The 72,089-nt window shown below is 35.2% G+C and overlaps 1 protein-coding gene across 1 annotated transcript; it reads right to left on the bottom strand.

Moving 5' to 3' along the window:
* Window positions 1–57,803: 57,803 nt before the first annotated feature.
* Window positions 57,804–65,912, bottom strand: LOC113099052 (cadherin-18-like; the record flags this gene model as incomplete). Its single annotated transcript, XM_026264114.1, has 3 exons — window positions 57,804–58,589; window positions 65,660–65,714; window positions 65,782–65,912. Coding segments are annotated over 3 exons (740 nt in total), but the record flags the coding sequence as incomplete, so codon positions are not given.
* Between the last annotated feature and the right edge of the window lie 6,177 nt (window positions 65,913–72,089).

Genomic DNA, 72,089 nt, shown 5'->3' with positions numbered 1-72,089 from the left:
ATGCATATTGATAAAATGGGCACCACTCTCTGAACTAAAAATGCATGACATGATAAATCAAGTGACAACTATATGGTATTTTTATTTCACATTAAAACATGTAGTGAAAAGTACTCTAGTGTATAAGATAAACTTTTCAGTAGCTTCTGACCTGAAAGACAAATGGAAAAAGTGAAAAACAAGATAAACTTTAATAATAATAATGATAATATAAAACCTATATAAAGATGATCAATTTAAATGTTGCTTGCAAAATAAAAAAACTAAAATAAAATACATTTTAATTATTAATTTCTTGAATTATGATGTAAAAGCCTGCATAAAGGGACATTTTATTGTAATTAATTATTATATAATCTATAATTAAATCATATTTAATCTATATTAAACTCTTTATTAACTTCTTAAATTCTCACATAAAAAACAGCGGACTGAGAAATAGTTTCTTAAAAAAAGAGAAAATTACCATAATAAAAAAAATGTATAGTGATTATTATCAATTTAAATGTTGCTTGCAAAATAAAATAAAATAAAATAAAACCACTCTCAGCCCCATTAGTGTGATTGAATGAGCATGTTTGCATTCATTTTTATCTCAAGCTGTTTTAATACGAACATAATTAAGGCAGATGTGAAGTCTAACTTCTCACAGTAAACAAGAACTTGAGCTTTCAAGAGCCCATTTTAATTCAGCTTCTTGAAAATAAACTACAGTATTATGCGTGCAAAACACATTTATTCAGACAGTGTTGTCAAATAAACCCCCAACCTCTTCTGACAATAAATCTCCAACATTCACCTGCTAAGAGATTTTTCAAGCGTTCCTGCCAATGCACTTAAATAAAACTGCCACCCGAAATGACTATTTCACTCCATCTGAGACAGCAGAGCCTCTGGCTTCAGTTTGATACACATCAGAGGACATTGGCATAATTTAGGCTCACATCTTATTGACAAAAGCACCTCATGAGCAAGTCTCACTCCTTCAGGAATGTTAGCGGTGTTGTAATATTCACTCGCAGTAATCAGACAGGCTTCTCATACATAGTAAAGCATCCTGCGCCTCCCCGTTCTCCTCAGCGTGAGCTGTCAAACTCAAAGCCTTTGATAATACTGCTCTTTGAAGTCATTGAAATACAGTTAGCTCTGTGTTGAATTAAATACAATCGGATGGAATATACGTCTGCCCGCACAACACAGATGAAAAGAGCGTATATGGTCATGCCGGGTTGTTTGGGTTTCAAATCGAGCTCAACCGAAAGAAAACGAATTCACAATTAATTAAATCTGCGGAGAATTGTCAGAGATGTGGCGTGGAAAGTAATGCATGTGATCTGACGTTACGGTGTGGTGAATTTAATTGCACAATGCTTTCACCATATAGACATATCATATCTGTACAGGTAATATTCAGTTATCTAACCAAAATAAATATTTTTCTGAATGAGAGAGAAAAATACAGTTAAATTGATCCAAATAATTTTTTTAAAGTAATCGTTCAGTCAAAAAAAGAAAGAAAAAAAAAAGTGTTGAAAATGTACTTACCCGCAGACAACATCACATCACTTGCTCACCAGTGGATCTTCTTGAGTGAATGGGTGCCGTCAAAATGAGTCCAAACAGCTGAGGTTTTTTTTTTTTTTTCAGTGAAAAAGTTTTCTCATCTGGATCAGGAGAGAAATATGCACTGATCAAGCACTGTTTACAAGTGAAAACAGTCCAATACTGGCCTATGTCAGTGAATTTTAATGTGGGAGGAAAACAGGGGATGGACTTTTTCATTGGAGGAAGCGTTATTATGGATTATGAACTCATATTTTGCCCTAAAGCAAGTGTTTACATTTAAAACATCTAAATGATTTATTACTTACAAACACTTACAAACAGACTTTTTCTTCAGAAGATGTTAATTGATGAACTGGAGTGATGCGGATTACTGTGATGTTTTTATCAGCTGTTTGGACTCTCATTCTGATGGCACCCATTCACTGCAGAGGATCCACCTGGTGAGGAGTGGATGTAATGCTAAATACATCACTGAATGCTATTGATGTCATGCTAAATTTCTCCAAATTTGTTTCGATAAAGAAGCAAAATCATGTTATATCTTGTTCTGGTATCGCTAAGCTCTGTTTTTTTCCTCACTGAATATTCTGTTCAATTTACAAACACATCAGACTGAAGTAAAATATGTTGTAAATGTGATTCTTGTTGGCTTTAAACATCAAGCAGAACCATGTACAGCGTGATAGAAGGAAAAAGGGAATGAATTTGGCAAGGATTGTTCTGAGATAAGGTGAGATCACACTTACAAACTACACTTCACTTTGCACTCTCACACACTGACTCAAAGATAGAAACACTCAGGTGCACAATACTCAGAGGTCCTTTATCTGCTGATAATGTTTCTGTGTCTGACATGAGGGGTATGGAGGCCCATGGAATGAAAAGTCAATGGGAAACATGAATGTAAAAATAAATAAAATAAAATGGCTAATTGTAAAAAAAAGAAAAAAAGAAAAAAGAAAAAAATTAGAAATAAATAAAATAAAATTACTAAAATTAAAAACAAAACAAACATAAAAAATAAAGCTAAATTTAAAAGCTATGTTTTATTTTATTTTATTTTATTTTATTTTAATAATGATGGCACTGTAAATGATCAATAAAAGACTATAGCCCAGCAGGACTGCATGCAATCAAAACCAGAGCTGAACATCAAGAGAAAAAAAAATTGACAAAATAAAAACTCATTTAAGATATGGGGAAGAGATAATATTCAATAATAATAAAAAAAAAACAGCAGAGTATTGCTGGCATGCATTTACCAGCTAAAAAGATGTATTTGAGAGATAAGAAGAAGCAATATATGCTGGCTGATTAGATCAGATCATTTGTATCATCTTTGGCAGGAATATTTCATACATAATTTAGAAATGCAGTGATATGTGGTCATATTTCTTCATCAGGACACAAAAAAGTCAAATTAGGAAGAGGCAAAATTACATAAGGAGAAAGGTGGGAAAACAGGCGATTTTCAACTACACAGTTTGAGTCTAAGAGAGAAGAATGATGGGAAACCATCACCATCACCTGCCCACTCGCCACAGATTCCCGGTAAGAGGATCTGGCAACCACACGCACATCATCAGACACCTGCGCTCACACTTACACTCATGCTCAAATTTGGCCTCACGCTTATTCTCATACAAACACCTACACACACAAACATACATCAAGCCACAAACATCTTTCCCCATCAGCCATGAGTGTGTGTGGGCATACATTAGATACCAGGACCCCACTCGGCTGGCACCAAACACACAGGGGAACGCCAGCTGTGGCTCCTCATCTGGGCCGCTGGATGTGCGCGCCTGTGCTGGGGAAGTTATTTGAAACTATAGCTTTTAAAATACTAACAAAGTAGAAACTATTAACAAAATGTATTTCATTACACTGGAGTTTGGGGACGGTAAGCAAGTAAATAAGTACTGTAAGTTATTAATTCATTTATCCATGCACTGTATGGAAAAAAAATGTTTACATATTGTTTTGTCAAAATAATTTTTTTTAAAATTCTAAAATACATAGTTTTTGTAAAATAAAGCTCAATTAAATATATTTTTGAATCTGAAAAAAAAATAACTTTTTTCTTTTGCCTTCATACAACTTGTATTTGAAATCTATAAAAAATTAATTTGGGGGAAGTTGTGGCCTAATGTTTAGAGATTTTAGACTTAAAATGATCGAGATGGCCAATCAAATCAAAGAACTTACTGTCACTGTCATAACGAAACAAGAGTTTGTGGAGAGAAGTAAGTATACTGCATTAGAATACTGTTTTATGATAGAAATGTTCATTTAGTGATGCAAACTACTCTAAATCATGATTCATGTAAATCATGAATGAACAAGAGAAGAGACGTTTGTGTTTTAGGCTATTAAACATACGAATAAGAGTGAATGTGAATAGTGTAAATTGATAACTACTTCATATAACTACAAACCTAGAACTTATTTTAGGATTCTTATTTACTTATTTAATTGCTTTATTATTATTATAGTTATTAAGCAATAGATCTATCAATTCTTATGAGCGTGTGCATGTCTGTGATTCATGTGCAAGAATGTCAGTGAGCATGGCATCACAGTCGATCAGATGTGTGTCAAAGTTGTGTTTCGTTACAATAGCAATACCCCCCCCCCCCCATACACACACACACACACACACACACAACTGCAGAGGGCCTGGCATGTTAACATCGCACTCCCCTTGAGATTGCCCTGTGTCCAACTGTGCCAAAGCAACCAGGAGTAAGGTTTTTTTTTCTCTTTTTTTACATCAGTTTCTAGACTTATTCAATTAGATTGCCAAAAACTAAATTAAAAATGCTAAACGAATAGCACTCGCTGGATTAAAAATTCAAGGGAACATGACAACAGTGTTGCATAATACTGTTTGAAATGTTTATCATTACGTAAAATGTTCAGTTTCACATACTTTTTATAAAATGCAGGCAGAATAAAGTACATAGTGCGCAGTAAGCTTGTATTCCATGTGATTCATTAACAAATCTGATTGAATCACTGAACTTAATTGCTTGTAATTGTGCTTGAGGTCATGAAACACTCAAAGATAAAAAAAAAAAATAAAAAATAAAAAAAAAAACATGGGAGCATTGTGCATTGATTATATAACATAATATTTACCAACTTCATTAATAGCAATTTAGGAAAATAGCACTCACCCCAAGAGCAAGTCGCAGTAATTAACCCATAAACCAGTGAAAAGCGTGTTAGGTCAGCTTTAATGCCGCATTGCAAGAAGACATTCTAAAGACAAACAGAAGATGAGAAAGAATTATGAGAAGTTTCACGATAATGACAGATCAAATGTTAAACACAGATACGGTTCTCTGTGATGAAGATTAAGCGAGCACACTGAAAATACTGCTTCTATTGTCATAACACTCCTCCGAAATCCCATCTTTGAAGCTTGCATCCCAAACGCCTCTTTAATCTCTGACCTTGATTCCAGCGAGGCATGTTTAAGGCTAAACAGATGCCATGAAAGGCTCGGAGGAATCAGAAATACTTTAATAAAACCACTTTGAAGATGCACTGATTTTTTTCCCCTCCCTTCAAAAATAAAAATTCACCACCCCTCCTCTTCATCCCGCTATTCTTTTTCTTGACAGCCTCCCTTTCTCTTTTATGTTGCTGAAACGTCAAATCTGCTGTCGGAGCGAGGGGGAGAGCGATTTAGCAGCTGATAAGCAGTCAGGCATGGGCGACCTCCGCAGCAGGGCACCGATACTCAGCCCAGAGCAAACCGCTCTCCCAGCAGCCCTTAATGGACAATATCTTGTGAAATCGTCTCTATTGTTGAGACGCCAGGAAGTATCAGGACTAAAGAGAAGCATCTTGAGAGGCTTGAGTGGAAAGCCTGTCCAACTAGACTGGATTCAGAGCAATTCCCTTTGTGTAAACAAGGTTTGGATGTTAAATGCTTTTTAGCAAGAGAGCGATTGTGCTTGAGCTATGAACAAGAGCAGTTAAGGATTTTGACATCAAAGTGAGAAGAAACCAACATACATACAGCAATGGGGAAGAAACTGCATTCAAGCTATAGTTATACTACAAGCCACTAACAGAAAACTGACTATATATATATATATATATATATATCTCGAAGGGATACACTCAGGCTTTAAATATCTAACTGATCACAATCTTCAAAAAGGGTTTAAAATTGAAGGGTCAGGAAAGTCTCTTCTGCTGTCTCTTCAAGCCTCAGACTTTTGACCATATTATATTATGCTTATATTGTACATATCAGTGTCTGTCCAAACATAAAATGCTCTTGTGCTACAACTACTGCTTACATATTCCAATGAATATTAATAGGGTTTATGTATGAAAGAGCAAGGTATACAACCACAAACACTTGATATCAATAAAAGTGTATTCTGACACATTGCTCATCCCAAAAGGTTAAATAAATGCGTTGCTCTTTGTACTAGAGCGTCTCGGCTCATTAGTTCACCATATGGCTATGAATGCTGATTAAGGCCTTTAAAACAATATATTTAATATAGTATTTTATGCATAGGTCTCTTTTGTGATATGTGTGGTATTGAGTGGACTTGAAGTGACCTTCATGTGGTATGATAACTTGAAAAACTTGTTTTATTTGACTGATTATTTATTTTTGCGATGTTAAGGTAAGATGCAACAGTATTTCACATAATCATAAAAAAGAACAAATTGCATAAGAAAACATAAGCTTCATGGCATTGAGCAGACACAATGATTTGAGATCTAATATTAATTCACTGTTACCTAACAATAACTTTGAAACATGCATATATGAGGGCTAATCTGTTTAAAATCAACTATAATGATCATGAAAACCATCAATTCATACATATTTTTGTAAACTTATTTCAAATAATAAACAAAACAAACTGCAGCAAAAGGCATTATTTCCGGTGATATAGGTTTACAATAAGCTTTGTATTCTGATAAATAAATATCTTTTTTTTTCATGGCATCTTGCATATTTTGAATGTTAAACTAAAATGTCTAAACTAAAGAAGAAGAAAGTAACACTTGGCAACGTTGTTATCTCACTTAAAATCAAATATATCCAAGTGCACTGCTGCCATAAAAACCATTGCCACTATTGACTTCCAGAAACCTAGCCAGCTGTGCATATTGAACCGATATTGTTGAGAATCATTCGGCCATTCATACCACAACCCATGTGTCTACTGCACCACCTGAGATTGCAGTTATTTTTATCATGTGATGAAAATAGCGTCAGGTTTGTTGTGTGCGTGTCAGTGGCGGAGCGTGTCGATTTCAGCATGTGGTCTTTGAACACGGGACTTCTAGGCTGTTATGGTAGGCATATGTTTTCCATTATTCCACTCCGCTGGGATTCAAAGCATAGTCTATATTGTGTTTTTTAACAAGAACTCAGGGGTGAAAGTGTGTGTATATGAGATTATGTACAGTCAGTCTGTGGAGACACTATGGGGGACAGATTCAGTATATGGTGACATCTGCATCCTCTTTTAACATACACAAACAAACAGCATCAGAAAGACTTACTCATGCATACACTCCTAGTGTAATGTGATTCGGCTATCGGGCTGACGGTGTACAGTGATGTAATACAGATGCATATACCATCAATCAACCCACAATGAAAATCAAGCTGAGAGCTGATGAAAAATGTGTGGGAAGATGTGATGCATTCTGAGAAGCAGCTTCAGCCCATCAGTCTCCTGTAGCTCTCAAGTGTAAGAAAAGAGAAAGAGAAGACTCTTCAGCGTAAGGTTTATGTGGTTTGTAAACCTATATGTAACATCAGTTGTGATAAATGTGTTAGTCCTCCTCACCAACTGCTCAAGGGTTTTCCACACAAGGTACACTAATTTATGGAGACTACATCTGTCAGCATAAAAAAAAAAAAAAAAAAATACACAATGAAAGTAGTCAAGACAAGTTTTTATTGCTTAAAAATATTCTCTTACACTACAGCTAAAATTACAATATCAATATTTAATGGAGAGTTAAGTTCATAATTAATATGAATTCACACTCACTGCAAATGTTGCTAATATGCTGTTTTGCTAACAAAGAAACCATGAAACATTTTAAATAAACTTTATTTAATTAATTAATTCAGGATGCATTAAATAGTTTAAAAGTTATAGTAAAGACATTTATAATGTTACAAGGTTTATTTTCAAATTAATTGCGGCTCTTTCAAGCTTTCTATCCAACAAAGAATCCTTAAAAAGTATCACAGTTTCCGCAGTCTCTCAAGCAGTCAAAATCTGAACTATGAGAATGAATTTAAAATGTTGTAGTTTTGCTGTGCATTGCATCACTGCAACTGCAACCATCTAGTAGTGCACCTAAAGTGATCTTTTCAAAAACATTTGCTCAAAGAAGAAATGAGTTATTAGTGATAAGCTGTTGGCAAGTTAACAGTGTCAGTCTAAACGCCCCCCTCGAGGGCTGAAGTAATCGACATGTGTTTTGCTTTGTTGTGATAGATACGGAGGCACCCTAGGGCCACTATTAGTAAAACTGTCACACACTCCCTGAAAAGCAGTTAGAAACCAGTGTGCAAAAGGAGCTGAGACCTGCATCATAACAGAACATTACACAGCCGTTGAGTAAAAAAAAAAAAAAAAAACACTCTGAAGAGACACTGAGGATGTGGCTTGATTGCTTGGACTGTTTTACTATTTGAAAGACAATTTATTTTCATCTCTCTGGAAAATAAATCAGAGGGAGTGTAAAAAGATGGAAATTTAATCAAAGTGGTGACGGATTTTTTCGTTAGTAAAAGGAAATCACAGTGCTAGTTCGCTCGCAGGGCTATGACATTTTGGAGATAATTTAACAGATTGCGTGCCATTGTTCTGAAATCTGAGCCAAGCTCTCTGTGAAGATCTGACAGGTGCCTCACGCGCAACACACGCTGTCAAATGGCATTTATCTTTTCCTCCATAAATTTAATTCCATTGTGTTGACAATGAAAAAATATCATCTCCAAGCTGGCAGTGGCACAAACATCCCAACGCATTAGAAAAAAACAAATTGGCTAGGTTAATCATTTCATCGTACATCAATCTCACTTCCTCTGGAGACAGTGAGAGTTTTAGATTTCACACTTTGCTGGCCTGCTCGGTTGACTTCAGCCAAAATAAAAAATGCTACATTAAAGGACTTTATTATGACTTTTTATTTGATTTTCCTCTCATATATACCACTAATTGTTATGCACAGTTTGGGATTTCACACACACACACACACACACACAAAAACCCAACAAAATTTACAAATGTAGATTTGTATTCAGGAAGTTGTGGATAAACATAAAAGGTAATGGTACTGATTAACTGAATAAACAGCTCTAAACCACAATTACCACAAAAGAGCCATTCTCTTCAGCTTATATTTCCATTTTCTACCAATTTCCTAGGAAATGACAGTTTTGTTCTCTCAAATACATGGGGATAGGAGTGTTGCATGATTCAGAAAATTGCTAATTTGGTGCTGAGTCAAGCAAAACCAGCTGAAAAAAAAAATGCTGATTATTTTCCTCTGGAGTAAATGGGTGCCAAAAAATAAGAGATAAAACAGCTGATCAAAGCATCACAATAATCTGCAAGTACTCCACAAAGATCCAATCCATCAATTACCATCTTGCAAAGTGAGAAAGCAGTGGGTTTACAAGAAACAACTCCATTATTCATATCGCGTATTCCTCAGAAAAAGTTGTCTCATTTAAATCAGGAGAGAAAAATGCAAAAAAAAAAAAAAAATAAAAAAAAAATGAAAAAAACCTAAAACAAACTCTGTTTACAAGCTAGAACAGTACAAAAGAGTTCTAAAAAATAAGTCAGAGGATTTTGCTGTTAGAAGATAACCGGGGATGGACTTTTTCACTGAATGAAGCGGTTTTATGGATTATGGACTCATATTTTGCCAATGAAGCAATGGATTAAAACACCTTAATGATGGATTTGTTTCTTACATTCTCACAGCCTTTTGCATTACAAGATGTTAATTAATGTACTGGGGACGTGGATTTCTAGCGGATTCCTATTATGTTTTTGTGCGCTGTTTGGATTCTCATTCTGACGACACCCTTTCACTTCAGATGATTCATTGCTCATCAAGTGAACTAATGCTAAATTTCTCCAAATCTGTTTATTCAATGAAAAAAAAAATGATGGCCTGAGTGTGAATACATTTTCAGCTAATTATATTTTGGGTGAACTATTCATATCATGGCAAATCTTAAAAGATTTCTCCAAAGTGTGTTAATTAAACCTCCCCAACTCAGTCAATGAACGATGCTCCCTTAAACAGTAAGAGAGGAACTGTTTGTGGAGAAGAAGTGTGGGAATGTGTCTGTGGTGTGTTTTGGGCTCCATGGCTACTAACTCAATTTTAAGTGTGTCATATTAGCCTGGCCAGAGATGTGACGGGTTTTTAGCCTCTGTTCTAATCCACAATCCACATTCTCCCCACTCTCTCCTCGCAAACATTACATTCCAGACACTTTCAATTTAATTATTTAAGTCCCACTGTGAAATCCTGTACTGTGCAAAATATAGAAAAAGGACAGAGAGACAGGAGTGTAATTCAGAGCAAGTGATAGCAAAAATGCAGATTAAATATGTATACGAGATAGATAGACAGACAGACAGACACACACACACACACACAAATATATATATATAAAATTAAATATATGCAATATATTATGAAAATTTCATGATAGCAATATACATAAGAAAGATACAACAATTGCAGCAAATTCAAAATTGGAAAATATATTTAAATTTACTACGATATTGTTCATATAAATATAGGATTAATCATTGAATTTTTCATAAAATGTCGTATATTTAAGCATGATTGTAAATATGCTTTATTCATATAGAAGTTCAACAGACAATATGTTAATAATGATCAACTTCCATTTAGACACATTATTTGAGACCACTGGGTGTCTTTAAAGAAACATTCCCAAATGACTGTTTTGGAAGAAATAATTTGAGCGAATGATTCAGCGATTCACTTATGAAGACAGCTGCTTGCTCCATTCCTAAAAGGATCAATTGGGTGAATTCAGTGACTCATAAAACAGTCACTTGCTTCATTCCTAAATCAAATCATTGGAGCGAGTGATTCAAATGACTCACGTGTAAAGATAGACTACTCATTAGAGGGGCTTTTCATGAAGAGTTTACAGATGACATTACATTTGATCTGTCTGGCATATCATGTAACAGATGAGATGAGAAAATCTGTACAGTAGCTCCATCATGCCATTTTACTGGTACAAAGGGATTTCCAATTAAACACACACTAAGGGCTACATCATTTAAATATGTATAGGCTTATGTCAGCCTGCCATGAACATGAGCCTGCTCATTAGCCCGGTTATTAAAAAACAGACACAATCTGCCATGTAATTCAGCAACTTTGCGACACCAATTAAACCGACACAAAACTCAGAAAAGTTGTGTCACTGTGACCCTCTTCTTTATCACTTCTGTCGAGGATGTAAAAAAGGCAGCGGCAGCTTTTGTCTCGCTGTTTAAGTAAGCCAAAGCAGTCAAAAGCCACCAGTGTGACCCGTCACTCAGACGCTGCTAAATTAGCTTTCCTACATGTCATGTTAAAGTTGCCAGATCCTGTCTCGACAGGAAGCCGCCCTGAAGCTCTTCCTGTCAGCCTCCATATCTCAGCCCAGGTATCAGGCGTCTCCACGGGTGCAACAAAGTTCCCGAGAGCGACTGCAAGGTGAGGCCAAGAAAAACATTCACCTCTTTTTCGTTTTATCTCTCGCTGGGCCAGACATGCAAAGGGCAAGATGCACAGCTTTGCTTTTCTCTCTTCGCTTCTTATCTCAGCAGAAAACAGAGAGGGCTACTCACAAAGGGCTGTCTATTTTTCACTCGTCTTGCCTTCTGGCATTCCTCCGAAATGAGAAGACCGCTCTTAACAAGGGTCACCTGCCAAGGAAACATTCTCTCTTTTCACTTTCAGGTGATTTTCTCTTTGCTCTTTAATTCTTGTTGGTCTATTTTCACCACGGCACAAAGAAAGCTCATTTGGGGCCTTGCAATGTCAGATCATTCTGTGTAAACACTCTCATCTATGCTATCGCCAGTACACAGCCCTTCAGTTTCAACAACAAATGAATGATTCAGTGCACAAAAAAACAAATGCAGAAAATGGATGAAAAGCGAGGTCTCTGTACTTATGAAAGGGGATATCTGAAATGCACATAATAAGGTCCATGTCTGTTTCTTGCATGGATTCAATGCATCACCAAAAATAGAGTATGCATTTATTCGAGAAAAGACCAGAATTTTCCTGCTGGCCTGTTTTATGCAGGTTTGGTGCTGGTCTACAAGTTTGATGTTTTTCACTGGTAATATACAGACTAAGGATGTCTTGAGACATAAAAACAGGGATTAGAATCTAAACATTTGAAGTGATTTCAGAAAGAAAAGTACGATTACAGATGAAAGTGAGAGTATGCTGGCTTATGGTCAGCAACATCATAAAACACGTGCAACATGTTCTTAACATATATAATTTGACAAATCTGCAAACATAAGGATGATTGGGATTTCATAACACATCTTACAAACATACACATATATATTTTTTTTCTTGATGTAAAGCAATCAAATTTGTAGTAGTAGTAATAATAATAATAATAACTTCCAATTAATTAGTATAAAACATGGAGAGCATGTTAAATAAATGATTTACTGTATTGTCAGGATTGGACTGTCTTTGTTGTGTTTCTCCCTCATGTACCTTTGTTTGGTAAATCTTGTTCCTCTTCTCGATGTCTAATTAGTTATTCTGTGCACCTGTGTTCCTCCCAAAGTTCCTCGTTATTGCCTTGCTAAGTCATGTATTTAGTTCCAGTCTGCTTTTTTGGGTCTAACACTAGTTTTGTTTATCCATGGCTCCTTCGTTCCTTCTGGCAGCGTATTGTGACAATTGTATTGTATACTGACTTATTTATTTTAACTGACCCGAGTTAAAATACTGTTTTCAAAAGTATGGGCCGTTTCCTAGTCAACGCGAGAAACGCGAGCAAGGAACGCGAGCGACGCAAGCGACACGCTCCCTTTCATAGTCTAAACAGTGAACGCAAGCGTCACGGGCGATGCGTGTATGCAATACACTGCTCACGCAACAGGGGGTAGTCGAGTCGGTTGATATTAGTAGAGTCGGGTCACGTGATATTCAGATCACAATGGCAACTGAAGAGGAGTGTATTCTGTTGCTGATGAACTATCGTATAAATGTGGATGAATACATATAAGTTCGCATAATTTTTCCTCTTCGCCAGCCATTGTATTCAAACCTTCTTCTTCTGTAAACACAATATACTTTAATTAATGTACAATACTTGCAATGTCGCCCCCACCGACAACGCATAGTATTGCGTGAATCGGCACGTTGCGTATCAAAAACTAGGACGACACATTTGGCTACGCACCGACGCATAATGGCGGCTGAAGTGTAACGATGCATAGCCTCGGGGACGCGTATGCGTACAGATGTGTTGACTATGAAACAGCCCTATGGGTTTGTAAGATTGATATTTATGCTCACCAAGGCTGCATTTATTCATTAAACAAAAACAGTAGAAACAGAATTTTTTAAAATAATTTTTATGCTTTAAAATAACTGTTTCTCCAGAAATCATTCTAATATGCCTTTTCCTCCCTCTGAAAGAACAGTGTTTATCTAAAAAGCTAATTATTTTGTAATATTATAAACGTATTTGTTACATCTCACTTTTGATAAATTGAATGCATGTTTTCCAAATAAATGATTCATTTCTCACTTTTTGACAGGAAAATGTTCCTAGATCCTTAATTTTAGCATCAATCTTAGAATGTTCTAGCAACCACTAACCAAACTTTTATGCAATGTAACTGTTATTTATCAGTTCAGCAGCAGCCAATCAGATTCTGTCTCACTCCAGGCAACGACAGTGCTGAACTATATCCAGATATTATTGCCGATCTCATGACAGGTGGAACAGATGGAACTTGCGTATTTCTGTCTTAGAATGACTCAGGAGAACGACTATAGCTGTGAGAGCTCGACAAGATGTACGTGCGATCCACCGTTTGAAGGTTATATTCATCCACGGCGCAAAATTCACAATCTCCACTGCACTGCCTGCTGCATCTGTTTTAGTCTATTTCTCCTTTCTTCCTCTCCCTTTCAGAAGCGGCTCTTGATCAGGAGACAGAAAGACAGCACGTATGCGGAGCCAACGGGAGAGGAGAGCGCCAACCACCAGGGGCAGCTCATAAAGCTCAGACAACTTCATAAAAAGAGGAAACTGAGATGCAGAGACAGAAAATTGCAAAAGTGAAAGAGAAAGGCAGATCAACAGACACGCAGACAAAGGATGGACATCTGTACTGAAGCTAGGACTTGGCTTCTCTTTGTCTCACGCCGCCTCTCAATAGCCTCGCATCATGAGATATAAAGGAGATTCACAATGGCTTGTTGAGAGACAAATAATCACTATAGCTTTCCTGAGAATGTTTCAGGCTGCCCAGATCTATCTATCCTCTTTCCTGTGGCAGGAGAGGGTGCATAGCATCAGACTGGCGATGGTTCAGTCCGTTCCTGCCACTGGAACTGATTGCTCTCATTAGATTCTTTAGCCTCTGGGTCAAATCCAGCTACTGGATCTGTGAGCTCGCTGATATTCCACAACCCAGGCCAATTTCCCTACTGTTTTCTCCCTCTCTTTCATTCCTTTTTTTTTTTGTCCTTCATTCAGCTGGATGTTGCTGGCTTCTCATGTAGTGAAGCGACAGAGGTCTGGCGGAACTGATTTTTCTCATTCGCTCTCAATGCAACTTGTTTATGCATTTTGTTTTTCACTAAGATGTTTATTCTTTCAGATTTTGCCAAAAAGGAAAGAGAAAAGTTTGCATTTGCTAAGAGAAAATAATAGTGGTTGCAAGAAGAATACTTCTAAGTAAACAATCATTAAAAGTCCTGATTATTGGTTTTCGTGTACAGTTTACAATTTTTTTTTTTTGATGTTCAATCAGCAAACTCACTTTTAGGAAGTTGAACACTGCTCATTTCCAAAATTATTAGCAGTTAAACTTATTTAAGGAATAGGTCAACCACTGGCATACACATATAATAGATGTAAGCAAAAAAAAAAAAGATTAATTGCAAAAATTAAAATGGAATTTTGACCAACTAATTTCTAATTTCTATGAATGGATTTGTAATATATATATATATATATATATATATATATATATATATATATATATATATATATATATATATATATATATAGGTGCTATGTTCATGTAACTGAAGAACCAAATCACCTGAAAACTAAAACCGAAACTAGAATTAAGATTTTTTTTTTTTTTTTTACTGAAAGTTTTACTGATATATAATAAAAAACAAGCAAGCAATCAAAAACAGCTAGTTGCCAAGACAACAGTTAAACAAACACACACACTACATAAAAAAAATAGAAATAAAAAAATAAAATACAGCAAAATTACTAATTCATCGTTGTCATAATTCATAATATTGCTAAAAGTATCTCAATTATATTAAAAAAGGACTGTATGGAACATTCACAGTCTGAAACCCAGGCATGAAAGGCAGCATACATTGAAAAATATAAATTTTATGCCTTTAGAAAAAAGCATCAGTCACTAGTAAAAAACAATCTATTATAATGTTATAAAATGTTATGTTGCATGATTTCTTTTTTTTTAATGACAGCTACTTAAGAATGGCCTTCAAAGAAAAAGATGCTTTTACTTGCAGATGCTTTTACATCCCTTCACTGTAAGTGATTTGATTCTGAACAAATGAGTGAGTGGAGAAGCACTGAAAGTGATATGTTGATTGCGAACGAACTTTATGAACATGGCACACCGTTTATGAATAAGGATCTGATGACCAACAGTGACTGAATGAAAACCGATTTTTGAGAAATACTTAAATAGTTAAATAGTTCTGTAGCTGCTTTGTACAGAAGTGCTTGCTAAGTGACAACTTTCAAACTTGCTCTCTAGTTTCCTGTCCAGGCCCTGATAATGGGAACCCCAGCCTGTGGTTACTTCCTGTCCCTATTGTATACCGTTAAATTAGGAACGCCACTGGTGGGAACAGTCTCATCGTCTCAAAGTTTTATTAGAGCCCAATTAAAAGTTTCTGAGTATCAAAGTATCTAAAAAATGAATGATGCAGGAATTCATTTAAAATGCATTATATTGCACGTTTTCCAAGAATGTCTGGGATCTTTTTAACATGCCATACAAGGTTTAGCTCATCTGCAAAGCCTGACGTGCATATTAATTTATATTCCATTCTCCCTATATCACGAGCTGATGGCAAATATTAAATATGAATTAATGCAAAGATAAATGTTTAATGGATTGTCTTATTACACTATTTGAATGGAATGAGAGAAATAGGGTGGACATTGCTGCATATTTTCAGGTCAAATGGACGGCACTGCTTTATAAAGCTATAATCTAGAATCCTAGATGTGTGTTTATAATGTGTCAATTACTGCATCCATTTAATGTCTTCACGGATTATTAAACGAGCCGTTGGCTCTGTTCAAAACCCTAGCAAATGCCTACTAAAAAAATCAAATGCTAGTCAATTTAATAATTAATTACAAAATAATGGCAAGTAACACACTCAATTAAATGTAATTTTAAATAGAAAGACCATTTTTTTGTTATGGACTCAATAGACTTTATTTAGTTTAGAGCCATATTTCATTTATGATACAAAAGAAAATGAGTCTGTGAAGTATATACGTGCAGCATGTTTAAATGATTGGTACTGTTTTTAACAACAAACCAAATGTTGATGAATGGCTGATGAAACAACTTCTGAAAAAAATTAAATAAAAATAAAGAAATTTAGTACAAAAAAAAGTAATATGAAGAAAATCCCCCCCCCCCCAGCCAAATCAATAGATAATATAATATTATACAAATATTACAAGTACTTTTATGTGTGTGTGAGTTACATATGTATGCCGGTAAGCTAATAATAGTAATGTTTTTTTTTTTTTTTTACAATATTTTTAATTAAATCTAATTTATTTCTTGGAATTTAATACATTGAATTATTCCACATTTTCCATAATTATTTATTTATTTATTTATTTATTTTTACTGAGCTTTTTTAGTAAATTACATAGAACTGTGCACAATAAAACCAGGAACACTTATCAACAGGGTCAATTGTGATTTCATGTTGACTTGAAATAAGTGAAGCTCCAGTATCCCAATTATGTAGTGTGACCGAACAAAATATCGCTTGATTTGGGGCTTTTGTGTCTACGTGGGAAATCTACAGCCTCGCAACTACATCTAATCTTGCAGCAGCCTTTTCTGATCGTTTCGCTGATAGATTCAGGACAGTTTTCATGTCTAAGATCCCCTGAGATAATACAGCGAATCTCTTACCTCCTACTATCCAAATGAGACTTGGTACTTTAATAATCATGTATGAAATCGATATATCCCACACATTATTCCATAGCTTGAATCCCCAAATTGACCAGTAAGTGCCATTATAATCTAAATAATGGTCTCCTATATGCACTGGAAACCATTTGTATAATAGACAGAAAGCCTCCCACAACATCATTATAGAAATGGCACTGACTTTCTTGACACATAAGGGAGTCGAGATAAAGTGCTGGAACGATTTGAGCTCAATTACTTTCATCTATATGCTGATTGGTCTCTTTTTCGCCTTTGTCAAATGAGGACGAGCAATTTGATGGATGTGACGTGCAAGACAGATGCAAAACACTTTATGGCAGAATAAAAAAGGCCTAGGAGACGGTCAGCTTGTGATGACCAAACCTAGAGAACAAAAAGTCAAAGACAGATATGAAAATGAATGATCTTCTCTAATGTGGTAGCCATTTCACAGGCACAATGCCTTAATGTCCGTTTCTTTCTAGGCATAATGACCCCATTGCGTCAAAGCGTCCCCCGTGTGCTCGGGTCAATCTGCCGTAATCACGTTCTGCACACACAAACTCCTCACCGTGTGTCAAAGCATCATTGCTCCCAAGGACGATGTTGACAGCTACGGGTTCCGGGTCCATTACGTTGGAAAAATCGCTCACTTGAGCAAAAGACATCCCAGCAGTTTAAGACATGTTTCATGAGCAGACGCTTGTGGCTCGAGTGAAGGACATAAATTAACCATGCAAGCCACTGATGGACATGGTTCGGGTGTCTGCAGTGGAAGTGTTCCATTACATGTTCCAAAACCGCTATGATATATGAAGCCATAGAGCAGAGGAGAGCAAAAGAGAGAGAGAAAGCGAGATATGATGAAATTAAGCATGCTGATGTGCAGTGGGAACCACTGCTGGGGGCGGTAACGTTGCATTACCTGCACGCACAGATCTGAAAAGACAAGCTGGAGAGAAAATTGTATGAGGCGTTTGGGCGGGTGCATGAGTCAGGCTGTGCTCGTGAATCCTTTATTGGAAACGTATTTATGCACTGGATGTGGGAAAACAAGGATGTGCTGTTGTCAAGTGGAGAACTGAAGACATCTAAGAGGTGATAGGAATTCATTTAAGATGCATTTATTCAAAGTGACTTACAAATGACAGCTAATATAACAGTTTATGAGTTTATTTCCTGAGCTGTAAACTATTTTCTAGTGGCAAAAAAGTGGTACTGCAACCAAATAGTTCCCAAACACTCCGGTTCGGTCAATAATGTCATCCCATTCCAGAGACGCACGCATGCCAGAGTCAGATTAGATGTTAAACATCGGATTCCATTAGTTTTTAACTTCAGTGTAACTGTCAGACAGACGTTTTTAGTTCTTGCCCTCTTGATGTTTTTCCATGCATGTTGAGCATGTCAAGTCAAAAATAGCTGCTCTCTGTTCTATTATTTCCATGTAGCTGTTTTTTTGTTGTTGAAAGGAATCATGCATTGTGCATATGGATTCTTAGAGTTGTTGCTGCCCTCGACTGAAAGTCACAATGTAAGTATTCCTGTTCCAAATTAAACCAAGCAGGCCTGCATTATATCTGTTTTTATTAAAGGTAAAACCAGTCAAAATATAGCTGTGAAATGGATCATCTTGCATATCTATCGTAATTTGAAGACAAAGAAAACAAGGCTGTGAGGACAGACATACAGCTAGTTCTTGTGATCTTAATTAGCATGTAACTATCTGAAATACTGCTTAATGAAATGTACACTACTGTTCAAAAGTCTAAGGGCAGTTAGTCATTTTCATTTTATTATTATTATTAGAATTTTTTTAAAGAAGCCTTATGCGTTTATTTGGCTTGATTCATTTGATCAAAAATGCAGTTAAATAACAATATTGTTTATTGGTTTATTTAAAAGGATCCCCATTAGCTGACGCCGAGACGACAGCTAGTCTTCCTGGGGTCCAAACAATAGATACAAAACCCAATAATTACAATCACAATTACTCCCAAATGTCATATGTAAATACACATGAGAGAAAAAAAAAATAAAAAAATATAAAAAGTACTACTTAAAATAATAAAATAATGAAAAACAACGTAGCACATAATACAACCTCACTCAACCAATCCAGACAATATTATGATGTTGACAACAAATATAGTCTTAGTCTTTTTTTAAAACCAGTTTTTCCCTTGATCTCACGAACCCCAACTGGAAGATTGTTCCAAAACACAATTGACCTATAAAACACTGTCCTCTTCATAGAGTCAGATTTAGGTATGGGTAAAGAGATCTGTAGACTATTCGCCCCTAGTGTAATGTGAATGCATACCTGAATAGTAAATTATATTATCATAAAGAAATTTAGGAGTCAGAGTATTAATAATTCTATGAAGGTATACTAACATATTAAAAGATAGTCTATGCTTGACCATCATCCAAGCAAGACGTTCATGCATCTCTGCAACACTAGTTCTCGAAGAACAACCAAGAACCAGTCTTGCAGCCTTGTTTTGAGCCACTTGTAATTTTTTTTAAATGACTTATTGATGCAGCAGACCATACAACAGAACAGTAATCCAAATGAAACAAAACCAATGTACAAACAACACGACTAAACAGCTGTGAATTTAGAAACTGTGCACATTCATGCGTAACTGCAACAGCTCTACCCATTTTAGCAACAACTGTGTTAATGTGATCAGACCATGACAATGTGGAATCAAGCCAAAGTCCAAGAAGCTTCACCTTTTTTACTTGCTGTATATTTTGACCATTTACTTGTATATTAATTTAGGATTATGAGAATCTATACTTAGAACCAAATATTATACTCATAGTTTTTGAAATATTTAGAACAAGTTTATTTGTTTTGATCCAGTTATACAATTAGCTAATCTCACAAGACAGAACCTGATTAAGCTCTGAACATGTAGGGGCTGCATAATAAAGAGTAGTATCAACAGTAAACATAGTCAATGTAGCCTTACTGAGTATATACGGCATATCATTTGTAAAAATTTAAAATAACAAAGGTCCGAGGCAACTTCCTTGAGGAACACCACAATCCAGAGACCTGCTACAAGATAATGCACCATTAAAATTAACTGTTTGCGACTTCTCCGACAAATAGCTCTTAAACCACTTGATTGCTGAAGAAGTAAAACCATAACTAATAAGTTTGGAAATAAAAATTTCATGGTCGATCACATCGAAGGCAGCACTGAAGTCCAGTAGTAGTGTACCCACTAGCATTGAATTATCAATTGATGTTAGCCAGCTATCCGACATTTGTGTCATTGCAGTGCAGGTGGAATGACCATACCTATAAGCATGCTGAAACATCGTAGTCAAATCATTGTTAGAAAAATAATCTTGCACTTGCTTAAATACAATTTTTTCCAATAATTTACTTAGAACAGGCAAAATGCTTATAGGCCTACTATTTGGACCACAGAAAGTTGATGTTGTGTCTTTAGGAATTATCTTACCCTCCTCCCAAAGTTTTGGACACTCACCACTAATCAGACATCTGTTAAAAATGTGAAAGATTGGTTTAGAAATATGTCCAGCTGATAACTTCAACAGCCGACTATCCAAGTTGTCTGTACCAGCAGGCCCACCAACAGTCAAAGATCTCAGCAACATTTCCACCTCCACAACATTAACCTGATGAAATTAAAAACTACACAGTTTATCTTTCATAATACACCTTTCAATTAGCTCATTTGAGTTGGAATCAACAGTGTATTTCATTGTCTCTCTAAAGTTAGAAACCTTGTTAACAAAATAATCATTAAAATAATTTGCAATCTGTATTGGCTTAGTCAAATAAACTCCATTCAAGTCAACAAAAGTGGTACAAGTAGATTTCTTTCCCATGATTTCATTGAGTACATTCCACATTCTCTTACAATCTGTACCGCTATTGTCAATTCTCTTCTGAATTTTTTTTTCTTTTTCACTCTGTTCACCTTGGTCACCTTAAAATACAATAAAATTTTCTGGCCTCAAAAGAGTCAGAAAGAACCGCAACCTTTTTAGCCTCTTGCCTTTGAGCCATTAAGCTCCTTAACTCTGTATCAACCCCTCACAAGGAGATGTTTTAGCATTTTTAGGAGGCATAATGTGTCTTACCAGGATGTACCGGAAGTTGATGAAAGGTGCAAATGTTGACAGATCTGTTTGTCAAGGTCCTAGTAGGCCCAAAAGCCCACCAACTTGGGCTACAGCACAAGCTCAGCAGATAGTGGAAATATTGTCTTCAATATTGAAACACAATTTAAATAAAATGCAACTTGAGTCAATTAACCACTAAATTTGAGAATACCAGAAAGGATTCAATATTTTGAATTTTTGTTAGATTCTAAGAGGCCAGGTTCTCAGAGAAAACTACTGGCAGCCATCTTGGATCTGAATTCCAATAGCATCCGTATGTCACACTTCTGTGAATTTTTATTACTATTTAAAATAAATATTCTCTAGATGTCTTATGTGTTGCAAAGCTAAATGTTCAGCATCATTACTCCAGTCTTCAGTGTCACATGATCCTTCAAAAATCATTCTAATATGCTGATTTGATGCACAGGATACGTTGTTGTTATCAGTAATGTTGGAAGCAGCTTAATATTTTGGTGGAAAATCTAATAATGACCATTAATGGCTTTTTAAAAAAAATGCATTTTCAGTGTTTAATTGTTCCTACAATTATTTAGGAAATTTAAATACTACTACTACTACTACTACTACTACTACTAATAATAAAAAGGTATAGTATAATATAAAATTAAATTCTGACATTTAATTTCAACATAGAGCTCTAAAAATGTATGTGGATAGAGTAATAATTTGATCTTTGAGTGCAAATATTAAAAATAACCTACCTTTAATTGCAGACTAGTGTATGTTGACATCTTCGGGTCTCTTCTGAATCTCTAGGAGAAACATGTCAGATTATAAATAATCTTAACTAAATGTCTCACTGAACTCATGCATTCATTCTATCATTCATTCTTCTCATTGTAGCTACCAATGAGAGAGTAATTTGCATACATTTTTTTTTTCTGTTGTTGTTCATGTTTTGGATTACTTGTTTGCTCATCATTATTAAAAGAAACCTCTAAAAGCATCTGAATTGTGCTTTATTCAGTATTTTTTGTACTCTCTACCTCTTCACCCATGGGTTTTCAATAAGAGCTGATGAATGCTGTACTTCACATTCAATATGGCAACACTGAAGCCAAACAGTCTGTGCTTTAATTAACTTAGCCGAACAAGAGAAGTATGAGGAGTCAATATTTATTATGTCTTGAGACAGCTGGGCCAGCACTGGGCCCGAGTCCCTCAGCAGCCCTGAGAGCTAATTGCCCGGAGGCAAACTGAGGCTACTCTCATCAACAGTGAGGTGAGCTACCGTCGGCTTCCTAGATTTCCCTAAGTGCTGGAATAACGCACTGCAATCACAACGAAAGGCAGAGTCACAATGCCATCTAATTAAATGCATCTGAGATGAATCCATGAGATAAATTGAAGGATAAGATCCCTGCACATCCACAGATAACAGATTGAAGCAACACAGCTGGTAGCACATCACATCAGTTGTTCATAGACAAAAGTATACACTTAACATACATAATCTGACATAAATTTTAAGAAATATTACATTTTACAATGTATAAATATTGAAATATTGAAATATTAATGTTTAAAATATTTATATATACATATATAATATATACATTTTGTTTATATATGTACACACACATACATGCACACACACACACACACACACACTCACGCACGCACACACACACAATATACAATAAATAAACAGGAATTAATAACACTGATTTAAATTCTTATTTTAACCTGTTATATTATATTCCAGGGTCTTCAAAACAAACTCTACAACAAAACAGTCACCACTGGACGCTTAAAGAGTGCAACATTTAAAAACGACCTATTTTTGGCAGCAAACTTGCAGTTAAGCCAATAAGCAGAGCAGACTGCATCATCTCAGACTTCCCTGCACGCAGTCCAGCTTCATATCGAGACATCTCCAGTGAGACCTTTTTAATTAATGCTCCATTTAGAGTTAATATTAATTTTTTATGCTTTCTCCTCTTGCCACCTTGTCTGCTATCTCTCCTGTGAAATCTTGTATTTCCATAACAGTGAAAACTGTAATAGGGAGCAAAGCTTCCCACCGCAATTATATCTTTGTGTCAGACACTTTGGGAAAGCTGTGCGGGTTTAAAGGTCATGGCAGTATGTCTATTGGAAAGAATAATAGAAAGAATAATAGAATTAAAATGTTATTAGGTTAATTCACTAACACGATCATGCAGAGGACGGGATCAGAATGACATATGCACCTAAAACAAAACAGCACATTTTGGATGCTGGTTCAAAGCATGTAGTTTGACATCTTGTATTCACTATAAAAAGGAATGGAAATGTCCAAATTCTACAGAAGTTTCAGTCTTTACATGATCAAATAAAACAAAAAAGCAGGTATTTGTGGTGCGCAAAATGTCTGTTCAGTATGTCGTTGCCATTAGGAACATGCATTTTTATTTTATATAAAGTAGCAAATCTGCAATACATCACTAAAAAGTTTCATGTTAGAATGATATGTTAGGTTGAGTAACAGTCTTGTGGACAGCGTGCCAACATAATTTGAGTGCTGTCTCAATCTGTTCTCCTTTCCCCTTTCCTGTCACTCCTCAAACTGTCCTTCCAAAAATGTAACCTTTATATTTTTAACCTTATATATACACACACATAGCCAGTCTCAATGTATTTGAACCATATAAGCCATTTCTAACATCCTCATGTTTTCCTTGAAAATAAATAAACAAATGTGGACGTAAAAATCTTTTTATAAAATAACTGTTTTTGCCCAAGAGATCAGCATGTCTTTACAATAAACCTTCCCCCTACAGACATACCTGAAGATCTGGGGGTTTATAGTCAGGCTGCAGTATAGAGAGTGATAATTATATGTTGTTCAGAGCAGACATGTTGCTAAATTGATCCTCATTAGGGAATTGCAGGAACCTTAGGGGTCCTGTTTACTGTGAGCATCCCAAAGGAGAGGCAATTCAAGGCCAGACTAACACGTCAGGCGCATCTATTCATCCCCATTCCTCAGCAGCGAACACTGCAGCAGGTCAGGATATTTTCAGCTTTACTAACATCTTAACTAGCAGTCTTTTCTGAGGTTGTGCTGTTTTCATGGTCTTATAACAACTAAAGTAATAGTTCAACCCAAAATAATAATGTCATTACTGACTCATCATCACATCTTGCCAAACCTGTATGTTGTAAACAACAACAACAACAAACTACATTTCTGTATGACTTTGGACAAGTTGAATATTTTTGGTCATAAATTTTTCATGCTTTTCATGTTCTTTCACTCTCTATGCTATATAATCTTGCATTATATCAAATCCCAAAGTGCATGGAAATACACCCATATTGCTCTATTGTGGCTTTAAATTATTGCAAACATCCCAGGGAAAGCTGCAATGCATTTATAAGAAATCAAGATCATTGTATAAAAAATATTGTGCTTTTGACCTCCAGAATGAAGATATATGAAGCCCATTCTATAGCGTCATGAAGTCTTCATTGTTGTAGTCCGATCAGGTGATCAGATGTACGGCTAAACATCGATATCGCACCTCCCCAGCTGCTGTTGCCATTTGGTGGCTGATAAAGATCTATCAGCGGACGGGACACCAGTCACCTGAATGACAGCTGAGGAAAGAGCTTCATTAGTCTGCTGGTTAATGTCAGCCAGATCTATCTACAGCCAGAACAGCTCTGACAAGAATGCAACAGCAATCCGCAGGCACGAGCAAGTTATCTTGGCAAGGAGAGGAGATTAATTGGCGTGATTTCATTGTCATCTGACAGAGGAAAGAAGAAAAATGAAAAGAGAGAAAAGAGCAGAGACAAGGTGACCCATGTTGAAATTATCATAGATCACTGATTGGCTTATTTTTACAAGACACATTTACTATTTTTTCATGTCTCGCTCTATCTATCTATCTATCTATCTATCTATCTATCTATCTATCTATCTATCTATCTATCTATCTATCTATCTATCTATCTATCTATCTATCTATCTATCTATCTATCTATCTATCTATCATTCAGTCATTCTATCTGTCTATTGATAGATACTGTTTGATATCTCAATTCATTCAATATCAAAATGTGCATCTGTGCAAGTATGTGTTTACTAGAGAGCATGTTAACACCAAACTCTATTAAAATCAACTGTGCAAAGGTCTATGTGTATGCATAAAAGTTGATGCCTATGTAGAATGATTTCAAATCAGACACTTATGCAGTTCCATTCCAGTTTATATGCTGCCTATATAGGCAGTTACTTTTGTAGGGTGTAGATATAAAGCATCTCACTAGGTTTTGGGGTAACACTTTAGAATAAGGTTCCATTAGTTAATGTTAGTTAACTACTTTCGTTAAGCAAGAACAATCCTTCTACAGCATTTATAAGTCTTAGTTCATGTTAATTTCAACATTTACTAATGCATTATTTAAATCAAAAGTTGTGCTTGTTAACATTAGTTAATGCACTGTGAATTACCATGAACTAACAATGAATAACTGTATTTTCATAAACTAGCATTAACGAAGATGAATAAATACAGTAATAAATGTATTATTCATTGTTTGTTCATGTTAATTAATACATTAACTAACATTAACTAATGGAACCTTATTCTAAAGTGTTACCCTCAATTCAAATTCAGGAACTGATTCACAGTTGATGTTGAATTGATGTTTTACATCATTTCTGCTATCTTGTGCATTTTAGCATGCTGGAATGCTTTACTGATTTATCAGCACCCAGAACCAAATCATTCTGATTTATAATGTAAAATACAGCATTTAGTTTCTTATTAAGACACCTGACACAGAACTATGTTCCTCTTATGTCTTCAGCCCACACACACACACACACATACACACACACACACTTTTTGTGAAAAGTGGGTTCATACCATAGGCGTAGTGGTTTTTATACTGTACAAACTGTATATCCTATGGCCCTACACCAACCCCTAACCTAACCCTACCCCTCACAGGAAACGTTGTGCATTTTTACTTTCTCAAAAAAACCTCATTCTGTCTGATTTATAAGCGTTTTGAAAAATTTGGCACATGGGTTACGTACTCATAAGTCACCCTCTCCTTGTAATACATGTGTCATAACCATGTCATTATACAAAGTTGTGTCCTGATATGTCACAAAAACATGCCCCCCCCACACACTCACACACATACACCGTGTAGTTACAATGCCCTGCTCTCTGATTCTAACCACACTCAACTTTTTTAATGCATACTGTACATGCCATCAGTCTGCTTGCAAGCCTGCATGTCGCTGTTTAATTTGCCCTGTTTCTATTTTTCACCCGTGCTCAATTTTAGAGTGCCACAAGTGTTGGGGAAGAGATAATGAGCATGAAGGCAGCGCCACCGCACACACACCGTCCCCAATAGGCTTGTGTTAATTGCGTATGACTTATCGCCTAACACATGTGGTCCAGCTGTGGGGAAGAGGTGGTGAGCTGCTAAACAATGCCATGGCATCTTTTTTGGCTTGTCTTCCTTGCAGGAGACCAAGCATCACGGCGGGTTCAGTGATGGAGATTAGCTTCCTCACAATCTGGGGTTCATGTTATCTTGAAAGCATCACATTCGGTTTTAAAGGGTCATATTCAACTTTTAAATTTAATTGGACTCCCTCAGGTCCATTAATAATCTTAATAAAGTGTTTTCTGCCCACAAAACTAATAATTTTTTATTATATGACAATTGTCCACATAAATGCCATTTAGAATTTAAAAAAGACTGTAAGACTTATGTGCAATTTGGTTTTGCTCCAGATTTGTGACTACGACTTCAGTGCATTTTTCTTTTTTATCTTATGAATATGTATACCATAAATCCCAATCTTAATACAATGTTAGAAAATGCTATTATAGTTTGAAACATGTTTTTGAAACTATCCATTTAATAACATTTATATTTTGATATGAACTAAAAGTGATACTTGAAGAGAAGGCATTTAGTAAAGAGTTAATGTGACTTAATTACTGATTATGACGCAATACAATATTGACTAAATGGACTAAATGTTTAAATATGAACACTAGTAGGCCAGCAAGCACATTGGGTAACCAGGCGTTGCGTAAGCTCCATCACAACACAGCTCTGCTTATATCCATCATTCAGAAGCAAATCAGTGTGAAAGGAAGCTTGTATCCCTCCATCCCCGGCTCTGTCTTCCTTTCTCCTGCTCGCCCTCAGAGTTCATTCTATTCACTTTATCGCTCATTCTCATTCTCTACTTCTCATTGTTGCTTTTCGTTCTCTGGCCGTTTCTGGGGACAGCTGATAGCTGGTAGCTCAGTTTTAGAGGATGGCTGGAGATAACAAAAAAATAAAAAATTATTTTGCACTAAAGGTGACTTCAGAGAGCTGTCAGCAAAGCCTGGCTGTTATCTCCGGAGGAACGCCGCTCTCAAAAAATAGAGGTTGAATACAGGTCTCATAACCAGCCTGAACATCTGAGCTCAGAAACGGATGAAAGCCACAGACATCATGTATGACAAAGAGATTTTAAGGTTCTTCTCATTGTTACCCCAACAAGATCACAGTGTAGGCCTTGGTATTGCCATGCTATAAATTTTTACTTCAAAAATGCCCTCTTTGTTTTTGTTTTTTGTTTGCTTGTTTGAATCTATTTTTTTTAAATATTATATTAAAATACATTAGAATATAAATACATTAATTTATTAAAAAATATTAAATACATATTCCTTTTTGTTAAATTATATTTTGTTAAAATATATTGTAAAATAATGTATATTATAAATGAAATATATGATGGAATTTCATATAATCTAATATCTAATTAATTATAGATAGATAGATAGATAGATAGATAGATAGATAGATAGATAGATAGATAGATAGATAGATAATTCTATATATTTTTTAATAGATAATTCTATATAGTTTATTTTTGTCATTTATTTTTATATAATAATAGCTTGGGAAATTCCAAAATCCTGGACGAGCCCCCATATGATATTTATATCACACAGAAATACATATACCAAAATACTATATACTTTATTTATTTATTTATTTATTTATTTATATATATATATACTTTCTTGAGCTGAGTCGCTGATAAAATACCCTGATATGTAGTTGACTAGCTGCAACCAGTGCCCATAAACCCCTTTTGGACAGGCATGGTCACGCGGTTGAAATACAAACCACATTGCACTGTTTCCTGTTTTGTTTTACACAGCACGAAACCCTAAATCTTTGCACCACATCGCAATATCTTTGAAACAATATCTAAGTATGACTGGAGGTTTAAACTGTGAGCTCTTAATCCAGAACAGCTGTTTCTCTGGATACACCAGCATGGCACAGCTACCCCAGAGCTCACATAAATATACAGTAGCAGTTATTATTATTCAACACTGTGCCGTCATGGCAATAAATAAATAAATAAATCCTCGCATTACATAGTATCTACGTCTCCATTCAGACTCTGACCCTGGGCTATATCATGAACGTTATTACCTAACGCATATCCCTGTCGAAAAGAACAAAAGCCGCTGTACGAAAATTACACATGACCTTTTCTCTCTGCAGCAACATCAAATGAAACAACATAGATCATGTATATTGGAGAAACCACCTGAGCTGTTGAGCAGAGGCCGCCGTGACTGTGGAGGCAATATCCGTGAACTGCATATTATTGAACCTGTAGTATCTAGCATCTGCAGGCCACCAAATCCATTCATAAATGGATCCTCAAGTGGCCAGTAAGCCCACAGTCTGTCCACAAATGAGAAAACAAGACTTTTCTTCTTTTTTTGCTATGCACTTTCAGCCAAACCAAGCAATCCTGTGTGGGTGGCATGGGAATTATTGCTTCTGTCTGGATAATTTTTGCCAGTAAATTGCCAGCATGCATGGTTTATTTCTATATTTACCGATATGTTTCTCTTGATGATTACTGTCCAAGAAATAAAACAATCCCAAATGAGCTGTGTTGCCACTGCGTTAAAGTCTGCGTTTGTGTTTGTTCTCCGGTGCCTGACAATAATGTAATTTACAGCATCCCATGAGATTTCACAAAAAATACGAATACCTCTAAAAGCATTAAGACATTACCGCTCAATTGAGTTGTTTCAGCGCTGACCTTGTTTAATACAGATTTGTAATGATGCATTTAAAGTTCAGCCTGACAGTTTTTTCTTAGTAATTGGAGAGTGCAAATAATGGCATATTTTCTTTGACATCCTCTTTCCTTCTCAGGCACTAAACATATTTGGACGGTTTTGCATAATAAAAAAAAGTGTCACTTTCAATAAATCCAAGAGAGTCCATAATAGGTGGAGAAAACCACGGTATCCAGCATTACCATTCTTCTCAATGGTAGTCATTCGACTGGCTGGAAGTACATCAGGAGTACAACCTATAATGCAAAAATAATAGTATTTTGTATAATATATAAATAAAATATAATGTCCAATATATAAATAAAGTATAATGTACCATTATGTTTCAGGATTTAAGTTTTAAAGTTACTTAAGAATGTCTCAAAAAAAAAAAGAAAAAAAAAAAAAGAAAGTACTTTACATAAAGACTAAAAGGTATATAGGCAAAATTGGATTTGGATAAACTTGTGAAATGTGAAATTTGTGAATCAGTGCTATATAACCAAAGAACAGAGAGGGGAAAAGGGCTGTGGCATTCCCTTTTGCCAAAAAATTTATTTTGGCGTCATCCATGTATAGGCGGCAATACAAAAATGCAGTTTTAACAAAAGCCCTTTAGCTGTCAAAGTCCATCAGACGGCACAGATGTATCAGTTTTTGCATTCAGAGAACAACACATTGCTCTTTTACATACACTACCGACACTGTAACAATACAAAGCTGCTTGAAAATTGGTGAACATATCCATGAAGTATAATTTATTATAGTTTTTTGATGGCACTAACTCCTTGATTTATAGGGTCAAGGTTAAGATTGCAGTCACTATTACACAATTAAAGTAAGTTTTTAAACAGAACAACATTAACAGGTTTACCTGGAACTATCCGTTACAACGTAAATTCGATTCTATAGAGAAATGGAAAGGGAAAACTATGAATGTTATGCTACTTAAAAAAAAAAAAACAAATAAGACCAATAAGGAATGCGTTTAATTCTCCATCTCGGTTGCATGCGCCCATTTCTAAAAATGTATATATTTACTTATTAATTTATTGTTAGAATGTTTCATGTGTTATTCAGTATATATTCTAGTAAAATGTGTATAGAAAACACATGCTCTTCTCATTATCTCTAAATATGGCTTGAATGAATGTTTTGGACCACATTAGCATTTATATTTAGTGCTGAATACTTGTGATCAGATTGTCGAAACTCATGTTAACACTAGATTTGATGGTGGTATAATTACTTCAGAGCTTCAGAGTTTAAGAACTGTTAAATCCAGTTTAAGAATCAAAGGTTGGATGAGCATTTTTTTTCATCTCTTCATCAAGGTGCAAAGCTTTCATTTCACTTTCAACTAGATTGAGATCACACGTTTTCCCTGCATTGTGCCCAAGCTATCTTAAGAAAGTGAGCTATCTGTTCAACACTTTTCCTGGAAAAAGAGTCTTTTCACATCACAACTGTCAATGATTATTGTTCCAGACAAATTAATCTTGACTGCATTGGTGCACATGAAAAATAAAAAATAAAAAATAAAAAGAAATAAAAATCCACTGCACTTGATTCATCTGAGCAGTGAATTAAAGGTTTGAAGGGTGAAGATCGATAAAATGGTCAGCCTGTTGTGGAAAGTATCCAGAAAAGCTTATATAATTATTAAACATATAGCTTGGTCATTATTGTGCCTATAAATACAGATCCTTCATATTAATATTCCACAAAGCAATTATTTCACTACCGTTTTATTGGCATTAAACTTCAAAGCATTGTAGGCAATGATATGCTGGAGCTCAAACCTTAATGCATTTTTATTTTGCCATCGTTCATATTATTGTATACTGGGAGCAACAAAACCGCCTTGGCTTGCTTATGCTGCTCAATAAAACTGCAGTGGTGCGGCATGCAAATCATTATAATTAGAGCTCCGCTTCGGGGCGCTAGCATTCAAGCTCTAAGAAAAAAAACCTGCGGCTGTGCCAAACCACAACACGTGCCATTGATCGGCATCTTACTGAAGCCTGAGATGATCATTCCCAGTTGAGAATGGAAAGCAACCACTATGGAGTCAAGCAGTCAATAACCCAGTGGCACAAGTCTGTGTTCTACATCTCTCATTAAACATGTGTGCTCTGGATTCTCTCGTGTTCCTTTTCCAAAATGTGTACTATGCGTTGTTCAAAAAGAGATATCAAAGTGTGGTATATCACGTAATGTTATGACTATAGTTTTGGAGAGTTGTTTTTAGGTTGTTATTGATTTGGCTGAGTGGTGCAGAGGGGAAGTGAAATTGTGTATTTCGCCTGGAGCAAAGAGGTTTTTTTTTGGAAAGTCAGAGTATTTGTGTTTTCTCTCACTCTAAACTCAGTCCTAATCCAAGTTTTGCATGTCAGTAGGAATTCAAAGTGCTTACAGACTATTGTCAGTCTAAAAGAAAGAATATACAAAAACAAACTAACATTGCGCACACACACGCACGCACACACACTGGTCATTTTCTGCCAGGACATTATCCATTCATTTTACTTTTGACATTTTCATTAACCCTAAAACAGAATGCAATGAAGTGTACAATTCAAAATACAAGTAAAACACCTGTAAAAAGCAATATGGAAAATTCCATAATATTAAACCGTATATTGAGCCCTATTTTTGTGGATTTTATTTATTTATTTATTTATTTATTTTTAAATAGTGAAATGCCACTTTTGGCCACTATTCCAACCAGATAATGCTTTTTATTTGTAGAATCAAACATTTTGACCAGCTGAATAAGATACTGGTCAAAAATATTGGTCAACAACATTCATTCTCTAGCACTTTAAAGTCTATGAAATAAAAATTCACCTATATTTTCTAAATGTATGTCATTGATCATATTGTGAACGATCCATCATTGCATATTTCCTTTTTTAAAATTCTGTCTTTTCTGGTAAAACAACATATGTCTTGACCTATGCTGGACTTCTCAAATAATTTTGTTTGATTAAACTCCGCCCCTTTATACAATTGACGACAAGCTTGCATTCAGATTTGCCCTGATCCAATCAACAACCAGGTAGAACCAAGTCCCACCCTACTTTTTTTTCCCATTTTTTAATAATCCATTCACTTGGATGTACATCACAATACTCAAGACAATATCTGCACACCACAACCTTAAAAATGACTTATGATTTATGAACGAGTGCATGAAAGTGAACAACAATGATTTGTTCACTTAAGAGATTCATGCATGCCCAAAGCACTGTATTGTGTAATGAGTATTTGGTTCTTACCATGTTGCTGTGCTGTCAGTCATGTGGTTCAGGGTGGCTTTCCAGAATACAAAGACAGTTGTTTCTGCAGCTGATGTCAAAAGCTGTCAGGTGTCAACACCCTCGTTGTGCGACAAACCAAATTAAAGCATTATTTTAGGTGTTCTTTGATGCTGTACTGCCCACTGTTAAGAAACAATCACTAGTTAAAATAAATAAATAAATCATATTTAAATAATAAAACTGTCTCAAAGTGCAAACCACCTGCTGAAGTGACAACCGGGAATTAAATGATATCTTTTAGACAAGTATGACAGACATAATGACAGCAATTAGATGGCAAAGATGGAGAGATGGGTGAACGAATAATGGAAGGGTATGAGGTGAAGGTGACAGTCATTTTCATAGCTGAAACACCTGAAATGAGTCTTTAATTGGCCATTTTGTAGCGTTTTCCCACAATCGGGCCTCTAGAGGTTCTATTCCTGTTTGCCAGGTTCAGTTAAAGGAAGTAGACAAAAAGAAAGATCATGTTGGAATGGAATAGCAAACTACAAAAAGTGACAAAGACTATGGCTGAATTTGAACACATTCCAATCAGAGTTAAGACAAAAATAATGTTAGTATGCTGTTCTGAACATAGCCTATCATTTAAAACAGTAGCACAGTCACATGACCTTAGTATGTTTGTCAAACATTATCATATGCCATCATTACATGAATGTTTCATTCAACAAATTGTGTCTACTTATCCCCAAAAAATAAACATTTGAACCCTTTTTTAATCTTGGACTGCCAAAGGTTGTTAAACTCACAGATGGTTCATTTATCACACTGGAAAAGTGATGGAAGCAGATGGAAGGTTAAGTCAAGTGCATTGCATTGTGGGATACAGCACAGTATGCTCTAATGTCAACTGCACAATTTGGAAAATATAGTAGATCATTTGGGTATTACATCCATACAGTAAATGAGCCTTTTGTGTATACTGCAGAAATAGTTCCTTGTCTTTGTGTTAGCAGATGTTTCTTTTACAAAGTAAAAACTCTGAAAAAACTTTAGCCTGCGGCAATAACCTTTGGGTAGGTTCATGGTCTAGCTGCTGGCATACTGTGCAGTGGTTTGCACTTTCTGAACCACCTGCAGTGTACAGACATGTCATATAAGTGTACTCTAATGCAGAACACACTGTGAAGCAATAGAAGTTAAATTGCAGAGTGACTGGAAAATGCACATTTCATTCAAAGCAAGATTTATTACTTTCAGTTACTGAAAAATGAATGCTTTTGAGTTGGTTTTGTTTTTGTTTTCCCCTCAGATCTTTGAGTGAAAGTACAAGAAGCCATGGAATTCACAGTTTGCGTTAATATAACATTCCTTCTTCTATCGTTTCAAGTTTGTCCATTATTCGAACGCAAGAAAAATATAGCTGGTTTTCCAAGTAAGAACCGTCAAATAATATTTACACGTAGTTACGTTATGATACTGTACGTAATCAGATGGTGGGGAGATGTGGGGTGGTGGGTCCCAGATATGTCTCCCTGCATCAGCTAAATTAGTATTATTATTATTTTTTTTTTATTCCCATTGAATAGGAGTTAAAACACCCACCTGGGTGACACTACTCCAATAACAGACCATACAAAATACACACAAAATATTACAAATGTTGCAAAATAACGTTGCAACCTTGCAAACAATAATAAAATCAGAGAAGGATTTGAACTGTAAGTGGCACGAGCATACACGAAACAAAGGGAACAATATGTTTGCTATTATTAAAATTTAATATAGATCAGGTTTTTATAAACATTTTTTATTTATTTATTTACTGCTCAGACAATAATGTTGACATACATTGTCTATGACCAAAAATGTAAGAAGATATGTTTTCAGTGGACTTTTAAAATTAGTTTTGCTTGAGAAAACAAAAATGTATAGATACAGTTTTGCATTAAACATAATGTGATTTACAGGGGCCGACAACTGACAGCACATTTTTTTCGCTTGGACGCGAGCTTCGCGGACAGTTTACCATGCGTATTAAATCAGCTACAGGCCAGTAAACCAATGAGAACGCGCTACAGTCCTGACAAGTCATAGCTACAGAGCAGAGACGAGAAAGCTGTGGAGAATCCGCTCACCCTGAAGTAACACCAACTGGTGGATTTAAAGAAAATTACTGCTGTTCGGCAAATAAATCTTTTCTAACTCTTTAAGCTTTAAGTTACATTTGAAATGACAAGGGATTAAATCATAATTATTTTTATATGAATTATCCCGTGAACTTATTCTCTCAAATGGCCTGGGCAGCTTATATGGATGGAATGCCACTGTGTGTGTGTGTGTATATATATATATATATATATATATATATATTTCAGTTTCCACCTAAAGGATCTGTTTTATATCAGCCAAGCAATGTGTAATTATTGCTTTGCTGGTTCTAAAGCTGCATGTGCCCCACTAATACGTTACACTTCCCCACTGCCATAAGATACTTATAACAGCAGTCAGCATAGTGGGAGTCATAAATTAAACAGTGATTATGCTGTTTTAGTTTTATTTATTTTATTTGTGAACCACTAACTGGGATAGATCTGAGCTTGTGCAGTGATTCAAATGCAGTAACAAAAATCAAAAGTCATAAATGGAATTTTTCATCTGCAAAATAATCTGTTCATGAAATTTAACCCTCATGTTATGCTTTGTGTTTCTTAGACATATGGAAAACATACAGTATATTAAATCAACCTGCATATATGACACTACTGATTGGTTTTATATATATATATATATATATATATATATATATATATATATATATATATATATATATATATACACACACATATATATATATATATATATATATATATATATATATATATATATATATATATATATATATATATATATATATATATATATATATTTATTTATTTTTTACTTTTTTTATTCGATGCTCCTATGCATAGTATTACCACAGAACAACTCTGACTACTGTTTGAATTAAATTATTTTCACTGCAATTAAAATCAAAGTTAGGGTATTGAGTTGGCATGTACATTAACATTACAATTACATTACAATATACCTGTTGTGACAAGGGTATATGCATTTGTCAGCTATTAATTCACTTATGGGTTTGCCTTATGGCCTCTCCTGACAGTCTAGATAATGAGGGGGGAAACAACATTAAATTAGTACTGTCAGCATCAAAATCTAATTTCTTATTAGCAGTTGAAATTGAATTTGAAACATGGACCTAGACACACAAGGACTGGGTCTGAACCACAGAGCCATTATTGTTACATTATGAAGCTTTGAAATCAAGTCTCAGTTACAGCGGAGCTGAAATTATGTTCCTGCAGGGTAATTCACCTCCGAAGGCTCCATTAAATAGTATGTCAGATCAACTTCCTGAGGGTTAATTTACTTTGCACAACCCAGCAATTACACACCTTAATGCAGATCTCAGTTCAGTCTTAACTCACACTAAAGCTTTTTAATTTGAAGAGCACACTGAGAAATTATGTTATTTGACTGCCAGGGATCAGAAATATGAGCAATATAAATTCAAGCATGGCCCATTTTGTTAACCAGACAATCTGGAAAGTAGTTTTTTTAAATGTGGAATAATGTTAAAATATTTTAGCTGCTGTATTAAACTTCACTGTCATAGCTGCCTATAGTGCAACAGAAAAAAAAAAAAAAAAAAAAAAAAAAAAAAAAAAAAAAACCTTCACAGAGGTTAAAGGCACTAAATCTAAAATATCTTAAAATGTGTTCCAAAGATGAACGGAGGTCTAACAGGTTTGAAACAACATGAGGGTGAGTCATTGATGACATAATTTTCGGTTTTGGGTGAACTATCCCTTTAAGGTAAAATACCAAGAAATTCAACAATTTGTACACCAGTGCAAACACATTAAAGCTACAGTGAAAATTGTACAGTTAAATTTAATTCAAACGATACTCAAGGCTGTTTTATTTACTGTGGAAATACATCATTACAAATACAGTACCATTCATGTTAAACACAGGAAATAAGTGAGAGAAACGTGGAGTAAACATTCTTCTTAATACTTCAGTGCAATGAGATGAACCCATTTATGATTATGAAACCACCACACTCAAGGCCTCCTGGAGTGGCTTTCGACTGAAGATGTTCAGTGTACAAAATACTGTAGTGACTCATTACATCAGGAGTTTCATTTGAAGACAAATCAAGTAAATATGTCAAATGCGATGCATGTTCATGCATATTTTATCATTTGATTATGCATGCATCATAGATGAGAAGAAATCGGTTTTGTGAATGTAGTCCATACTGTGTGGGTTTCTGATAAAATGAATAAAAATCTAATTCTAGAAGAATACTTTTTAGCTCAAAGACTTTCATTTTCGGGTCTTTTAGGGTACGTTTATAATACACTTAAAGGTGGAACAAAAAATAAATTGATACATTTAGTCCTGATACATTAACAGTGTCATGTTTTTATTTTATTTTTTATCTAAACTGTACTTGGCTAAATGCATTCAATGTTTGTCTGTATATATGGTGGTGTTTTAACCAGCTCACTCTAAGAAAACACAAACAGCTTAAAAAATATTTAAAGGAGTTATAAGAGTGTAGGAATTCTTCTGTTGTGCACACAAATGTATGCCAAGGTTTGTATGACACCATTAACACTTATTCAAATTAATCACATTAAGAGAGCAATCGCATCAGAGTTTGTATTAATCAAACCAAACCTGCTGTACAAGTGTACAGTAAACAAACCCTTATAGAGCCTGTAAAATTACTTGAAAAGCAGTTTTGCAGAAATATTTCAGTTGTTTTTCACAGAGTTTTTTGATCGGATAAAATAAAAATAAAAATAGGTATAAAAAAAGTAAATGTTGACATGTTTGAGGTCTTATTGAGATCACTGACCTTCATAGACTTTTGATATCGTATCTGAGCACAATTTGAGACACTACTGAGATATTCTATGAAATTTAAGACACATTTTGAGATTACACAGGAAATTTCACAGGAGATCATACAGTTTCAGCATGATATGAGAGTAAGAAAATAACAAAACTATTCTTTGGGTGAATTATCCCATTGAGAAATTAAATAGGATGCTGATTTTAAAGGGTTAGTTCACACAAAAAGCAAAAATTATGTCATTAATTACTCACCCTTAAGGTGTCCCGAATCAGTATCTTTACAGATAAATAATTCTTTATTCTGTTGAACACAAAAGAAGATATTTTGAAGAAAGTTGGTAACTAAACAGTTGCTGGTAGCTATTGACTTCAATGGTATTTTATTTTAATACTATAGAAGTCAATGGCTACGTCAGCTTTTTTGTTATCGACATTCTTCAAAATATCTTCCCTTGTACCGATGAAATGTGATGACAATTTTAATTTTGGGGTGAACTATCTTTTTAACAACATAATTGTTTCCCATCAGATTAAACTTTGAGACTTTGAGTCTTTCCCTTCAGAAAACAGACCGCAGCAGTCACACAAGGAGGAGAATTAGATAAATATAAAAGCACTTCAGACCCACATTCCTCCGTCACTACACTATATTGGGCTGGGGAAATAAGCACTCTTCAAAACTGGCACACAAAATGTTTTTCTAAGTGAGCCCTAGGGGAGAGACTTGGCAGGGGGACCATTCATTCTAGTTTGCATGTGCTGGGCACAAACAGTAAGGACATTACGTTTTGTCTAGCAAATGAAAGCCAGGATACTCATTTCCACTCCTCCCTATCCCTGTCTGTCTCTCTCATTCACTCTTGAATAAAAAACATCATGGCACAATCTCATTTTGCATTGGTTCAGATGGCTGCAGGCTAATTTTGTTTATGGGCATCAGACAATTCAGTGTGTTCATTCACAGGCCCATTGTCTTCCATCTTTTGTTTGGCGGCTTTCTGTACTGCTGAGCTTTGTGGATGAAGCCCAGAGATGGGAGAGTTACTTACTCGCAACACATTCAAAGCAATGGTGTGTGGATGCATTGTGCCAGGTTGCACGTTAATGCCAAGCGTCACAGGTTGTGTGTCTTGCACATTCAACCACTAAAAGACACGATTTGAGAGGAGGGAAAGATTTTCAGTGAGTATATCTACATTTTTATAAAGTTTCTCACACGAAACATTAATAACGTATGGCTTTAGAAGAAACCATATAGCACATAATAAAACAAGCCATATTTTTATTAAACATTTCTCAGTGTAACAGAATGACAGGGTCTGAATGGATTTAATTTTGAGGCGAAATATTTCTTTGATTATCCACACATTCTGGCTAGTCGAAAATAGTACTGTATTCTTTGATTTTGCCTGGATGATATCTTGAGAAAACTAAAAGTTTGCTTAGATGAATTAATTCCAGGATTTAAATGTCAGCCTTTCTTTAAGGAGTTCAGCGCACAGCAACGTTAAAATTATGTTTAAGAATGTTCCCTCCAGGCTTTTTTTATTGATCAAATGGTAATATTACATTAATATAAGATTTGAATGAAGGATCTAAATATCCTCCTGATTAATTCAGAGATTTTGCACTCTTCCTCCGGGCACACAATGCTTTTAGTAAAGTTAATGGGGGAGAATCGAAGAAGTTGATGTCATTTCATTCCTGCAAGATTACACTAATTTATATTTTATTGTAATGCAATTAAATAAGTGATGTCATTGGAATTAAATCACTATTACATCCATTATCTTCCATTGTAGAGGCACATAGAACCAAAGAGAATTTACGGTGACTGTATGAAAAAAATAAAAATAAATCCAGTTTAAATAAAAAAATAAAAAAATAAATACAATGATTAATGCATTGGAACTTGGGATGCTTCTATTTTTAATGCTGTTACAACATTTTATATTATAGTTTGAATTATGTTTAATGTGTTAATTATGTGTTAAAAGTAATTTATAGAATTGAATCCTCAAAGTAAAAAAAAATAGATATGCAAATTCAATGTAGGAAAAACTGTGTATATATAAGATTAATACGAATAATAAATATACAATTGGTATACACTAATATACTACATATAATATTATTATACTACATTAATATACTAAATAAATTATATATGTTATTTTATGGAATTGTTAATGAATACAAACTACTGTATATTTTTTTATGCATTTAGGCACGTTTAGTTTGCTTTACTTAAAAAGGAACTGAATGAATCAACATGGCTAAAGACTGATTGCAAATTACTGAATTTATCGACAGCCCAAATTTCATTGAATTATTTAAGCTGTTTATTTCTAGCTCAAGATACCAGAGGCAGGTATTGCACTAAAGACAAATTATTTTTATTATCGATCCAGCCTTAACTCATACAGACACATTGTACAATTAAATTCACAATTTAACAACTAAAAAAGCAAATACATTCAGCCTTTGTTTAAACAAGTTCAAACACGTATCGCACAATGTTTGACACTACCCTTCTTGTTTCTCTGGGTTAAAATAAACAACCTTTTACTTCTTAATCATTACAATAAGCATTAGTTCAAGTGATTCTTTGCTCGTTCTTGCATTCAAGGTTGTTACTTTGGTTTTCCCACAGCATCGTTTCTGCATGGATGATGGACCGTGATAACTTTATCAATTAAACCACTGCTCTGCGTCTCACCATGGCCAAGGCCTCACCCACACCAGGCATTAGCAATGTAATTAAAGTTTTGGAAAGATAATGGCTTATTTACAAAAGCTGCCCACTCGCTGGGGTCACGTTCACTTCAGATAAAGCAATTTGCACCGATGGACCCTTCAGTCCTGCCAGTGCATGTAAATGAGAGGCTTCATTAATGTATGGCCGCTCTTTCCCATCCATCTGATGTGACGAGCCCTTTCAGAAATGTCTAACATCATTGTAATGCTTAGTGTTGCGTAAGCTATAAAAAAATACAGTTACCTGTGAACTACACTACAGAAAATGAGCTAAGCTAAGCTTAAAGCTCCAATCTAGTGAAAGTTTCATCCCGAATCATGAAAGTTTTTGTCGATAGGATGCATTTCATGGTTTAGTTTCAGTGTTTGTCGTAAATATCCACTTTATTCAGCACTCGCCATGTTCTCAGTGTTCTACACTATCCCGATATTATTATTATTTTTTTTTTAAATGCTGCAAAGTTTGTGTTTCAGATATCAGAATGATTCACAAACTGATTCAGAACATTTAGAACTTCCGGTTCATTTGAGGCTATAGGGAAACAACGAGTATAATAACGCACTGCAGTGAATAGTAAAGTGGTTTGAACTAAACCAGTGTGTTCATAAATCATAGGTAAGGTAGGTGACATTAAACATGTAAACAAAATGTGTCACTGTATTTGTAGCGACACTAGTGGCCAGCACTCTTACTGCAGCATTAGTCTGAAGAAAGCAGATCGAGAGCAAACATTTTCCTCTCTTAACCATCTCTCTTTCACTCTGTCTGAAGAGAATGAATTGAGCGCAATCATATCAGCTCTTGACAGGTCCAGTGGCACTTGTTTGCTCTGTGGGTTGGCAAACTGTCTGCTGTGGGCGTTGTTTTGAGCTTCATTTGGACAGTGTGAAGCTAGAGTCTCAGGTGATAATGAACTGTTGGGCATCTCTCTTATTTGCAACAGATGCCGAGCTGCTGTGTTGACAATTGGAGTGGAGGGGGATTGCTTTCAATGACACTCTCTGCTGGCTTTTAATCACGCCATATTCACTGGAGAGCAAATAAAATGATGGCTGCATAAACACTGCTGGATTAGCTACATTCATTCTGTCTTGTTTAAGAATAAACAAACAGACATAACCTAAGCATATGTTCGACTGTCAACAATATAACATGACACGGCTCGTAATATGCACGTTAACCGCTCATTTACTGCTAATTACATGGTTGGTGGGAAATAGAAAGTTTCGATTTTTCAAATGGATCAATTTTTGTTGTTTGGCTTCCTATTTACTGGTCTCTCTTTCTCTCTCTACTGAAATAAACACCCGTTCCAAAAAGCAATGTTTTACAGAATTTGCCATTTCTTACTTTCTTAGGAAAGAAAATCAGCATATTACAATGAATTCTGAAGGATCATGTAACACTGAACAGTGGAGTAATGATGGTGAAAATTATTTTATTTTAAATTGTAATAATATTTCACACTATCGCAGTTTTTACTATATTTCTGATCAAATAAATGCAGCCTTTGTGAGCAGAAGAGACCTCTTTCAAGAACAATAAAAAAAAAAAATCTTACTGACCCCAAACATTTGTGCTGTATTATGTAAAACTTTAAAGACAAATCTGCTTGGAGTTAAATTCTCTGACACCATCCCATGTCAAACTTTCATTTAACACTAAATGGATTTTTCAGGAAATGGTAAATGGAAAATCTCCCTCCCCCCCAAATATCTTTGTTCTTAAAATGGCAACTTCATTTAGGAAATGAAGCACAGGCGCCTGTCATTTGCACAGTTAAGTGAATGAGTTTAACTGTCGTTGAAGCTTAAGAAAAAAATAATGCATTATTTAAGGAAGCAACAATAATTTCACTCATTTACTGATATGAATGTGAGTTTGTGTCTTTAGAAATCACACAGAACAGAATGTGAACTGCAAACTGTTCTGCCAAATTCGGAAAATCAATACATTAACTGTGTAAAAAATTAATGAAATATTATGAACTGATAAACATTTGTAGAATACGTTTCATGCACATCACATACTGCACATACATGCACAAAAAATAAATAAAAACATAATTATATTATTAGTATATTATTCGTTTTAGATATTAGTTTAACATAAATGATGATTTTTGGCATTGATGGTTCCTTGAAAAACATTGATGGAATCTTTTAATTCCACAAAATGTTCTTTATAGTGGGAAAACATTCTTTAGATTTTGAGTGTTATTTACACTATAGAAAGAATGGTTCTGTGGAGAAACTCATTTTTCCCTTCTTTTTATGGCATCACTGTGTGCATCTTCAGTATCTAACAAATGTATAAAAATGTATGAAAACCACAATTGAAATACATAATATATATCTTTTTTTACGTACGAATACTAATGGCATCACACTTTTTTTTTTTTTTGAGTGCTAAGTTACAATAACAACTGCTTTGCAAACATGTCCATTCCATCTTCCTTGACACTCCTGGAAGAATAGTTAATGGAATGGTTAAGGCGCTGGAATCTTGGGATTCTCTTCACTGTCTGTGAAGTGTACACTCATCCTGAGCCGTAATTGGGCTCTCAGTGCAACTAAAATAATCATGTGGCACAGTCTGGCATTTTTGAGGGGTTGCATCAGTGGAATGCTTGTCTTTGCCTTGTAGCTGCCCGGCCCACACCCAGAGGTCTACTCCCCCACCTGCAAAACAATCCACCCCAGAGCATAATACTGCCCTGTCATAGTGGCACACAGGTGGAAAAGTGAGCAATAAAGAGAGGGAGGGAAAACATAAAGTCAAGGAGCCGGGAACAGCAGAGAAATGATGTACAAGAATGTGACATAACTGCAGGGAAGAGGGGTAGACGTCTGGCAGAGATATAAAGAGAAATGAGAGCAGAGGCACTAAATATATGAAAGTCGAGACGGAGAGCAGAATTAATAAGGAATGTGAGTCAGAGGTAACAATGGAGGGGAGGGATATTTGGGGGGAATTTAGAGCAAGATGTTGTGATGAGGAATTCACAGAGAGAGATTTGATTTTCTTCTTCTCTCGAACAGGGCTAAAATCAAGGAAAAAGATTCATGTGAGAATGAAAAACAGAATCAGTGGAAGATTTAGAGATAAACAGGCCTCCAAAGAAAAGCTAAAAGGTAATTATAATAATAATTATTATTATTTTTATTTTTTTGTGCTGAGAATTGGAATTTCTATGACACTAAATGGAATTAAACATTGTTTAGAGTGGCATCCTAAACACTGCTTCTGTTTGCTTATACTGGGATGACCATAATTTAATGAATCAAGTAGTTATATGTTTCCAGATTCACTTCTATACACACATAAGGCAAAAACTAACACCGCCCACTCAAATAATTAATTATTATTGTGAAACTATGTTCACGCCAAGAGTGCAGCACAGACAGAAGCAATCAGTATAATGCAAACAATCTGGTGAACTTAGCTGGCACCAGACTTTTTTAATTATACATGCAACATTACAGCAAAATGTAAATCTTCAACCAACTCCAAATATGCCTGTAAAACCAATAGTTCTTACAAATGGTCTAAGGGATGTTTCAACAGTGTAATTATTAATGTAATTACAGAAATTAATTACAGATTTATAACACCTTTGATACACCCCTCACACCATAACCCACTGTTAAACTCATCCCACCAAACCTGTCCCTATCTTTACCTGTATTCCACCTCAGTAGCAGAAAAAGTGTTTTGCAATACAATATGAGCACAATAAGCACATTGTACTTATATTTGATGCCAGCAAATAGTGGTTAAGGCCATCTAATATAAAGTGGGACCAAAGATTGCTAAGGTCTATTACTATTCAGACTACAACAATCTCACACGCAACTAGAGCAATATGGTTCTCAAACATTATTTGCATTTTCTTTTCTTTTTTTGTACTTTAGTATTTGCATTCAGCATCAGTTTGTATACTATTTCTTCATGACCAACCCCATATTTGAGTCATAACTCACCAGTAGTTTCCAGACAGTGATATTTTGGCAAATCTGAGCCAAGTTTAAGACATTATCTGCAAATAAAAGACTTTAATATAAATGCAAACATTTCTCATCAGTTTCTTCCGGGACAGAATGTGCACGTTTTTGCTTTGAACAAGACACAAAATATCAGCCAGTGGTGTAAGAAAACTATTAAGATTTTTATTTCCAGTTGGGAAGTAGCAAGGGATTTCAAACAGGATTGCAATGACCTCTCAACTGAATTAGTGGTTCATCAATGAGAATAGATAGTATGGGTCAGTGTGTCCTGGTCTATTGTCCGTGACTGACTGTGCATGTGTGTGTGCTTTATGTCCAAGTGCATCTCTAAATGTGTAACAGATATCTACTTCTTCCCCTCTTGTGTTCCATAAATACAGTCTGTGGCATCAGCTAAATATTCCTTGGCCTGTGCCGGACATCGGTAGCTCACGCTGCAGTGTTAATAGCTGGGCTGAACCCTTGTCCTGCCATATAAATAACAGCGGTGTACAGGTGACCCTCACTGATGTCTGGACCAGTGGGGTAATGTGAGACACACGCTCGGTTAAACCTCCAGTGTGGCGTGGACAGGCATGCTGCTTGTGTATTCATCTGCTTTTAAAATTTATTAGGAGGGGGTTTGTTTATTCATGCATTTAAGCAACTACACATATGCTGAAGCTGCAAACAGACGGCGAACATGTGGAATATCATTACACGTTAAATCGCTATACGAAAGAGCTAGAAAAAAGCTAGTCATTGAATAAATATATATTTGGAAATTTTTATTATTATTATTGTCATATCTGTATAACTAGGGAATAGTTCACCCAAAAACGAAAATTGGCTGAACACTTATTAACCCTCCCTCAAGCCAAATAAGATCATAATTTTTGGAGAAATTGAGCATTACATCACTTGCTTCCCAATGGATCCCCTTCAGTGAATGGGTGCCGTCAGAATGAGAGTCCAAACAGCTGATAAAAACATCACAATAATCCAACTCCAGCCCATCATTAACTAGATGTCAATCAGGGTTGTCAGGTTTACACAACAAAACCCGTTTCGAGTGGGGACCCTCAGTAAAAATGCATTCCAAAATGCATTTTTTTTCTTTCTTTTTTTTTGGTGAGGTTTTCCTGGAAAAAAATTAGCATCGCAGGGGCTAAATATCACATTATTGGGGTAAGCAACAAATCAATCCCTTTTAACTTTAAACTGTTACTTCTGGCCAAAATATCATTCAATAATCCATAATGATTTTAATTACAGGCTACTTTTGATTCTTGGTTTGGTTTGCTACCTCGATTTCAGAATTCAGAAATTGATGTGGACATTCATAAAAAAGAAAATAAGTTTAAGTCAGCTCAGATGAGTTCACAACCCCACTGGGTGCACAAACACAACCCAAACCCAAGTTATTATCACTTAATGTTGGTGGACTTTGAGGCAGAAAATAAATTAAAACCTCTTTTGTGACCCAAGTAACACAATTTTGCATGTAGTAGGTGCTTTGATTGAAGTGCTCACCTGTCAGGTTCATCAGCAGTCACGCTGTGTCTGTCCCTCTGAAAATACATTTAATTACGTTCACCTTTTTGATAAGACTGCAGAATAACATTGCAAATGCTTAACTATTATGTGTTTTGATGTGTCAAAATAGCCTCACCCATGAGAAATATGAAGTATGCTTCTTTGTAATGTACATAAATTGTGGTCTTCAATCTCAACTGGTGGGTTCCAACTCAAAAAAATTGTTTTAGGTCAGATTTGATGCAGAAATGCATAACTCATAAATGATGAAGAAACAAACTTATCTACAAGACAGATCTGGAGAATAATAGGACTACATCACTTCCTCACCAGTAGATGCTCTGCAGTGAATGGGTGCCATCAGAATGAGGAAAAAGGGCAATATTTGTTTAGAATTGTTTTGACTTATAAATTGTGCTTGATGGTGCATATTTCTCTCCTGATTCAGAGAAGATGACTTTTATTACTGGAGAAAGCAATATTATGGAAAGATTTCTGTTTGGAGCTGCGCGCGCTGAAGATGACCAGTAGAGTGACGCATTTGATAGCAAGTTTTTAATCAGTGGGATTCAACTAATTTCATATAGAATACGGTTTGTTATTTATATAACATAACGTTGATATTAAGATTTATAGTCTATTTGCAAAAAGGGCCCGAAGGCACATGGACATATCTGCGGGGCTCTGAATGCAAACTCAAAAAATTAATAGCGTTTTATTATAATGGTAATCTCATTATAATAGCATGTATATAACACTCCCAGTCATAGTATTAATATTCTGCAATATAGTTTGACCTGCTCATGGTAGTTGGTAGTTCTATGTGAAATCAGACATTTGAGCTCCCCCATATAGTCAAAATGGCATAATCAATAACATCCCGCAAATATTTGACTGTTAGATTGGTAGTCGAATCAGGCTCCACGAATCAAAGCATCGATTCGTCGACTATTCGGAGTCACCCCTAAATGTTTTCTTCAAAAACTTCATAAAAAATAAAACTTTTTTTGAGACACTTCAATTTTCACTTTCTCTCTCTTTTTCTCACACACATAATTACACAAAAAGCCTGACAAAATGAGTGAGCGCTGAAGGTGGCGACTCATTTGCTCTTTGTCTCATTATGATGGTAATAATGTAATTTTCTAAAATGTGCAGCTGGAGGGACGATCTCAGCTGGACACATCCACTCATCCAGCGCCATCGGCTACAGAAGAAACCAGTCTCACTTTTCAATGAATACGTTTCCAGCTTATTAAGAACCACACAAACGTACATCTCCCTCTTTGCCTTTGGCCATAAAATCTATATTCCCTCATACATCAGTAGGTTTGGAATGGTAATGTAGATTTCTAATAACCAGAATTACCAGACACGTATTTGAGGTGGCAGCTCTTGACACATTTATAATTCAAAACATTCACTGTATATAATACTATAAGCCGTAGGGTTCGGCACTGCGACACAAATCACTTCAGAAGCTGAAATCTCTTTATAGATGCTGCAGTGTTTCTAGAGCCGTCCAGCATGTAACCAGGTGCATACTACAAACGACTTCATATGCCATTGATACTGTAGATCAGTTGCAGTGTCCACTTGTTTGAAAGCTCTTCTCTCTTAGCCTAAACGGTCTCAAACAAAGACTTCAAAATGGATTAACAATGTCAGAACATTATAAACATTTTCCTGCTTCACAACATACCTACATTAAAGGCTGTGTATTGTCTTAAAGCTGAAACACGCAATTTAAGTACCACTTAAAAATTTCACCAGTTCACTAACTGAAAAAAAGAAAAATAATTTTTTACTTCCCCTGAACACTTTACACATATTCTATTGGTGATAAATCAACCTCATGCCATTAGCTTGGTAAATGTTTGCCCATGTAAATGCATATAAATGGTTCCCAAAGTTTATGTTTAGGATACTTAATTGATGATTCAGGAACAAAATGCTCAAAAATATACCTGAGGCACCTGATCAATCACTTTGATGCTAAAAATAATATGCCTTCATGAGTAACTTTGCATTTAGGTGTGCTGAGCGTTTTTACTATTCCAGTTTAATTTTACATTTACACAGTTACAGTAAGGCATTTAGCAAGTGCTCTTATACAGAGCAATTTAGTTTCTAAGATAAGTAAAATATGCAAGTCATTGCAAGTCGTCCATTGGTCATGCATAATTGGTCTAAAGAATAATTCTCCTTTTAACTTAATGTCTTTCAGTTCATTTTTCCTCCTTGAAAACTGCTGTAGACCTTTGGTTCAGGTGCAAACATGTACTGTATGAGCCACTTTACGAGTTTGTCACAGTCTGTCTGTCAGCTTCATTTGCTTTCCTTGTGTGTCATGCTCTATACTGACTGTGTTGCAGTAGGGTAATAAAAAAAAATAATAATAATTAAGTGTCTAAGTTTCAGCAAAATGGAGGAACAAAAGACAGCGGTTCTAGTTTAAATGACGAAAATGATAGCTGAGCTTTGTAAAGTGTTGAATTCAATATTTACATTATAACACTCAGTAATGAGAGTTGTCCAATAGCTATTGTTAAAAAACTTTTACTAAAAAACGTTTTTTCTAGACTTGTATTTACAAGGCTATAATTGCCTTGAGTCATTTATCAGCAATAAAGAGCTTCTAGAATAAATTTGCAAGTTTGTTTCCCACCATACATTGTCTTGTTGGATATATAACACCTCACCCAGCACTCTTTTTAATTTCTGTCTTATAAAGTATCCCATTATGGTTTGAGAAACCGCTGCACATGATTCAGTGAGTGAGTGAACTGTCCAAATGAATCAAACTGAATCACAAACATTTTAGAGAACACGTTTGAGAGATTAGTTCGTGAATTTGGCATTGCTCATTCTGATTCTAAGCTAAAATTATTATCTAAGAGTAAATTATTCTCAGGTCAGTATACAGTAATTTCCATCATCAGACAAGAATTTAGCAGCAGTACTACACTGGTGCACAACAGTCTTTCACAGGTAAAACTGCCTCTGGTTACAGCACATGGAAAAACTCATGGTTCACATCCCTAAAAATGTCAAAAAAAATTTTATTTGACTTGATGTAATATGACTTCTGGTGATTTGTTGTCTAAGACACCACAGGTTGTGTTATGATTTGTTTCATCACAATCATGACATCTGATTGTAGGTAAATATCCAACTCATCCAGTTTTCTGTCTTCTTTTTGCCACCACAAACCATTTTAGACCTGTTATATCAAAAGAGTTATTCATTTACAAACTTGGCATCGCTTTATCTGATCTAAATAGATGACAGGAAACACACATTACATTATAACTCAAATATTATCAGATAAAATTACTCTCAGGTCAGTATACTGTAATCTCCACCATTAGATGAGAAGAATTTATCAATACTACGTTACCGAGCACATCAATATTTCACTGGTAAAAGCCCATAATGAAGGCTCAAGCCATGTTTCACATGCAGCTTAATAAGAAGCCTTCCCCAAAATCAAGAAATAAAATGTAGCCGGGAGGCTCTTTATTATCTCTATATTCCCGTTGCAGACAGAGGTGCTGTGAGTGAACCCCCCCAAAAACCTTCAGATATTGTCTGATCATGTAATTTGAATCCAGCTACAAAGTAAAACGTAACCACAGAAGGAGGTCTGAATGTAATACAACCTTCAGAGCCTTGGACAACAAATCAACAGAAATCCTATTACATCAAGTCCAAGTTCTCGTCACTTTTTTTCTTCAAATAAACCATTTAGCTTCTCACTCTCTCTTTACTGTATTTTTCAGCTCCTGGTAGGCATCTTTGCAAGTAGGCCAGGATCCGTCGCCGGAATTGACTTTGAATACTTCCTTCTCAGGAAGTATTTCACTTTCTGAGGAACATGAATTACGTGAGCATGGTTAGAGCACACTAATGTGTAAGTATGGAAGTGCGTGTGATTGCCGCCTGCAGGTCTTCCGTCTGTCAACCATAGACAGGATTAACTCAGGGATTTTTGTTCTTCGAAATAAAATGTAGGACAAATCGACTTTCATATCCTTCGCTAAATGATATGTTCCACTTACTGTCCCGCAGGAAACGAGACAACAAGGAGAAATGATGTATTTACTGCAGAAATGCAGTTTGGAGAGAAATTATATTTTGATTCCTAACATGCAGCGAGATTCTAGAAATTGGTATTTACTTTGAGGTTTATAGGAAACTTATTATAATATAAAAAATATATATATTTTTTTTTCAGTGCAATATTGAAATAAATTCAAGAGTATAAGTAAATACTATTTTAATCATAACTATAATTTTACAATAACAGCCTTAATCAGTAAAGCATATGATTTTTTTTTCATGTTAATCTACTTCATTGCATGTGTAGAAAAACATTTTAAGTGATTGCATTACTTAAAAATTAATCAGGCATGTATACTATATTTAAGCCTTTGCAGAAAATACAATAAGCATTTAGCACTGTTATGTTGGTAAATGATTTTAAAGCTTATTATGATTTTAAAGCCTACATGCATTACTATAAAGTAATAAATGAAATAATTTTGGGGTGCCACTTGATGTCCAAGATAAACCCAGGGTCCTGAATCAAAACTTTACACACTGTTTTCTTGGTGTGACACCTGTGGAGTGATTTGTTTAGACTGGTGGAGAATCTTACATTTTGGTTGGCACTTCAAAGGCAAGAGGAGATATAAAGAATAAACAAATAATTCAGAAGATACATGATTTTGGATGGTTTTCCCAAAGCTCCTAATGTTTTCCACTTCCGACCATCAAGTGGGGCTAGTTTGATCAAAGAATCAATAATGCAATCTGTGGAATGAGCCAGAATAAAGATAGCAACCAAACAAGAGGAAAAAATGCTAAAGTACCTGCCATCAGCAGAATAAATGCCCCTTTGGGGACTCTGTCGCCAGCCGTTCGATCCATCTCAGTCTGCCATTTAAAGAGAAAGATGATGAAGGGCCCTGCGAGGGGGGAAGAAGAAGAGAAGGAAGTGACAAAATGAGGACAGTGACATTTTGAAGTGCTTGTGTGTCTTTCTGGATCCGTCTCTAATGATTTGTTTCATGTTGAAAAGTGATTCGACTCAAAGTCATATACAAACTGTAGGATTGGATCCCAGATGCCTCTCAGGAAGAGTTTCAGTGTCCAATCAGATACGGAGCAATCCGACACTTGTGATGTGCTCTCGTCGTAAGGAAATCCACATCGAACGGCTTATGACATTGTGGAATTTGATTTAAGCTCTTCTGTGCGTCTGGCTGTTCTCAAATCACATGACATGAAGTCCTTTTCCTCATAAAAGAGCTTATAGTAGCTGTCAGAAGTGCAATGGATTTTACATGAATGGGTTTTAAAAAGATAGATCATCCAAAAAAGAAAAATCGGTCATCATTTACTCACCCTAATGTCTTTTCTAAACTAGTGTGACTATTTCTTCTGTGGAATACAAAATGAGATGTTAAAAAAAAAAAAAAAATTTTTTTTCAAAATATCTAGGATTTTTTCCCAAATAACCACTATATGGAGTCAAGATATATTTTTGTTGTTGATATGGACTACACTGATGAGAGTGATGTTAACTGTGAAGCTTACACTGTGATTTACCCGAGAGAAAACAGAGATGACCATCTGATTTTCACCAGTAAGAACAAAGTATTTTAAAGTTTGTTGTTTTACAGAACATCACAGTTATGACATGATAATAAGGCCTGAAGTTAAGAAGAACATTTTAAGGAAAATATAATTATATTTTCATAATGATTTTTTCCTTCTCAAATCTTGTCTGTGGTGTAAAAACACCCCTGGCCAAACGGGTTGCATCTCTTCCCCTCTTTGATAATTACTGTAGTTACCATGTTCTAAACATCGCATCCTTTCTTTTGTACCTAGATGTAATCTATATTTATGTGTGTGTGTGTGTGTGTATATATATATATATATATATATATATATATATATATATATATATATATATATATATATATATATAGGTTGTTGAATAAAAATATTTGGATATTATTTATAAAAATTACCTCAAGTTAGCACTATCAAGCTTGTTAGCTAGACAGTTAGCATCAGCTAACAATATTTACTTATTTTCAGTACGGTTATGAATAAACATTCATGTCTGTCTACTTGTCTATTTAATCCAAACAATATAACGTTGCCGTTGATAAACAATATAAAAACAGACGTCACATAGGACATTATGGCAGCGGGGAATTTGAACATGCACAATTATTTTATTTAATCTGTGTTAGTTTAATTTCTTTTTTTTTTAACCTAAAACAGAGACGCTGATTGATGTGTCTGCATCTTCTGCACTGGAGCATTTCAGTGGGCTTAAACAGATCACTCTTTACAGCGGATTTAGTCTCCAAACAACGGACAATTTTGACTTAAATATGATTTTCAATTACAATAATTAATCCTAAATTTCGTCATTAATAACTTACTTTTAGCAACATCAGACGCACGCGCTCTCACAAGATCTCCCGGTTCTTACTTCTGGAGACTCGCACTAAACGGTTCATTTGAATCAGTGAGTGGTCGACTCCAGAACAGCTGCAATCGGATCATTCTAATTCGTAAACGAATCGTTTGGTGCGATTCGCGATCCGATTTAAAAGTTTATTTTGAAAAGACTCAGTTCGTTCATGATTAACCAGACCGCTTCTGCGTGTCGAAGCACGTGATATATTATAGGGAGTAACGATATATTTTATGAAATGTAGTGAAGTAAAAAGTACGATCTTATGCTTTGAAATGTAGTGAAGTAAAAGTAAAAGTTACTCAAAATAAAACTACTCCAGTAAAGTACAGATACTTGAAAAATGTACTTAAGTACAGTAACGAAGTAAAGCTACTCCGTTACTGTCCACCACTGCCTATATATATATATATATATATATATATATATATATATATATATATATATATATATATATATATATATAGAAAATATTTACATGTATATACATTTATATATTTATATTATTATATTCTATATATATATATATATATATATATATATATATATATATATATATATATATATATATATATATATATATATATATTATAAACATTGCATACTTTTCTTAAATATATACATGTGAGTGTTTGAATTTATACATACATAATAAATATAAGCAGTACACAATCATATATTATGTAAACAAAAACTTTTATTTTGGACGCAATTAACCATTGGACAGACATGTATTTGCTTTATAGTTTTTTTAAAAAAAGTCTCCTTTTCCTCACCAAGACTGTATTTATTTTATTAAAAAATACAGTAAAACTGCAAATATCGTTACAGTTTTAAATATTGTTTTTTTATTGAATATATTTTAAAATGTGTTTCATTTCAGTCATGCATAGCTGAATTTTCAGCATCATTACTCCAGTCTTCAGTGTCACATAATCTTTCAGAAATCGTTCTTACAATGCTAGGGAACTTATGGATACAATTTTTGTACAGTATTGTATCTTACATTATTGAAATGCTACCATATTTGTTGTCATGTGCGCAAACAGGACAAATGGCAGAAAATGGGAACCCACCTACCTTGTAACAGGCCATGCAGTTTGTAGTTTGCAATTCCATTATTAAGCCTTTTGATCAGCGCCTCTATTGGCACTAATGCATCTGACTATTCACAGGCTCCATTAATCAAATATGTCCTTTGCATAGAAATGTCATTGGCTCTGGGCATTCGTTTTGAGATATTTTTCCACGCTGAATTATTCAAATTATAATCCTGGCCCTTTGAACAAATAATGCGGTGGGGAATGTACACGTCTCAATAAAATATTCATGGCTGCTGAAGAAACTAGGGACTGCATTCATTCTCGGAGGTTTAAATATGCAAACCACTGGACAGCGTTCAGAAATGTAAGCCATCTGATGCGCTTGTTTATCACGCTGCGTATGAAACAAAATGAGTTACATTGCTCTCTGGTGATGTGTGACCTCTGGAAGTGTGTGTGCATCACCGTTTATTGGAGCAGACAGTCTATTGGCATTATGCAAATACTCAGCAAACACAAATACAGACGCAGTGCTTTACTAGGGCATTATGGCTTTGTAAATTGCTTCCTTTAAGAAAAGCGTCATTTCCCCCCAACAAATCACTCTGTTAAAAGAAGTACTTCAAACACAATACATTATTTAGCGAGTGTTAAATAATACATCCGCGCCTGCCCACTCTTCAAATATATTTCCTCTTTCGTCTCTACATCCCTGAGGATCTGCGCCTGTAATATTCACAAATGTGATAATAAACTGTAAAATCCCCTTGTGCCACGAGAGTTTGGAACAAACTTAGAGTTCTTCAGAGAAAAATATGGATATGAAGTGTTCAAACAGGTTTCGGGATTCTTTGACATGATTCTTAAGGTAACTTTTCTCTGAAGTTTAACACAGAGTGTTCGGAGCACATTAGTGGAGCCTGATAAAGCTAACATCACTATTTTTATTACTCACACTTGGAAACCTAGAAATAGGCTAACCTTAAATATTACACATTGGCAAGTAGATAACTTCCAAACTGCTCATGCTATTAGCACAATTGTTAGAAATCATGCAGCTTGTGGAAGAGAGGTGTGTGCTGGTACTTTCTTAAGCTATTGAATATGGATTATTACTTGGTGGAAGAAAAATAAGAGACTAAAGAGTGGACTTTTTATCCAATGTTTATTCACATATTACTCAAGTTGTGTGTGAACATCCTTATCCAGTTCCCATGAAGATAAATTTTGAACTATTCTTCCTCTCTATGCTGGCTGCAGCGCCCTTTGGACAGAGCAGACACCCCGATGATTTGATATCTCACTTACCATGGCCGACACGTAACATCCCCAATCCCTAACCTTTTCTCCCAGTGTACTTGTTTAATGTTTATGTGCGAGTTCCTACAAAAATGACTTTAATAACTTCCTCCCTTTCTCGAGTTTGAAACAGAAATAAAACTTAAAAGGTAACATTTCTGTTGAAAGGTACCGGCAATGTGCTTCAGAAAGCTCGCCCTTTTAAGGCCAACAGATCTAATCCCAATTTTCACGCCGGCACAGCATGACTCCCGATGTCTTGAATGCAGCGCTGAGGGCAGAGCGCATGCCTCCAGAATACCAAATGCACAAACAGCGTCTTTCGTGACATTCAACAGAATGCTGAAAAAAAAAGACAACAAAGCTAGAAAGTACTACTTTCAATATAATCATTGCTGAAAGGAACAGTTAGCAAAAAACAAACAAAAGAAAAACAATCATAAAATGAATAATCTAAATGCTGTAACTTTTCATATATATTTTACTTCAGTGTGGTACACACATCATTTTTTTTGTCTTTGGAAAGAAGACCCTTTGAGCTTTACTTTTTATCAACCAGATTTGACTCATTATTACGACGAATCTGGTATGTATTGCGTTTTTATTCTTCATGTTTTGATGTGTACTGCTTACACAAATGTAGCAAATACAGTCTTTACGAGCTTTCCATTGAAAAACAGCGATCTGTCGTCGATGCTTGAGGCTTAGATCTTCATAGTGATATATAGTTTGTCAAGATTAAATGTGTCCCGTTTCATTTAATCTATTCGTAAACATTGATACATTCGAGTTGAGGAGTATTGAGGACGCGTGCGTCGGGGTGCAGGTTAACAGGTTAAATAAATGTCCAAAAATGCTGTCTAGGTAGGCAGTTCAGTAGTTTTTGAACCCCAGCCACTGTTCAACACAAAACGCCTTGTTTTCTTTAAGAAAGTAAAGTGATTGATTTCTAGATTCAGACTCGCTAGCTAAAAGAGAGCCTCATTTTCTTTTTTTTCTTTTTTTTAAATTACCATTTTGCTGACTGCAGAAGTTCCTGCTGTAGAGCAGCTTGAATTCACTTGAGTTCTGGCAACTGTTGTATACTAATAGTAACAGCTGTTGAAGTCAAAACCAAATTCAGCAATACAAACTTTCATTCGGTCGTGTTAACAAGAAATCTCAGAGGTGATTACCAAAAAAATATATCTAGGTTTCTTACCGGAAAATGATAAAGAGAAAGAACAGGGTACAGAAAGTGGAAAGTGTAACGCTCAGCAGCTTTACCCAAGCAGAACATACAGCCTGTCAGGATCACTGCACAGAAACAAACACACTGTACACATACACCTGATTCATTTTCACTCACTAAATTCCCTATGTAAAGATAAACAGCACTGCTTTATATACTTCACTGCCAAAATGTTGTGCAGCAACTATAACACTTGTATTTGAAGTGAAGTTTGTGCACACTATTATTTGTATTTACTATGAGTTAGAACACTAGCAGTCAAAAACTTGAACCCACTTGACTGAATTTGTTTTTCATTTAAAATGCTTATAATCTAAAGGGTCATGCTTAAATGCTTACAGGACTCAACCTGTTTAACTAGTAGTGTACATTCAAATATTTGATGCCAATGGGATTTTTTTTAAAGAAATTTATACTTTTATTCAGCAAAAATACTTTAAATTGATCAAAAGTGACATTAAAGTCATTTATGTAATACAATTTATATTTAAAGTGTTTTTTTTTTTTATCCATTAAAGAATCATTAAAAAATGCAATGTTTTCAACATTATAATAATAAATGTTTCTTAAGCAAATCATCATATTACATTGATTTATGATCATATGATGCTGAAAATTCAGCTTTGCATCACAGGAATAATTTTAAATATATTTAAATAAAAACAGTTATGTTAAATTTAAATTATGATAATAATTCACAACATTTAATGTATTTTTAAACAAACAATTTAAAATAATTCAAATATATACGACCTGAAAAAAAAAAAATAGCCACCACAATTTAAAAGCACAACACACATACACACTCCCTCTCACACACACAATCAGAAATGCTGAAATATTCATAACCTTCTCACATCATTCATGTAGTCACTTTAAACCAGGAACCTGGGGAATATGGGAAGAGAGAGAAAGAGGGAAAGAGAGTGTGTATCATCTTAAGTGCCCAACAGGAGTCCCAAAAGACACCTATAAAAAATAAACAGAGCTCTATAATCAGAGACAGAAGTACAGACTTTATATAATGAAACTCATTGCTCTGGTCAAAAACCAAGTGAGTTGCCTTCGTAAGGCAGCATTTTAAGGCATCAAGACATTCTCATGAAAAAAAAGGCTGTTCTGAAAGGAAGGGAGCTTAATTATGCTTGTTATACTGCATGTGAAGGGAATCCAAGATGGTGGATGAGACGAGAAAATTATTACAGCATATCACTGAATACTAAAAACTGTTATAAATAGAATAATCAATTTCTAAATGCTCAATATGTATTTTTATACTGAAAGTAAAACATTTTTATCTTAGATTAGTAGTCAGTCACATATGAGGGAAAGCAGCTGTCTATGTAGGCTGTAGAGGGTGAGGGAGAGCTCACTAGATTTTGGAAAAGAGCCTGTACTCTATACACTGTATAGTGAGCAATTATGAAAATGTTTATTCGCAATAAATTAAATGCTTCGAGGCAAATCTGGGCCAACAAGGGTTTAGATGATTTTCAGTATGATTTTCACATTAAAATTGAATGATGCGTTGGAGTAGAGAAGCCTGAAGTAACATTCAATAAGTCAGTCTACTCTTTTATTCCAGTGGGAAATGTAGCGTAAAGCTAATTGACTCAGTAACTTATATAAAGAAAATTAGGCACTTGGCTGACTTTTTTATAAAGAGTGAAAACGTAACACGTTACTGCATTCAATAGTTGAAAAGTTATATACCTGTATATATTATATAAATAAATAAATTAAAACAACCACAGTGGAGGATAACTTCACATATATTCATGTGTCAGGAATCCAGGATTTTATTGAGCAATAAAAAATATACACCAGTTAAAATAGCTTCCTTATTTTCATTAGTATTTATTTTATTTTTGTTTTTTAATTAGATTTTCTTTTCAAAATCATTCTTGTCTTGTTGGGATTCAGAGCTCCGAACATCCAAAAGAAACAAGAGAAAAAAGGCAGTCAGTCTGACTTTACAGCTGAAGAGTTACGGCAGCGCAGCAGTCCAAGAGCATCTCATTGTACTGATGAAACCATGACGGCGGATGTTGAAAAAGAGAAATTTCTTTGTTGTTGTTTTTGTCTTTTTTTTGTTCATACTTTTCTTTGACATTGACAAATACTTATGTCTGCTTCTCCGACTCTGCCTTTTCAGTGGATTCGGATGCTGTTTCAACTTCCTCTCCATAAAGTTCTGCTATTTTCTCAAATTTTGGACACCAGTCATCCAGAGAGTTGTAGTCCAGGTCGGAACGTGCTCCAGCTGACCCAAGCGAGCTGATGGAGCCTGCTGGTGACCCCTGACCCTCGTAGGCATAGGTCTGTAAAGAATCATAGGGTGGTACGCTAGTATCCTGATCTGCCTCGGCCACCCTCTGTTTGATAAACTCTCCAACCTCCATTTCCTCATCGATATCCAGGGATGAGGGGCTGAGACGGCCGCGGGCCAGTCTCCGTGAAGACCACGGCCGAATGCACTCGGGCCGGACGTCCCGGCGGAACTTGAGTTCCTCGGCGGCGGCTGGGTTCCGAAGGGCGATGATGTCGAAGGCCTCTGTGTCCTCCTCTCCGCCTCCTTCGTCGTCGTACGTCACCACGTTCTCACGAATGTCCTCCTCCGAGATGATCAGCGGCTCCTTTTTGCTTCGGCGCAACGTAATGAATAGAATCACAATGGCTGCAAAGAACAACAACAACAACAAAATTCTGCTGGTTATATAAAATAACATGGCATAATTGATTAATATTGATAAACATGACGCTTTTCATTGTATAAACACACACTGTTGAAAAAACAGAACAACAAATAGGATCAAAAATTAACCCTCTGGCTCTGTTTTCAAATATGACAACATTGGAAATTATTGGTAAGCAAAATTCCTTCAGTTAAAACATTTCGAAATTTTTTGTGATGTCCACCTCAAATTCGGAACACAGCTTTGTTTTTAGATTCATATTATATATATATATATATATATATATATATATATATATATATATATATATATATATATATAAATATATATATATATATATATATATATATATATATATATATATATATATATATATATATATATATATATATATATATATATATATATAATCAATAGTGTTGGGTGAAAGTTTCACCAATAATCAAGTGTCTTTTGAAAAGGAAAATAAACTCAGGACTGTTAACTAAAGCATTCAGAATTTACAACAGTTTTAGCTAGAACATTTTATTTTCCAGGTATATGCTCAAGAAATGGATAGGAGGTCATAAATGGACCATAAGTATTCCATAAATATAATTTAGTATTATAAAAAAATTATAAACAGTACAATATTTAATATTTTTGTGTAGCACATGGGCAACATCAGATGTTCACGCATTGAATGCATAGCCCTCTAAACAGATGATAAATGAACCCTGATATTGTAAAAATAAACAGGAATGGAAGATACTTGCTTTATGCTTTTTAAATATCACCAGGAGCTGTGGAAATTTTTGCTAAGAGGTTGAAGGTACAACCTCTATATAAAGCACTCTATAAATAAAGGTGACAAAACATATTCATGTCAAGTACTGGAAAACTGAAATAATAAATAATGAAAATAATTTATCAATGTTATTAACACTGAATATTTCCTCCAGGAACGTTAAGGCACTACGGTGAATGTGTCACAGAGTAGGAGACGCAAGGAACATTATCAGGATGAGGGAACAGCAGGTGTGAAGCATCATCAATGCATGAACAAGCAAACACATCAGGGGCCAGAGATCAGTGCGAGTGAATGATGATTCTCTCATATCCCATTAGAATGGAAAGAGCCACCATAAATGAACAGCAAGTCGATATCACACATTAGTCTAGACGAGCTTTCACTTCACTGATACACTATTAGCTGACGTGACTAAAGCTTTATGAAAGCACTTTTTCATGACCCCATTAATAAATGTTGTACATATGTGAAATATATATGAATAATGTTACTAGATGCTAGATACTTGTGTAAATTAAATTTGTAGGTAAAACAAACGTGCACACACACACACACATGCCCCCTTCCTGTTTTTTTTTTCCCGCATATTAGTCACATTTAAAAGATTCAGATCATCAAACTAATTTTAATATTACACAAAGATAATGCGAGTAAATACAAAATCCGTTTTTTTTTTTTAAATGATGATTTCACTTATTAAGGGAAAAAAGCGGTCCAAACCTACCTGGCCCTAAATGAAAAATTAATTGCCCCCTCCTGTTAAATCATGAAAGAACTGTGATTAACCACATTATTTTAGAAAGCTGGGTTAAATTTCACTGGACACACGCAGGCTATCGCAAAAGCTTGATTGCAGTTGTTGCTGCAAAGGGTCACACAACCAGTTATTAGATTTAGGAGGCAATTACATTTCACGTAGTGACAGGCAGGTTTGGACAGCTGTTTTCCCTTAATAAATGAAATCATTATTTCAAAACTGCATTTTGTATTTACTAAGGTTATCTGTGTGTAATATTACAATTTGTTTGATGATCTAAATCCTTTAAAGCTGCGGTAGGGAACTTTTGACGCTCTAGCGGTTAATAAACAGAACTGCTTGCGTCTTGCGGAAGAACATCGTAGCCGGTTTATGTCTATGAAGAATCACAAAGGTACTGGGTTACTCCACCGCGGTATCCCCGAAGCAATCTAAAATAGTCTGAATATAAACACTTATTATAGGTGCACCCTAGTGATTCAGGACAAGCCAAAAACACGGTTTGGAAAATGGATTCATGGTGTACTCGCTTATTATATACATTTTTCTACATTTTGAACACAAACAAAGTTACGGACCGCAGCAACTGATTGGTTGTTTCTTACCGGGAGTGATGCATTTCTGCAAATGGTAATAGGAGCACTGTGAGGAACCAGAGGAGCTTGATTTATTTCACAGATTATCTGTCTCATATTCTACTGTCAGGACATAATGACAGGTTTAACAAATATGTAAAAAATATATTTACACAAAAGTTATCTACTGCAGCTTTTAGATAGACAAATATGCTAAAAAATAAAATAAAAAAACATAAGGGGGCAAAAGCCTTTTCACTGCACTGTATATCTTCAGTATATACAGAATATGCACACACATTTCATTGAATGCATATGTATTTTAATGTGTGTTCTAATACATACAGTGTAATTTTAAACATATAGTATAATGTCATGTGAAAGTCTAAAAATCATTCATGTTTTGTCAAATATGTATTACCAAATTTAGATAACATTCAGAGCTGGATGTGTATATATATATATAAATATATATAAATATCATAAGTGTAGTCTTGACTCCAGCTCTGAATGTTCTCTAAATTAGACAGTGACAATGAAGACAATGAAACATATTGCAGTCTGTTGTATGAATATTGCACAGCAACCACACAACTGTGCTGTTACACAAACACCAAAAGTAACACATTCTGTTCAGTGTTTGCTAACAAACAAATATCTCGATGTAATCAGCTCTGCTAAAGCCAGTGAATCTACGAAGCAGATTTGCAGAGTGGTAGGCGGGAGATTTTTTCAACAAGTAGATTTTAGCGGGAGCAAACAGAGGTGTGTTTGAGCAGGATGTGCCGAATGGGGCGAGCTCAACATGTAGCGTGAGGTTCAGGACTATATTTAGCCCCGACAGCTGCTAGTGTGAGTGCTGAAAATCTCTCGTTTTTCAACGAAAGAGAGCATCACAGCCACAAGGTGAGACCTAACCCATCCATCCTGGGCCGGAGAGAGGGACGAAAGGGATGAGAGCAGCCCATGAGAGGAGGAGAGGTGCATGTTAGCAAGACTATTACATATGCTGCTCACTTTCTTCAACTTGCACGTCAATACACACCTATCAGCAGCTCACTCTCCATCTCTACTTGTTTCTGTTTGCAAATTTCCACACATTCACTGTTTTATACTCCATTCTACATTTACGATGGACCTTTCAGTAAAGTATACTTCATTTCTGTTACCTTCAGTTCTTCTTCCCTTTCTTCAGTCTTTCTATCAATCATTTGGACTTTTATTTTATATTGCATTATGTTTAATTACATTAAACAACATTTAATACTATTTACTAAAAAATCGTATATATATATATATATACATATATGATAGTGTGATTGCTTAAATTAAGATTTTCAAACATTTTTAAGTGTAAAAAAGAGTAAATCAATTTCAAGAGTACACAATGTTTAATAAAATGTATCACATAATAATATTTCATGCAATAGAAATGAATAATAAAGAGTAAAAGAAAAGATTAAACATTTTTATAAAATGTGTATACTATGAGTGAAACAATAGAAATGTGTGACTGGTAGAGATTCTACTACTGTAGAATCTGAACACTTTCATTCACTGGGTTATAACTATATTATCATATCGTCATCATGGCGCTCGTTTGCATGCTGTCATCCCGCTCACCACTATCTGCACTGCTGTGGATTCTAAAACATTCTTCAGTGTTCTGTTCAGGACATTTTGATGCAGTCACGACCTTTAACCTGCTGTTGTGAGACCCGTGAAATCCTTTAAGCACACCCCTTACTTTTGATCCACAGGTTTACAAGGTGAAAGATGAAAAGTCAAGAGCTAAACACGGCTGGATCAACTGGAATTATCACAATGAATGCCAGAGTCCCACTGTGAATACTAAAACTGGAAAGGTGATAAATGGCAAACAGTCAAAGAAGAAAACTAATCTGATTTACCTAAATATGCATTTTAGAAAAAAAACTAAGGCTGAACGATTTGGGAAAATAATCTAATTGCGATTTTTTTCCCCAATATTGCGATTGCGATTTAATATGCGATTTGTTTTGTAAAGATTTTTTTATCCTCTTTTTTCCCCAACAAAACGTAATGAATTATTTAAATATGACCAACACAATATTAGATGCATTTTGTGTGAAATGTTCTTTCCCATAGGCTGGGCCTATTTGTTATAATTAAATTAAAACATGTATGACTTGAAATAAATGACATTTTTATTGAACTGCTCGTTACAGGAACATCTATGGCTTTGCCACTGTGCATTTCAATAATTTAAACAAAGGTATGCGCACTTTGTAAACACTGTGTGCAAAATTTACAGTCTGAAGAAAAAATTATTAAAAATAATAATTATCTTACTGCTCCAAAGTCAGTAAGATTTCACACAACTGCAACAGCATTTGCTTTGAAAATATTTAGTAAAATCAAAATAAATAAAGTTATAAATAAAAAAATGGAGAAATGCACTTTAAATTAGACAAAAACTATTTGAATATTATAATTTGGAATAGATCAACCTCACTTATCAAGTACACAACAATAACACACCACACAGACTAAAGTTCAGTACGAGTATGGCACTGCCAGCTATAATGATCCAACAGTTTTGTTCTCAGTGGCTCACAGGTTTTTTTGCTAAGAAAACCAGAATATTGACTTTTGCTGGCTTCAAGGATGAGCGAGTGCAAGTCACAATATTCCCTCCTGTGCTAAAAAGACGCTCTGAGGGAGCGCTTGTGGCAGGTACAGGTACTCTGGTAAGGCTCAGCTGTGCGGCTTGACCACATATCTGTAGTGCTAGCAAAAAACTCCACCGTTTTAACCTCCGCGGCGACTTTCTCTTTACACTTTTTGTACAGCTCCGGTATGGCAGTCTGACTGAAGTATGTACGGGAGGGTATATTGTTCCGTTTATCAAGCGTATATGTCAATGCCACGAATCCAGGCTTGGTCACCGTGCTGATAATAGGGCGTTTCGCGCGAAACGCGCGTTAAGCGCAAAGGTGCTTTTTGTGCATTTAGCGTTTGACGCGAATTCGCGTCTGCCGCCCGAGTTGAAAAATTTCAACTTTGGCGTCAATTCGCGCCGCGTTAACCAATCAGGAGCCTGCTAGGAGTCACTCATTCAACAGAATGTTCCTGCAGCCTCCGGTTGTGCAGGAATACCCTTCTCCACTCATTCAACAAGGAGGAACGACTGATGTTGTCAGTGAGCAGTCAACCGGAGCTATATGACAAAAGTTCATATTTCTATAGAGACAGGAATAAAAAGGACATATATGTATATAAAAAAACATATTAATAGATAAATTGAATAAAGGCCAATTGATAAGAAACGTTTCATTTTACCCCAAATGAATTATATTTTATCTTGAACCACTAAAGAGACATCAGAGTCAGCGGCAAATGTCAGAAGGTCTAGCCGAGCCGAGGCTGCTCTCGGCGGATACATGATGACGGAGCTCCTGCTGATCATGTGGAGCTCATCTCCGAGATCGGCGAAACACATTTTTTTAAACAGACGCTGTCATTATAAATAAACCGCATATCTGAGTTTAAAACAACTACATTCTCGCCTGAAATACTTTTAAAACTATATTTCATGACACAGTAACAGTAATATTTTGAAAATTATCCGAATAAAAATGGCGGTTGAAAATGCTGCGTGAACTCAGCTGGCAGAAGCCCCCCCATGACGCGAATTCGCGTCTGCTGTGAAGTTAATTCCACGCGCGAATGAAGCGAATTACTCGCGCGAATGAAGCGAATGATCTCAAAATGGTCAAGCGGCAAACTAGACGCGGTAGACGCGAATTTGACGCTCTATTCGCGTTTGGTGTGAACACAGCATTACCCGTGAAGTCGCAACGGGAGCACGGCATGCTCTGCATAACACCTGAAGCTGTGCAGCATCTTCTTTTTTGAAACCAAAATAGTTCCACACCACCGACGTGCTGTTCCTCTTTGAGATTAAAGTCGCAGCTGTGTCAGTTACTGACTGTTCCGTCGACGCAGAGGCCATTGCGCTACAGGTTAAAGATGAACTGACAGGATGAAAAGTTGTTGCAGCCGAGTTCTCCGCTCTTTCGCTCACGTCACGTGCCCACCTCAAATCGCGCACGTTGCGATTAGAAAATCGCATTTTCTCATATCGCGATATTATCGCAAATGCAATTAATCGTTCAGCCTTAAAAAAAACAAAATCTTATTTTCTTTATTGTTCAAATCTACTACATTAAAATATATATGTACATGATACTATAAAAACTATTTGCTGTTTTCATTTGTACTTATTTATAATTTAATATTATTTAACATTATTCAATTCTATTAAATGAAAAAAAAAAGAAAATATAGTAAAGAAATATTTAAGATAAATTCAAATACAAATTGTAAATAATGAAAATAAAATACAATACAGAATAAAGAAAAAAAAAAAAAAAAATAAAAAAAAATAAATAATAATAATAATAATAATAATAATAATAATAATAATGTTTTTTCAATTACCGGAATCGTATATTGTGTAATATTTTTTTACTAAATATTGACTATTTTTAATATGCACCTATTTACGTTTTTTTTATGGCTTACGAGTCATTCATTTAAATTAAGCAATAATATTATCATTTAACATCCATAATCCTCCATAAAACAATGAATTAGATTATTCATTCTTAATATTCAGTTTTACTCAGATAGTATGTTAAATAAGTTAAAAGCTTTATGAATGCCATATAACAACATTATTTATATTTAGTTCCTGAAGGTTTCTTTTGGCAGCTGTTCACAATTATCGATTATGTTGCTCTCATAATCTGAATGATGATGTGTTTGAGGTTATTTATATATATATATATATATATATATATATATATATATATATATATATATAATATATATATATCTCACAGGCACTAGCAAAATACTCAGGCATCATGTCCAGGTTGAACTCACCCAGTAAAATCAGCACACAGAGCAGAATGGCAATGAGAGCCGCCCGTGCTGAGCCCTGCGGAGGAGAGGAACGCTTCACCCTGGCAGATCTTCAGTCTGGTGCCTCTCTGGCAGGAACACACCCTGAGCGTCAGGGTACTGGTGCTGCTCAGGACAGGTTCCCCGTCATCCCACACCACCACCGGGAGCTCGTACAGTTCCTGGGTCAGTCTGTGGAACCGCCGCCGTCTGGCGATGATGCTGGCAGTGCTGTCTGCAGACAGACACACAGATAAGGTCACAATTAGTTAGAAAGCACTTGCACAGCTATCAGATGGCTTCAGATGACATTTCTGGCTTTAAATTGCTTTTGAAACTTGACATCTGTTGCTGTATGAAAAAAAAATCCACATGGTTTTTAAAAGTTGAACAGGAGGGGGAGTGAACAGTGACAGATTTTAACTTATAGTGACAGATTTTTTTGTAATTTGGCTGTCACATTAAAACTAGTCACAAAAAATAAAATAAAAAATAAACCCTTTTGTCATTTATTTCAGCTTAATATCATGAAAAAATGTATCTGTTTTACAAGATGGCAGTTTAATATGAATTCATGCAGTGCGCATCATAGGAAAACATAAGATTATAAGAAAAATACGTAGGAAAAACATAACAATCAGTGGGGTGTAAGGGCTGATATTATGCAGATCATTTAAAAATATATGAATAAGAAACAAGAATAAGCCACCAATTTGCCAAAATGTAAAATAGTTATTTTTGGTTTAAGAAATATGAAAACAAATCATACAATAACAACAATAATGATAGTGATCATTAATAATAATAATAATAATAATAATAATAAAATGATGAGCAAAACAGAATAAAACAGTATATTTCTATACTTTTGTGTACAATTTCTGTATTTATGAAAAAAAAAAAAAAAATATATATATATATATATATATATATATATATATATATATATATATACGCAGACACACACGCACACACACACACACACACACATAAAAGAGCTTGTTTTGTAAAAGCACACAGGGCTAAAAGTGCCCAGAGTAAGAAAAAACAAACAAACAAACAAACAAACAAAAAAAAGCAATAAATGGTAACAACAAGCAATTCAGTTAAAACGAAAAAAAATATATATATATATATGAAAAGAAGAAAACGAGGAAAATTCAAAGGTGAAAAGCAGAAGTAATAAGAGAGAGAGAGTGATAACAGACAAAGATAAAGAAAGAGTCTAAGAGAACAAGAGACGAAACAGACATGGAGAAAGAGGGCAGATAAGAGATCATTATATTAAATTAGGCTGGTTTGAGCACAGGTCACTCTCGCTGAAGCTCTCTACCCGAGTGTGCCGTTTCAGAGCATTTAGGAACCCCATTCCCACAGATGGGCTTTTAATGGGAGAATTCACATTCTCTGAGCCCTGAACATGCGAGGTCTGTCTAATACTGGGTGCCTACAGCAAAGCGAGCAAAGCTCTTAACCTGAGGATCAGCCTAATGAGCCTCCATCTCGCTCTTTCTGAACTTCATCACATCCTCCGGCAATCCCTGCGTTTCTAAGCATTCTGAGAAAGGGATGCTAGATGGACAAGGATACAGGGAAATCAAATTAAATTGAGCAGCAAATGAGTCAAATAGCAAGAAAGAGGGGCACGGCACATCTGATCTGAGCAACATTTGAATTCAAGTCCATTAGAGGCCTCTGTGGCATGTTACAGACTCCTGTTGGACAGCTGCTTCTGAGTAAAGTCATTTAACATCAACCTTTACCTGCATGAAGAAATGATATTTCTAAACAAAATCACCCCTAATCAACCCAATAATAATACTATTAAATGAAACCCAAAATTATTCTATACATTATATTTATTAAATGCAAATTATGTTTTATGCCATATGAAAAATGAGAAAGAAATAGAATATTACCAACATTTGTCATTGATTACATCTACACACAGGTAAGTGGTGATAAGTGGCTTGAGTGAGTTGCTGAATCATTTATTAAACCGATTAGTTTAAATTATTAGTTTATATTATTATTATTATATTATTATTATTATTTTATAAATATATTTTTTAAATACACAATTTGTTCCATGAATGAAACAAGTGTCAAGTGTCAATGTGAGTCATTGAATCATTCATGCAGATGAATAACTCAAAAAGGTACTCCTCTCAGAAAACGTACAAATAAAAAAAAACAACATTTTATATGTTTAATTACTATTGGGAGCATTGGATTGCTAGATGGCTAAATGAAAGTTTTCCACTTCTTTTGCCTGTAGCTCAAAATTAGACTGTGCTCATTCATTCTTTATAAATGAACCACTGAATTATTCAATCATTCATTCAGCAGATTCAACCCGTGGACATAAAAACAACCCACGGTAACCGTGTTAAAGTAGCCCAATTCCACCGGAAAACCACAGACTTGGCAAGCCTGATATTACTTGATAGATACTTCAACTGCATTACATGGCATGTGGATGTGCGCTTGTATATGAATTTTAACATGGATAATACACACCATATGGGTATGTCACAAGCTGCTGTGTCTTGCTGCTACAAAAAAAAAACATTTCCTGCCAGCAGCATTAAACACCTGCATAGACACAAAAAGCTCTCACTCCTGGCACCCAACTGTGTCCCATAAATAATCACAGAGACACACTACAGAGAACACGCATTTCGAAACAATGTACTGTAATGTATGATCAAAAGACAGAAAGAACAAGAGAGATGCAAAGGCTGAAATCTACTCCCTTATGAATCTGACGTCAACATCTTGTTCACGGCAGACATTACAAGATACAAGAAGTCTTGCTTGCAGGGTCAGCCATGTAAGAAAGCCCAAAGAGGCTATGCATTATTTATTTTGTCAGTCTTCACAACTTAATTTTCTTTCTATTTTCTCTCTCAAGTCTTAAGAAACAATAAGCCTTTCCCCAGATGTTGCATACAATAAATAAACGGAAAGAGGCTTGATCTTTGTAGAAAAGGGAAGTATTTCTGTCTTGGTTTATGTTGATGTGTTGTCCTCACCCACTGGTGGCTGACAGCACGCTGTCTCTAATTGCACTGCAACACTGCTCAAACTGACATGTTAGAAAATAAGCTGTATGTTCACATCCCAGTTCAGAAAACAGCCAACCCTACTACCGATCTGGGGGAAAACAAGGCCTTACTCAACCTCACTCCACACAATGTTTCCAACCACCTTAAAAGGAACGGTCAAGTAATGTGTTTATGCTAATGAGCTGCTGTTTGGATTGGCGGCTAGCACTCCATAGCCAATTAAATCATTTTAAATTCGCTGCTTCACTCAACTCTGTCAAAAGGCTCATTTGAAATGTCAAGCACTTGCGATGTCAATCGGCTCTTCTTTGCACAGATGAATATATTTCATTTATTTGCTGCAGATTATGGATGCTTTTGAAATACTTGAATATGATAAACAAGTCAATGTGTCTAGAACTGAATTTGGTTATTTTGTCACTAGTATTTCAGCTTCCAGCTCCCCACAGATGGTCTTTTAATTCATATTTAATATGAAGTGGGGTAAACTGCTGCCCCATGGTGAGCAGGAGGTCACATTTTGCCCACTTGAGCAGGAAAAAGGGCCATTTTGTTTATTTCATCCATTAAACTGGGCTGTTTCTGAACGGGTGAGTTGATGGAAAAAACGGCTTACTACAAAAACGTTTGGCAGGCGCTTAGTGTGCATGCTATTTCTCGGCTCGATATTTACATGGTTGTTTTAAGTCCAACGTTTTTAATCATTTATCCTTGTCAAAAGCAGCCCCCAAATGTCTGTTATGAATACAGTCTGTGCACCCAGGAGGGTTTATATGGAAACAGAACATTTTTACTATGGCTCATACTCTAGGATAGGAATCTGAACAAACTTCAAGGATAAAATATTAAACTCCGGCACATAATTCATACTTCACCAATTGTACATGAATAAAACCTCAAACACCTTGCTGGGGTGTTATTTTTACAAGCAGACTTTTTAAGCATTTTCTCTGACATGCGATGGAACAGATGGCAAAAAACTCTACCCAAGTTGCACTGTAGGATGACAATCTTTTATTATATTAACATCAAGTATGAAAAAAAGTAAATTATCTGCAACAGTAAAATAACCTTGTCAGCACTGTCGACATGTAGCATCCTTGCGCTTTGAGCGTCCCGTGTTCGAGTCCCAGCAGATCTTTCCTGATACTGCCCCCCCCCACTTCGTTTCCTGACTAACTACTATCCTATCAAATGAAGGCAATACATTAAATACATAAAAAAGCACTGAAATAAATACATTAAAGCTAAACTGAAAATATAAATATTGAAAGACTGCCAAAACTGCCAAAAGCAAATAACAATTACTAGAGCTAAATGTAAAAAAAAAACTGAAAATCTCAGAATATTAAAATAATATTATAAAAGCCAATTCAAAATATCAATAAGTACTATTATAGTCTACTCTATAAATAATATATCAACACTGAAAACTATTTGGCTATTGAAAAAAGTTTAGTAACAGATAACTAGTAACTGTCAAATATAAGTCATTATAGTATTAGTTGACTGTCTGCTTAATATTTGCTAACACTTTCTTTTGATAGTACGTAAGTTACTTTGCAAGTATGTTAAGTACTTCTACTAACCATAACCTAACACTACAAACACTCCAATGAGAGTTAGTAGACATGTAGTTGCAAATTAATGAATGTTAAGTCATTTGCAAACTAACTTATAATTAGAAGAACGTCTAAGTGCACTATCAAAATAAAGTTTTACCAAAAGTTACATTACATTATAGAAGTTTTGAATGCCATATTTACTGAAGCCTTCATTGTACCCTATAAAGTGTGGATTTTTGGCCATAATACTGCACATTTTTTGTTGCAGTGTTTTGGTCTGTCTGATCTCAAAGAACTTAAAACCTTGGCATTGTGTGGTTAATAAGTTATCAAAGTAATTAAACAAAGTATTTAATAGAATTTAAAAAATACATTTGCAATACTGCACATTCTCTTACCTCCGCAATACTGTTGTGAATATCCACTGATTTATCTTCCCCTTAAAAAACAAATAATAAAATAAAAAAAGCTTTGAATAGGAAAAAACGTTCTGTCGCATAACGACACAACAACCTTCACTGCAGCGGCAGGATATCTGAGTGACACTCCGACTAATTAAATTTCTCAAATATCATCAGCCTGACAGCAACAGCTTTCAACTCCTCTGATGAGGGGCTGTACTAGAAAGGTCCTTCTGTATGCAAAAGTGCGAAAAGATGCCTTCAGAAATCAATTGATCGATTAAAGTAACTGGGTCGTTTAGAGATCTGAGTGCTGGTTTAATTGCTTGTGAAAAAAAAAGGGGAAAAGAAAATGTCATCGTGATGATTTGGCACCAACACAATGATCAAGGGAAGACTAATTCTGAGTAATTGTGAAGTTAAATTCAGCGTCTGTTATGAATAAATAAATAAGGTTGACACTTTGAGGTAGCACTTTTGAAAAACAGTCCAAGCCAGGTGCCAGCCGGAAAGACCTAATTTATTTTGAACATATTTGTTTGGCTAAAATCTAGAACAGAGTGATAAAGCCAATCAGCAGATATGGGGATTGTTAGGACTCAATCATTGTCAAAGCCCAAATGGCAAATTTGGCTAAGATGCCAATGTCACACCTCTACTCTTTTTGAAAGACATCCTGGGATTTTTTAATGACCACAGAGAGTCAAAACCTCGGTTTAATGTCTCGTCTGAAGGATGGTGCTTTTTGACAGTATAGTGTCCCCATCACTGAACTGGGCTGTTAAGACCCACACAGACCACAGGGTGTGGACCCCCTGCTGGTCTCACTAACACCTCTTTCAGCAACAACCTAGTTTTCCCAGGATGTCTCCAATCCTGGTACTGACCAAGCTCAACCCTGCTTAGCTTCAGTGGGTGACCAGTCTTGGGCTACAGGGTGATATGGCTGCCGAAATGAAAAAAAAAAAATAGTAAAAAATTAACTAATTAGTGATAATCTATTCAGAAAGCAAAACATTGGCTAAATATTTACATGATAATGGGATGATAAATACATCTAGAGATTTTCATCAATTCTGTGTAATTTCTATCCCTCCAGTTTAGATGAGCAAAAATGACTTTACATAAAACCCTAAATGACTCACAAAAACAGAAGAGACTTGCTCTCAATGCCTGTGCCTCTCTTTCTCTCTTATATTAATACATTATATGAAAATGTTGTATTTACAAAGACAATTAACATTAATAACACTTAATGCTCCCATTAAATGCCCAAGACATACTGTAGTCTTTGCTTCAAACAAAAATGTAAAAAAAAAAAAAAAAAAAAAAAAGGCAACATACAGAGCATTTTTCAAACCAGACCAAAGCTGTTACC

The sequence above is a fragment of the Carassius auratus genome, unplaced genomic scaffold (assembly GCF_003368295.1).
Source record: "Carassius auratus strain Wakin unplaced genomic scaffold, ASM336829v1 scaf_tig00216849, whole genome shotgun sequence".
Lineage (NCBI taxonomy): Eukaryota > Metazoa > Chordata > Actinopteri > Cypriniformes > Cyprinidae > Carassius > Carassius auratus.
The sequence above is the reverse complement of the archived record's forward strand: the minus strand, read 5'-3'. Positions and strand labels throughout refer to the sequence as shown.